The 69,122-nt window shown below is 42.6% G+C and overlaps 7 protein-coding genes across 13 annotated transcripts in view; 5 read left to right on the forward strand and 2 right to left on the reverse strand.

Annotated features, from left to right (window-relative positions):
* Positions 1–16,317: 16,317 nt before the first annotated feature.
* On the reverse strand, positions 16,318–26,801 carry utp6 (UTP6 small subunit processome component). The gene is made up of 19 exons (XM_039017792.1): positions 26,553–26,801; positions 26,377–26,461; positions 26,230–26,271; positions 25,205–25,297; positions 25,034–25,081; positions 24,874–24,937; positions 23,939–24,057; positions 23,697–23,774; positions 23,541–23,622; positions 23,320–23,401; positions 23,055–23,230; positions 19,927–20,006; positions 19,689–19,766; positions 19,346–19,525; positions 18,277–18,357; positions 17,809–17,918; positions 17,541–17,607; positions 17,190–17,262; positions 16,318–16,864 (listed from the first exon to the last, which is right to left on the reverse strand). Exons 1-19 carry the CDS (start codon positions 26,642–26,644, stop codon positions 16,710–16,712), a joined length of 1,785 nt encoding a protein of 594 aa, XP_038873720.1. The 5' UTR covers positions 26,645–26,801; the 3' UTR covers positions 16,318–16,709.
* A 429-nt stretch (positions 26,802–27,230) lies between these two features.
* On the forward strand, positions 27,231–41,441 carry LOC120066437 (polycomb protein suz12-B-like). Of its 2 annotated transcripts, XM_039017812.1 has the most exons (17): positions 27,231–27,493; positions 27,977–28,121; positions 28,458–28,504; positions 32,682–32,746; positions 33,166–33,234; positions 33,509–33,558; positions 33,721–33,806; positions 33,931–34,165; positions 34,617–34,722; positions 34,972–35,077; positions 35,352–35,529; positions 35,987–36,075; positions 36,319–36,462; positions 38,031–38,188; positions 38,533–38,731; positions 39,058–39,158; positions 39,487–41,441. In XM_039017812.1, the coding sequence occupies exons 2-17, from the start codon at positions 27,992–27,994 to the stop codon at positions 39,812–39,814; spliced, it is 2,091 nt and encodes a 696-aa protein (XP_038873740.1). In that variant the 5' UTR covers positions 27,231–27,493; positions 27,977–27,991; the 3' UTR covers positions 39,815–41,441. The 2 variants fall into 2 exon arrangements, with proteins under 2 accessions (XP_038873740.1, XP_038873732.1); XM_039017804.1 differs by lacking the exon at positions 27,231–27,493 and having other exon boundaries at positions 27,947–28,121; positions 39,058–39,137.
* A 201-nt stretch (positions 41,442–41,642) lies between these two features.
* On the forward strand, positions 41,643–48,211 carry LOC120066450 (ATPase family AAA domain-containing protein 5-like). Of its 3 annotated transcripts, none has more exons than XM_039017824.1 (15): positions 41,643–42,820; positions 42,946–43,296; positions 43,480–43,576; positions 43,665–43,753; positions 43,899–44,038; positions 44,559–44,724; positions 44,878–45,075; positions 45,359–45,498; positions 45,602–45,695; positions 45,788–45,852; positions 45,959–46,163; positions 46,319–46,461; positions 46,581–47,380; positions 47,619–47,768; positions 47,903–48,211. In XM_039017824.1, the coding sequence occupies exons 1-15, from the start codon at positions 42,031–42,033 to the stop codon at positions 47,961–47,963; spliced, it is 3,489 nt and encodes a 1,162-aa protein (XP_038873752.1). In that variant the 5' UTR covers positions 41,643–42,030; the 3' UTR covers positions 47,964–48,211. The 3 variants fall into 3 exon arrangements, with proteins under 3 accessions (XP_038873752.1, XP_038873763.1, XP_038873771.1); XM_039017835.1 differs by having other exon boundaries at positions 47,906–48,211; XM_039017843.1 differs by lacking the exon at positions 44,878–45,075.
* Positions 48,189–50,594, reverse strand: tefm (transcription elongation factor, mitochondrial). 2 transcript variants are annotated; one of them, XM_039017857.1, is made up of 4 exons: positions 50,216–50,330; positions 49,584–50,050; positions 49,271–49,420; positions 48,189–49,094 (listed from the first exon to the last, which is right to left on the reverse strand). In XM_039017857.1, exons 1-4 carry the CDS (start codon positions 50,301–50,303, stop codon positions 48,654–48,656), a joined length of 1,146 nt encoding a protein of 381 aa, XP_038873785.1. In that variant the 5' UTR covers positions 50,304–50,330; the 3' UTR covers positions 48,189–48,653. The 2 variants fall into 2 exon arrangements, with proteins under 2 accessions (XP_038873785.1, XP_038873793.1); XM_039017865.1 differs by lacking the exon at positions 50,216–50,330 and adding an exon at positions 50,495–50,594 and having other exon boundaries at positions 48,190–49,094.
* A 387-nt stretch (positions 50,595–50,981) lies between these two features.
* On the forward strand, positions 50,982–58,258 carry LOC120066476 (arf-GAP with dual PH domain-containing protein 2-like). The gene is made up of 11 exons (XM_039017878.1): positions 50,982–51,286; positions 51,927–52,057; positions 52,230–52,321; positions 52,596–52,684; positions 52,879–52,991; positions 56,495–56,641; positions 56,733–56,816; positions 56,948–57,010; positions 57,129–57,206; positions 57,356–57,584; positions 57,747–58,258. The coding sequence occupies exons 1-11, from the start codon at positions 51,199–51,201 to the stop codon at positions 57,776–57,778; spliced, it is 1,146 nt and encodes a 381-aa protein (XP_038873806.1). The 5' UTR covers positions 50,982–51,198; the 3' UTR covers positions 57,779–58,258.
* A 7,472-nt stretch (positions 58,259–65,730) lies between these two features.
* LOC120066492 (tripartite motif-containing protein 65-like) lies at positions 65,731–68,562 on the forward strand. Of its 2 annotated transcripts, none has more exons than XM_039017909.1 (4): positions 65,731–66,219; positions 66,440–66,541; positions 66,684–66,822; positions 67,871–68,562. In XM_039017909.1, the coding sequence occupies exons 1-4, from the start codon at positions 65,914–65,916 to the stop codon at positions 68,428–68,430; spliced, it is 1,107 nt and encodes a 368-aa protein (XP_038873837.1). In that variant the 5' UTR covers positions 65,731–65,913; the 3' UTR covers positions 68,431–68,562. The 2 variants fall into 2 exon arrangements, with proteins under 2 accessions (XP_038873837.1, XP_038873844.1); XM_039017916.1 differs by having other exon boundaries at positions 65,733–66,219; positions 67,874–68,562.
* Positions 68,563–68,606: 44 nt separating this feature from the next.
* Positions 68,607–69,122, forward strand: part of LOC120066484 (mitochondrial Rho GTPase 1-A-like) — a 25,503-nt gene continuing 24,987 nt past the window's right edge. Inside the window, exon 1 of one of the 2 annotated variants that reach the window (XM_039017887.1) lies at positions 68,607–69,034. In XM_039017887.1, the coding sequence (XP_038873815.1) occupies positions 68,998–69,034 (37 nt within the window). In that variant the 5' untranslated portion in view covers positions 68,607–68,997. The remainder of the gene's footprint in view (positions 69,035–69,122) is intronic. The other variant, XM_039017896.1, reaches the window with a different exon arrangement.

Consider the following 69,122-nt stretch of genomic DNA (forward strand, 5'->3'; position numbering starts at 1 on the left):
ATTTAAGCTTGCCTTAACAAAGAGGTTGAATACTTATTGACTCAATACATTTCAGATTTTCATTTTTAATTCATTTGTAAAAAATTCCACTTTGACATTACTTACTTACTGACTTTATTGTCCCCATGGGGAAATTTTGTTGCAGTGTCATGTACACGTTTAAAGTGGCGTTTAAATACAAAACAAAATTGACAATACAACTTTCATAACAGTTACATACCAATAAAACATAATAAAAAATAAAAAAGACTAGCCTGCTGGCCTTACTGAGTCGATAGGAACATTAGCCGGAGCTATTTAGGAGGGATATCACACCTGGCACAAATGATTGTCTAGTTGTGTTTTTCCTGCTGAGGGGTGTCCTATACCTGCGCCCGAGGGGAGTAGTTCAAAGTCCGGGTACAGGGGGTGGCTTGGGTCTAAAATGATTTTGTGAGCCTTGCGGAGGGCACTGACCTTAAAGATCTCATCCAGACCTGTTTGTTTGGGGTATTGTGTGCAAGCCAGTGACACAACACCTGAATTTAATCCATTTTAAATTCAGGCTGTAACACAACAAAATGTGGAATAAGTCAAGGTGCGTGAATACTTTCTGAAAGCACTGTATCAAAGTATTTAGAGAAAATACCTTTATATGGTTATGCCCGACACTTTTCAAGCGTTTCTCAGCCTTTGACAGAGGCTAACCTGGTTTAAATTGGTATCTCATAATTGAAAATCAATTATCTTATGTTACTTTAAAGGGCCTTTGTGTTAGCTTAGCTGGAAAGGGTTTCACTTGTTGGAACAGGTTATTTTTAGGGGAGTTCATGAACGAGGCAAAGTTGAGTTCAATTTACTGCACTACATAAATTTTCTTCTCTCTCGCTCTGGGAACGGAGACAAGTGTTTACTCCAATACAACTTCTTTATTAACTTTATATATCTAAAATGGCCGTGGCGGAGGCTGCTAAAGCTTCACAAGACTGCAGTTGTGTGGTGTGTTACATCATAAATATCACCCTACTTCAGAAGAAATCTACAGCCATGTTCTAGAAATGGTAGCGTGCATTGATGCAACAGTTGGCTACTGAATAAAACCTATTTATTGAGAAGAAGATGAAGACATTGAAGAGGATGAAGCGGAATAATAAAAGACGAAGAAGGCAGGGACCACCTGGAATGATCTAAAGCAGGTGGTCACATCCCTTTTCTGAGTCGGATCAATTTCTGAGTCAAAATGCAAGCCGAGATCTACCGTTCAACCGTTTTTTTGTACATGATTTAAAAACGTAAGCCTAGGCAACATTAACCTATTCAAAACGGTGCTGTAGTAATTAGGTTTGTGCAGTAGGCTACAGGCCCAATACATTATCACTGCATATTGGCTTTGCTTCTCAGACCCTTTTTTACAATTATATTTCAACATTTATGGTAGGCTATATGATCACACCGGTAACAGAGCAGTTGTTGTATTATTGTGAGGCACAGGTGAATGAGCGTACACTTCAATCATTGTTATTTTACTAGGCTGATGGAGCCTGCATCTGATGGTCAGTCTCAGCGGAGGGAGAGAGCAGCAGACTTAGGGTCCTCCTCTGACACTGTCCAAAAAGGGACACAGTCTTCAAATCAAATGTTATTTGTCATATGCGCCAAATGCAACGGTGAAATGCTCACAGTGAAATGCTTACAAGCCCTTAACCAACAATGCAGTTCAAGAAATAGAGTTAAGAAAATATTTACTAAATAAACGAAAGTTTAAAAGTAATAAAATCAAAAAGTAACAAGAAAATTGCATAACAATGAGGCTATATACAGGGGACACCGGTACCGAGTCAATGTGCGTGGGTACAGGTTAGTCGAGGTAATTTGTAAAGTGACTATGCATAGATAATAAACAGCGAGTAGCAGCAGTGTAAAAACAAAGGGGGAGGGGTGGTCAATGTATATAGTCCGGCTGGCCATTTGATTAATTGTTCAGCAGTCTTATGGTTTGGGGGTAGAAGCTGTTAAGGAGCCTTTTGGTCCTAGATTTGGCGCTCCGGTACCGCTTGCCGTGCGGTAGCAGAGAGAACAGTCTATGGTGACTGGAGTCTTTGACAATTTTTGGGGCCTTTTTCTGACACCTCCTTGGTATATAGGTCCTGGATGGCAGGAAGCTTAGCCCCAGTGATGTACTGGGCCGTACACACTAGCCGCTGTAGCGCCTTTGCTGTAGCTTTCTTTTATGCCTGCTATGTTACTGCAGACAGTCCTCCGATTGGTAGGCCTATAGTGTACTTGATTTGCTCCCCCCGGGACAGCAGAGTTTGTACCTTCAAACATATGAAATGGTTCAAAATGGGAACACATTGCATACCTGGCGCGCAGGGCAGCTGAATCGGGTGCACCTACCAACAACAACGTGAGACAAAAAAGAAAAAATAGGAACGCAAGGCTTATTATTGTTGGGTTTTTTACGGAAATATTTGGCGATCGACTAGGAATGCCTTGGAGATCGACCTGTTGATGACCACTGATCTAAAGAAAGCGTTCCAAAACAGGGTTTCAATGTAGAAGTGCTGTAAAGCCCCTTTACTCCCCTGCAAACTCAAAGGGAAGTCAAGGAAGTCAAAAGATCCTACTGGCAGTGTTGGAGTGTGAAACGGACAGACGGTCGGAGGATTGATGCCAGTGTCAACTCTAGACGTCACATGACCAAAAAAACATCCCCAGTGTGTGACGCCTCAGATCCCGCAGAGCTATGTGCACAGGAACTGGCCAAGACAAAGACTTGTGGAATAACAAAAAGCAAAATGGGCAGCGAACGATGCTGTCCACAAAAGAAAAAGACATTTAGGTGTCATGAAAAAAAACACTTGCCCTCTTTGCTTACACATGGGCAGCACTGTTGGTTTTGGAGTTATATGGATGGCCAGGCCAAAGGCCAGCGGCTATGGATGGCCAGGCCAAGGGTTTCCATGTCCTGGAATGAGAGAGTGGCTCCAAGAATAAGAAGGCACATCACTAGCTGCGGGGCAAGCGTCTTCTGAGGTCTGCCTTGTCACATTGTGATCCACAGACCTCAATCTATTGTCAACATAAAACAGCTCTTTGTTCGGCCCTGTAGAACAGTTGCGCTACACACACATTTTCCCCCTGAAACGGACTATAAATGGACTTTGCTTCCCCTTCAAGACGAAGGGGGTTTGCCAACATAAAGACCTGAAGAGGAACAATCATGTTTTCTCTGTGATTTCAAAGGAGCTCCATTGACAGTTTTGAGAGGGGCGGAAGACCTTTCTAATGTAATGTAAGAGGGGTTTTGAGGAAGATGGATTTCCGGTCATGTCGTCCTATCAACTGAGCCAGGATGGACAAGGAGGACTAGACCTTGGGTCTTCAAACTGTAGCTTCATGCTGTGCTGTTGAGGCCGACTGAGAAATCCCAAAGATACTTCAGAAACCGTGAAAATCTCATTAAGTTCACCAGCCCCACTCACCAGTCCTTGAAGACTGCAGGAGGCCATTTGAGGTAGCAAGGTTGTCTCCCCTTAGTCTTTTCCAACTTGCTGTGCAGAGATTTGAACGGTTGAGCATCTGTGCCTTATTCTGCGAAGTCCGTTTTAGCGTAAAAGCTATTAGTTACTGAATGACAGGGATTTTGTGCATTCTTGCCAATACAGACCCCCGACAACATTTAATTTACTGTGAACGCCTCATTCAACGGCCACAACCATATCTAAAGCATCAAGCATCATCAGACACATGCCAGTCACCCAACAGAGTGCTGTGTACATTGCACAGTGCACGTCGGGGGCCTCCTGGTTTTGCAATGCAAACTAAGAGAGCCGGCGAGGTTTGCTAACATGCATCGTTGACCCCAAATTGCCAGATAATAACTACAAATCTGTCAGCACCTCCCCCATGGCTGGTTGGCGAGGACACAGAGAGTGGAGAAGTATCTAAACGGTCTTCCATAATATTTGTGCTGAATGAGGCAGTTTTCTCTGAAACTGGACCACGTTGGGCTTTGAGGACCTATATTCACAGAATGGAAACACACAAGCACTAAAGTTAGCACTGAATATGAATATGAGGTATGCATATATGCAATCAAACTCACCATGACAAACACTGGAAACGGTTGGCCCGCCCATTAGCCTGCAAAGGATTCATTCCATGCTTTGTCGGCAACTCAGCGCACAAGCCTCCAGGCCAACAAGCAACTTGACATTCCCGTCCATATGAAAGAAACCAAACAGTGAGTTAAGGAGCCGCCAGAAGTGCAGCATTAGTGTACACAGCCATAAGTCAAGAGATCTAACCATGATAAAAATGGACAGGAGTCCTGATTAAAAAGGCATGGAAAGTCTGGGACAAGTGTTTACCTGACCTTTCAACTCCTCCTCCTCCTCAACTCAGGCTCATTGTGCAACATTGGGCTCTGTGTCTTGGATGTTTACAATGGTGATATATAGAGGCGGATTAAATTGTTCCCTGCTGTTAAAATACATTGGATTTGTTGATGCTGGTGGGTGGACTCTGTTTAGTGAATGCTCCAATTAAACACAATCAGGCTATTTCAGAATGATGGGAATTTACCAAGGCAGACCGTATTATAAACACTAACCAGGTGATTTGGGAGTGAGACCTTTAATGATTAGTAATTACTGGAGGAAATTGCCATTATGGAGATGCAACACATGGTTAAGCCATGGCTAAGTCGTTCTGTTTACTCTGGGTTGTCCCTATCATAAAGTGTCTCAGAGTAGGAGTGCAGATCTAGGTTCAGTTTTTTGCCTTTTAGATCATAATGAATATGATTGTATGGACGGAGGGACCTGATCCTAGATCAGCACTGCTACTCTGAGACGCTTTGTGAATACGGGCCCAGACTCTCAGTAGCTGGTTGGCTGAAATCAGGTTGGAAGAGTTTATTTATAAAGGGGGATACAGCGGAGGGTGAAGGTGTGCTCCACTTTCTCGCCCGGCCTCTCTGCCTTTGTGTCGGAGTGTTTTGCAGGATTTGAGTGGCTCTTCAAGTGTTTGAGCTTCATCAGTTAGGCCAATACACTTTAATCGTGGCACCCATAGTCAGTGAGATCTAGGCCCATGCCGCCGCTGAAGGGAGCCTGGGCTCGTCCCATGGGTGTGGCCTTCTCTCCTGTTGAGTCATGCATCACACAACATCAACCCCCCTTCATGAAGACACACACACACACACACCATAATCTCCCTCCACACTCACATCACACAATACATGCACACAACAATACATGCACACACTGCACACAATACACACACCCAACACACACCAGCCCCCACCTGTGTGGGGCCGGCCACTGTTGGCCATTATCAACACCTGATTCACCACTCACAGCTCGGCATCTTTAGGCCTGATGACTCACGCTAGAGGGGGCGCATAGATAGTCCGTATCGCATGTCATACAGGTAGTTCTCTCACCACTTACATTCTCTTTCTGGAAATGTTTGTCATCATCACTCAATGAAGCTTGGTTATTCGAAAGGATTTCTCCAATGACAGAGCTGGAGGAGGAGCATCATCACTCAAGAAAGAAACAGGAAGAACTGGACAATAAACGGCCCAACTCACCTCCCCCTCCCATCTAGATAATCATCGGAGACACTTCCCAAATCTTCAAGACTTTTGTAATGGAATATTTTGACAGCATGCAATGCTTAATTACTTTGCTGGAGTTGCAGAGCTTCAAACCTGCACCGACTTGCTGTAATAGAAAGACGTAATTCATTCAATAAGAAGGGGGGCATGACTTTGTTTCAAAGTGCGAGTACAAGAGTATACTGCTCTGTTCTGTTCCTCTTCAATGGAAACCAATGGCCCTTAGCCGTCTTACCACTGCCATTACCACTGTGTCTAAGGACAGACTACAGAGCCTCAGAGCCTAGTAGAAGCACAGTGTCTGTCCTGTGATAGCTGTATGAGATTCCACATGCTCTGAGTAATTCCTCCCTCCCTCCCCCTCCTCCCTCACTCCTTGTGCGGTGCGTGGCCCTGAGTCATCAGCCCAGCCAGGCCCCCACACTTTCCTTCCCAGCCCCTCTCTGGCTATGGCGAGGAGGACGGCGGATTCACCGACCAACCGAAGGATCACGATCCTCCCAGAGTGAACTCACTGAATAGCCTCCGAAGGCGATGACTCACCCCCACTAAGGAGCACTCCTCTCTGTCTCCTCCAGCCAGCCTCCACCTCTCAGACAGTTCTCCAACCCCACCACACCCCACCCCAACCCGGATCAGATCAGAATCCTTCGCCCGTCTCTCTGTCTGGCCTTTGGCGCAAAGTCAAGAAACTGAAGGACATATAGCTCACTTGTCTGCATGTTAAACAATGGAGACTGGGGAGATAATGACATCCTAAGGCCAACCTGCAGGGTACATAGCTATCATTATCAATCAAATTCAATCACATTTATTTATAAAGCTCTTCTTACATCAGCTGGTGTCACAAAGTGCTGTACAGAAACCCAGCCTAAAACCCCAAACAGCAAGCAATGCAGGTGTAGAAGCACGGTGACTAGGAAAAACCCCCTAGAAAGGCCGAAACCTAGGAAGAAACCTAGAGAGTAACCAGGCTATGAGGGATGGCCAGTCCTCTTCTGGCTGTGCCGGGTGGAGATTATAACAGAACATGGCCAAGATGTTAAAATGTTCATAGATGAACAGCAGGGTCAGATAATAATAATCACAGTGGTTGTAGAGGGTGCAACAGGTCAGCACCTCAGGAGTAAATGTCAGTTGGCTTTTCATAGCCAATCATTGAGTATCTCTACTGCACCTGCTGTCTCTAGAGAGTTGAAAACAGCAGGTCTGGGACAAGGTAGCAGGTCAGGGTTCCATAGGCGCATAGCTATCATTAGTGAGGATGAAGATGTCTATAGTTCTGTCTGGGCAAAGTGTGCTCTGATCTTTAATCATCCCACTCATCTAAAGAAGGGGTTCTTAAACTTTTTCAGCCTGGGACCCAAATGAGAAATTCTATGTTTTCCTGCGACCCAAGTTTTGGAAAATATGCAACTCTACGTAAATTTTGGTACATTTCATTGCCCTTATGCCTAAAAACAAATGCAATATAAACAAAAACAAATAACAATGAAATTAAATATCTATTTATGTTTATTTTTTCCCCATTAAAAACACTCTTACAGCAACAGTTCCAACCTAGACAGATATGTATCGTGATGTAGCGCCTTGAACGAGCCGTGCACTTCGGATAAGAACGTCTGAGGCCAGAGTTGCATCTAACTAGATTTGTTTGACTAATTCATTGACAAGTTAGGAAAGCACCCTGACGACGGCCGTAATGTCGAAATACGTCAGTTGGGAATAACAAATAAGCATTTTCTATTCAATTTTCAATGCCCTCCAACTTGCTTCAAGACTGTCTGAACATCTTTCAGGGACTTGACAATGTGACCAATGGATTTCATAGAGCTTGTAATATGTCCGTAAGAGTGCGTCGCCCATAACATAGAGACTTGCTCTTATAGAAGATTCTGTTGACCATTGCAAGAGCAATAAGGATTTTTAGGGGCATTATGACTGGGTTAATAAAACACAGCTGCCCCTAAAAGTCCCTCACTTTTCTTGCTGCCTTTTTCTCGTTCTCCCTCCCTCTCTCTCTTTCTCCATATCTCTTATGTCTGTTCCAACTTTTTGAGATTGAACCGTAGCGTTTACTGGCTGAGGAGTGGGTTCACAGCTTGGATTAGTTGGGTACCATCAGAAGCGTGGCTGGATCATTCGGAACAACAGACAGAGGCGAAAGAAGAACCAACCAGCCTGTCGATAGGCCAACACATTAGACTTTGAGTTTAAATGGATGGGGCTAGAGGGTTGCATATTTCACAGAAAGCAATTTATGAATTGTATATTTATAATGGCTGACCTTTATTGGGATTAGCGCGGGCATTTTAAAGGGGGTTGAATGAGTTCAGAGCTTCAGTCTTTCTCAGAAGGGTCCCTAGTCTAGTTCATTAGCTCTTCAGCTTTACTGTAGCAGACAAGATAAACACAACCTAGGCCAGTTGAATTAGAGGACTTTGCCGTATTCACAATTACTACGTAATGACAATATATTACATATGTTATGGCTTTCGAATTGCTGTGTTTCAGTTGGAAACTCGACGAACGAATCCAATGACCTGACATACCTTGAACAAGCATTCCCTGGCATATGCTCGCACATGTAGTGTAGGCCTAGGCCTAGTTACAGCTGCAGCCTGTGTTAGAGACTGATATGGTCTAGTTAAAGTGATTACAAAGACTATTGCAAGTCGCGAGATGAGTCTGACTGGACCTGGAACAATGTAAAATGTCATTGAGAAAGGCTTGGCAGGCAGCGAGCACTGTTTATATCCCAACTTAAATCAGCACTCTTGGTGGATATCCCAGATGTCTAGCATAGCCATGGTGCTTATTCAATCCAGGCCCGTGTTACCAGCCTCCCAAGCCTTCCTACTTAGGCACTCTACACTCTCACACTCATACTGGCTGTTGTCCTGGTTGGTATTGAGGAGGAGTTGTGTCATGCAATGTTTTTGGTTTAGTTTTTGTAGTGAGTCATTTCATCTTTATGGTGGTAGGATGTAAATCAGCATAGTCCTATATATCTTAAAATGACCTGAAACAGAGCAATAATAAAGTTAATGATAACGTCTCACTTAGTTTGAGGGTGTAACCTATTTGATTCTGTTTTTAAACTTGAAACTCAGTTCACCCGTGAGGTGAATTTTCATGATGATCTATCATTTCTCCAGTTAGAAGATAATGTTTCACAAATGCTAATCTTCAATGTTTATTGTCTTTTGTCCTCATACTGATGACAACAAACGAATTAAGTGTTAAAAATAAGTACGCTGATGTGTAAAATAGTTCAACAGAGCTGACAACTGACAGCCGCAGCTTTGTCACAACTGTGGCTTAAAATGGCAGGCTTCTATAAACAAAGTCTGTTTTAAAGGAGAGAGAAGAACGCCGCCTACTTAAACTGTATAAAACAGCACTGTAAAGAAATGTATTGATGTTAGTCAGATGGTGAGATAGTAGGCCTAAATAGTAGAGAGTACTATGGCAATGATCATTCTACTTAGATATATAATAATTAGATAGTATTGGATCCATCTTTAAATAAAACACATGCTTCAGCATATGTCTTACCTAGGTGTCATTTGAGCATGTAGATGTCACCATCAGCATTGCTAATATTAATTACGTAAAGCATTTAGGGAATAGATGCTAAATTCACTAGTTGGGTATGTAGACTATGGCATTTGGCTGGTGAAAATATGTCTGAGACTAATTTGGTAACTGACTTCACTGCTACTTTTATGACTAACACACTTTAAAGCGTCTTAGAAGATGGACTTTTCTCCCCCTCAGTTGAATTCAACTTTTGTCTTAGACGTACAAAGTATTCTCAAGTAGACTGTTTAGAGATGTCATAAAAGTTATTGCATCTTTGCATGAAGACGTTTTTTTCTATGGGCCATTTTAAGACTATTTCCAAGATGTAGGTCTGATAAATGTTGAGAAGAACACATGTAGGCCTGTCATAGAGATTTAAGCCCACATGTCACATGTAGAAAACATATGGACTTGATATGAATTGATGTAAAAGCAGTAGATCAGTGTTGTAAAAGTTGTTTTGTTGACTTATCATTTCTAGGCGAATCTTATTACAACAATGAATTAAAAAAAAACTACATTTGACCCTCTCACTTCTAGAATAAGGAGCAATATAGGCTATATATTAATTATGTGTTATACTTGATCTTTTGATATCAATCCCTGTGAGGCCCTTAAACTAGGCTTGTGCGTTTTGCGAAAAAGTTATATGCTTGGTTAGGTAGTCCATATTCAGGGCAGTGTGCGGTGCATGTCGTCTCCCCAAATTGCATTAGTGCGAAATAGTTCACAAGTACAGAATCTATATTTTGTCAGTTCACTTGCAATATATTCTGAACGTGTTGGTCACATGAGTCAGAAACTGGGACTTTGTAGGCCAGTTGAATGAATGAGGACTCACCTTGCCCGCAAAGACCCAGCCTCTGGCACACACTGATTTCAGAGCACTCTATAATTGTGTGAGGAATTGTGTCTTGTCCATGATTTATAAGTGTATTATGATGAATAATGATGAACAAAATAGCCTAAATCCTTTGTAGTTTAGCATTCATTCAGTATATCCTATTCAAAAACGCAGTTGGCACAAATTAATTGTCCCAATATTGTCGACTACTTCCTATCCAGACAAGGTGCAACAATCAATTCAAGGAAATCTACAGAACCATAATAGGCTATTCATATTCACTGTTTGACTGAGCTAACGTTGTCTTTACCTGATATTCTCCAATGTTCAGCATATGTTCAGCATAAACGCGCAAAGCGGTAGGATCCGTGATGTCTCGTCCGCATCCCTTGGACAGCAAGATGACTTCGCGCAAAACCCTCGCTTGATGAGTGTATGGGAGAGATTGGAGATGCGTGCGAAGTTGAAGTTCGCTGCTGCTCATCACACCACCACCGCCCCTCTTTTTGATCAGTGGCGCTGGTATTGCACAATCACCAAATTTAGAAAGAATATCCTTGGGGACGTATTGCACCATTTTCTTTCAAAATAACTTGAAATGTTGTTTTCTCCAAAATAAGAAAAACGCAACAGTGTAGCACTCGGGATTCCCCTATGCTTTTTTTTAAGGATACATGCGATGTTTTCCAGGCTGAGCGAACCCCGTGCGCACGCACCGCCGACGGTCCTCAAAATATCCATTCTCTAAACGGACTTGCAGATGTTATTGCCCAGTTGTAGGCTATATGACCACGACAACACCAAGAGCTGAACGGATTAGATATATGGTGTTGCGCCCTCGTGCTGGGACCTCCCCAAAATGGGCTTCTGCTAAGTGGTAACCTGGTTATTTTGAGCGCGTCACTTCGACTTGTCTCCAAGTTATAGGTTCCCATTGCCAAGGTTGGGCGCAGCACTTAACTGATATTGTTATAGGCTACTTATTGATGGACTAGACATTCATAGAAATCGGAACACTATTGACAACACAACGAAAGAAAGTTGGACACATTCCTGTGGTTTCTTTCTTATACGAATTATACATTTATTTGGCCTACATAATAATGTCATAAAATTCGCATAGTATAGCCTAATAGGCATAGTGGCCGTTATTAAGAAACATCTTAGAATTTATGTAAGCTTGGCACTAGGCAATATTACGATTTTATATGATTATTATATTGGCCCGTAATTTCTTTGCGCTCCTACTTCTTTTGGTGGTGTAGTGCGACTCCACGTGGCAACAAATTGAGGATTATTTGTAGTAACAAGAACGAATAAGCCTAAAGAGCACGCCCTACTCTCTGTGCGTAATGACGCACTTGCGCAGGAGCAATGTCACAGTCGCAACACCGAGACAGCGCCACCGATTTATTCTAAACTGAATAATAATTGTTATAAACCACAGATACGGATGTTCATCCTTATTCCAACAACGATTTGCATAACATTTCCAATCCCTTGGTGAGTATTATTCGTGTGTGTGTAATAGTCGCATGATGTTGCGCTGGCGAACTTTGACTCGAGTTTCGACCAAAGGATGATGTTGATGATGTGGTTTTTTAAAAAGCTCTTGTTTTGGCCAAGTAAATTATCGCAATCAATATTATTTTATCTCCTTCCTGTGTCATGTCCTGTTAAATATTTGCTAAATGCCATTGGCTACAAGGCCATAGAAGTTTAGGAATATGGCGCATCGATATTTGCGCACATAGGCTATTCTAATTGGTCCCCGTTTCGAGTTGTTTTCTCGTGGGGAACTCATCACTAATTGAATTAGATTTTTACATGCATCGTTTTATTCCATCGCAAAGTTCCTTATTTACTAAGATGAAGATTGTCAGGAGGGACCAACAGGCTATCTCTGTGCGCTGATGTCAGACAGTCAGCTGGTGTTAGTCTCGAAGGCTACGTAACAGCTGGTCAAAGATGAGAATGATACATATTCCAGAAAAACAGCAATCATAACATGTTGTGGATGATGAATGAATATCATATTGATAAATTGCCTGAACAATCACAGATATATCACCTGTCAGGAAAACTGTCTCAAAGAGCCTGTATGTAGAGCTACTTCAGGTTCCCCTTTCCAACTAGCCATATGACCTCCATGTAAGGTGTCAGAGGTCACCATAGTGTGCCCTGTGTGTACCTATCTCTCATTCCCCCCCAGTGAGGGTCGTGTAGAGGGGCCGTGAGCGGCGGATGAGGCTGGGATCCAGGAGCGCCCTGCAGCCTCCCAATGGTCTCCCCCACTATGAAGGCACTGGTGGACGCTGTGTGGGCGGTGTGGAGCATCAGTGCCTCCGTCTATGACTACATACACACCAGCGCCATGGAGGAGCGCATCCACACGCTGGAGACCGTCATCACCATTCACCAGTGTGTCATCGCAGCGCTGACCGCTGGAGTGGTGGTGCTTTTCACCTACATACTGTTGAGGAAGCACTGAGGGGGAGTGAGGAAGGAGAAGCCACGCAGGGCCCAGGAGGCAAGTTGTGAGGACAACACTGGATTACCATAGTGATCAGAAGCATTGAGACTGTGGGTCTGGACAGTCATCCAGAGCCCTGGAGAGGTCTACCGGCCTACATGGATTAGATGGAGCAGGACTTGATTAATAAGGGATTTTGGCTACTAGCAAAGTTTTTGGTTATTTGGCCTTTATCTCGGCTGCCAATTGTACCATTCTACTGCGGAGGTGTTGCTGGACACTGTGTCTCATGGAGTCAATGGTTTCACTCACTTTGCACCCATGGAAGTTGAAGACATGGGCAGAGATGGGCAAAAGATGCATGAAAATGTATCTTTTTACAAATACAAGTTACTCTAAAGACCAATGTATCAAACTAAAATACAAAATACTTTTGCGAAGTATTGTATTTAGAATGATTTATTTTTTAATACAAAATACATTTGCAAGTACACGCCTTCACTACAACAGTATTCTTAGTAACAGAAACAAAAAAACAACATTTAACTTGCTATGACTGTAAAATGTGGTTGTTTATCTACCTTGTTTGAATGCACTGACTAAGTCGCTGTGGATAAATGTCTGCTAAATGACCTAAATGAACAATTGCAAAGCACACTGGGTATTATTATTGGCCTTATTTTGTGGGCGGAGCTCATCAACAATACCCAGCATGCTTTGCAGATGTAAATTTTTACATTTAGATGTTGTTCATTCAGCAGACACTCATATCACACCATAGTGCCGTGACTTCTGATACCAATGCAGGGTGAAAGGGGGCCACCAAATGTTGAACCGCTATAAAATAAAAAAAAGGATATAGAAAATTATTTTGTATTTTGAAAATATAAATTACATGTCTCAAGTATGTTACAAACTACATTGGATTGTAGTTCAGGCCAGTGAAATACAAATGACAAAATACTCAAAAGCAAATGAAATATGAATTTCAATTACATGTAACAGGAATACTGCCCATCTCTGGATGTGGGGATGCTAAAACCACAGAGATACCTCAACCTGCAGACTGTAATCTAATAACGCACTAAAGGGATGCTAACTATCATTAGGTTTGCCTGCCTTAATATGCCTCAAGTGGTTTCACTCCCCAGATGGAATAGCATTATTAGTTAGTTAGGTTTTCATGTTGGCTCTAATTGCTTATCCCGCCTGTATGATGCATGGGAAAACTGTAAACTGGGGATTCCCTCTTCAAAACCATGATTGTAATAGGTGCCAGCCCAACAGTCTATACAGGTCTATAATTGGAAGTCTTGGTCATGAAGATGAAAGCGTTCACTTAGAGGTTAACTATTATATCACCCTGTGAGGGAGAGTGGAATATCATGGGACGGACTGAATGTATTCTCAAGAGGCCTTATTTGTTGTAGAAAACTGGCCTCGAGGTTCTCCTATGAATTCCTCTGTAGAAGGAGTTTCTGTGAAGCATTCAAAAGGTCAATACACTGGTCGCCATGAATGCCATTTAGTACAGTACATGTTCTTTGATAAAACTTCTTTAAAGCATGTTTATTTGATTACTAAAATAAATAATTGTAGATGGTCTTGTAATGCAAGACTTTGTAGTGGCATTTCGTGGCGTTAGTTGAACATGGCTACAGCTGTGAAGGTTACGTCACTGGAAAGAGTATTTAGAAGCATCCTTACCTGTAAAATATGAATCAACCTGAATGTTTTGGTACATTGTTTATACATGTTTCAGTAATGATCACTCTTAACATTAAAAGGGTATTAAACACATTGTAGGACTTAATATATTTATGGCAGTTTTTTTTAAAGTGCAATGTTATGTTGTATAATTAATTTAAATTGTTCACTTGCTACAATATGACGAATACACAATGTTTGCCCTATCATCTTGTTCAGATTGCCAAAATGGGCCTCAATGGAATGTTTCAGGTAAATCAAATGTGACTTACAGGTGACAAACGGCCTCCATGGCAACAAAACATTTAATCACCTCCTGGATCTTTGTGTGAATGTACAGTGCCTTCAGAAAGTATTCAGACCCCTTGACTTTATCCACATTTTGTTAAGTTACAGCCTTATTCTAAAATGGATTAAATAAAAACATTTCCTCAGCAATCTACTCACAATACCCCATAATGACAAAGCAAAAACAAGTTCATAGATTTTTTTGCTAATAAAAAAAGATGTTTACATGGTTTCAGTTTTTCATTATTCAGACCATTTGCTATGAGACTCGAAATTGAGCTCAGGTGCATCCTATTTCCATTGATAATCCTTGATGTTTCTACAACTTGATTGGAGTCAACCTGTGGTAAATTCAATTGATTGAACATGATTTGAAAACATCCCATAGTTGACCGTGCATGTCAGAGCAAAAACCAAGCCATGAGCTCAAAGGAATTGTCCGTAGAGCTCCGAGACTGGATTGTATCGAGGCACAGATCTGGGGAAGGGTACCAAAACATTTCTGCAGCATAGAAGTTCTCGGTAACACAGTCACCTCCATCATTCTTAAATGGAAGAAGTTTGGAACCACCATGACTCTTTCTAGAGCTGACCGTCCGGCAAAACTGAGGGGAGGTGACCAAGAACCTAATGGTCACTGACAGATCTTCAGAGTTCCTCTGTGGAGGAACAGCACCACTAATCAGGCCTTTATGGTAGAGTGGCCAGACGGAAGCCACTCCTCAGTAAAAAAAAGAGGCACAGGACAGCCCGCTTGGAGTTTGCCAAATGGCACCCAAAAACTCAGACCATGAGAAACAAAATTCTCCGGTCTGAATGCCAAGCGTCATGTCTGGAGGAAACCTGGCACCATCCCTACGGTGAAGCATGTTGGTGGCAGCATCATGCTGTGGGGATGTTTTTCAGTGGCAGGAACTGGGAGACTAGTCAGGATCAAGGCAAAGATGAACAGAGCAAAGTACAGAGAGATACTTGATGAAAACCTGCTCCAGAGTGCTAGGGACCTCAGACTGGGGTGATGGTTCACCATCCAACAGGACGAAGACCCTAAGCACACAGCCAAGACAACGCAGGAGTGGCTTCGGGACAAGTCTCTGAATGTCCTTGAGTGGCCCAGCCAGAACCCAGACTTGAACCCGATCGAACATCTCTGGAGAGACCTGAAAATAGCTGTGCAGCAACACTCCCAATCCAACCTGACAGAGCTTGAGAGGATCCTCAGAGAAGAATGGGAGAAACTCCCCAAATACAGGTGTGCCAAGCTTGTAGCGTCATACCCAAGAAGACTCGAGGCGGTAATCGCTGCCAATCGTTCAACAAAGTACTGCGTAAAGGGTCTGAATACTTATGTAAATGTGATATTTCACTTTTTCGGAAAACCTGTTTTGATTTGTCATCATGGGGTAGTGTGTAGATTGAGGGGGTAAAACCATTTACATTTCAGAATAAGGCTGTAACCTAACAAAATGTCAAGGGGTCTGAATACTTTCCAAAGGCACTGTAATGGTACTAAGGATCAGGAGAGTGCAATGTTCTGACTGCAGATAAATGTCTTGTGTAGAGCTAAATCTGTTTACTCTGTAATCAAGAAAAGGTTTCACAAAGCACTGGTTGGTCAGTGGACCTACTGCCATCCCTAGGTTCCAATCTGAGTAAGCAAGTCAGGGGTCGTTCAGGGACAGGGTCATAATACTCACATGTATGTAAGTAGTCATGTGACGCACTGGTTATTAAAACAGAATAACGACAATCCCATGTGCTACAATGTGATATTGACCTACAGACGGAACACTGTAGAAACACCCTGACCAAGGAGACTGTTCATGCTTTTATTTCAAGTTAAGTGACAATGTTCATGTTTTGTAAATACATAATAAATGGTATTCTTACTGATGTGTACATTAACATAACTATCTTCAAAAAGAAATTATTGAAGTTGTAAACTTGCATGAAACACCACGTCGTATACAAAATGCAAGGTACAAATTTAACTCGTCATATAAACAGAACAGCTTGTTATCCCCATCTCTAGGTAGTTGCCCTTAACCACAGATCTACTCTATCCCCTAACCTTAACCATTAGGATGATCAAATATATCTGACTCTGGATCAGTGGTTAGATCAACTTCTACCTACTCATCCGAACTGCAGTTGCACAGTAAGCCATTTCCCACAACACTGTTGGACCAGGGGGGGTCAGGTGTGTTCTAGATGTGTCCAGTCTGCAGCAGGGTGTACTGGGCAGTGAATCTCTCCACACTCTCCCCCTCCAGCAGCTTCATGGCTCTCCAGTGGATCTTCCCACAGTTTTCTGGCTGGCCGCTGGGCCCAAGCTCCTCTCTGATATACTCCAGCCACAGATCTGGAGGGAAAAGGCCATATACAGCCCTGAGTGACCATCTCAACTTACTTTATATCCCAGAAAACTACATGGAAGTAAAGGTTTATATGCATGCCATACTAAAACACCTCAATCAGCTAATCAAAGTTGCTGTTGAATCAGGTGTGTTAATGTTGGGCTGGAATAAAAGCCTGCAAACCCTGTAGTTCCAACCATGTATGTCTTGTTCATTCTTCTACTGGCCTATTGGAAGTCTTTTAGTTGTTCGTGTAGCAACTGACATGCAATAATCCCTGTGGGACTTATTTGAAATTAGCTGCTTTGAACGTGTTTTTCAGAATCTCACCATCATCTGTGGAGCCGAATTCCCTCAGGGCTCTCTCATAGAAGTCCCTCAGGTTGCTCATCTTGGGAGTCTCCTAAAAGAACAGTCACATCATTCCAGTTAGTACACCAGCCTTGACAACGACCATAGGAGTCGGCTACACAGGGCAAACAGATCTGGGAACAAAATCCTAACAGTAGTGAATAGGTAATCCCTCCATACAACATTTTGTACATAAAGCCACAACAATATGTGGCAATATTGGAACAACAAGCTAGTTTGAGACTATGCTTTGGTTGGTTGCGACATACATTTGTTTGAGCTTGGACATGTGTTCTTGTTTCCCCATACATTGTGACTCAACACACTCACTTGATCTTTCTCCATCTGGATCATTCTGGTGAAAAAGGCCTTGGATAAGGGCCGGCTCTCATGCAAGCTGGAAAATAAGAAAAGGTCCAACTTTGTTTTTCTTCTACAAAATGCTGAACTGAAATGCGTATAAATAAGTCGTCATCTAAACGAGGATACCTTGTACAAAATAACTACCTTGAATTAGAATCATCATTGTAATGATTGCCTTCATAATGCAGAACTGGTGAGAAATGAATAATCTAATAGTACTATTAATATTCAGTACCTTGTGAAGGTCTTCCTGGCTTTCTTGTAGCCTCCGGCCCTGTAGGACCAGTCAAGGTACTTCTCCTTTATCTCCATGGAAACGGCAGGCACCACAGACAGCAGACCTCTCTGAGAGCAGAGGAGAAACGAACTGTTACAACTAATTCTCATCCAACCAGACAACATTGTATGTAGGGAAATATGGCTGCGTTTACACACATTGGTCTTTTGACCAATCAGATCAGCTCTGAAAAAGATCTGATGTGATTGGTCAAAAGATCAGAATTGGGTTGCCTATGTAAACGCAGCCCACGAGGCACTACTGCTTTTGCACTATGACACAATGGAGGCTAAGAACGACATAGAACCAGGAAAAGCTTGGTCAAAGCACTGTCTGGACAGAGATTTGAATTATCACAAGTGTAAACTGGTATTGTATTAAAATGTCAAACTAATGTAATTTGAGAGGTTGGGCTTGGTTCTGTACCTGAAACAGGGCCTCAGTTTCCTCTGGGCTCTGTGATGTCATGCTCCACTCCACCTGCAGCTGCCACAGGGGCAAACTCAACTGTCAACAGACAAGACCAGGGTGGTTAACATCAAGTAAGACGCTTCTTTTACATTTAGAATATTTTCATGGGTTGCTGGGCCGGAAAATTGTTACCGGTAAGTACACTCTGATGCTCCAAACACTTTTGTAACATACTCCTTTTCTCACAAATCTTAGTCAAAATGTTTTTTACATTCCAGAGACAATCCCATTGTGCCTATATTATTTCGCAACTCACATTCCCGGATCAACAATGTCTTTGTGACTACATAATTAAATAACGAATTGGAGGGTGACCATACGCCCCCCTCACACAGTCAGCCCCTTCTCGTTAGCCACCCCTTATATTGCACAACACCCGTCATAACATTGAAAGACTAGCTACAAGATCCATATTGCAATAAATAAACAATAAATAAAAGGATACGTTAATAACAATGTGCACCAGTTGTTTTAAACTACTAGTTTGATTGTAGCCATCAATTGCCCCATAAACAGTCACCCATATTAGCAAACTTATTTCATTTCTCTAGTATAGGCTACTTAGCATGACGATATCAGCAAAATGCCTGCGAAAAGTGATCGGTATGGTCGGTGTCGACAATTGACCGGTTTATCATCCCAGCTCTACTACATACTACCCACTGGGCACAGATGTCAGTTCAACGTCTACGAACGTGAAATCAACAAAGTCCTGGTACTAGTTATAGGTTTTTACAGTATCTGAAGAATTTACCTGTAAGGAAAGTCTACCCGGTATTAGTAATGGGGTTTAACAGTACCTGAAGCCATTCTGTCAGATTGTCTGTCATGTGACCACGGGAAAAGGAACTACCACGTAAATACTGCACTGTGGGTTTGATTGAATTGAGCCCTTCCAGTCATATTGGAACTGGTTTCTAGCAGCGAATAGCAGTCATTTGAGGAAGTTAATATGCTGTAGGAAATTATCTGGGACAGAGTTGGAGCTGCCCCACTTTCACACACCGTGTGTGTGTGTGTGTACCTTGGGATTCACGTGTGTCAGGGCGTCCTGGAATAGCTTGCCTGTGGCGCCACTCCCCAGATGCACCATCGTCTGCAGGGCCAGGCACCACACGTCCACAGATTGTCTGTAGCGCTGGGTGGCTGCCATGGCAACCGCAGCGGTCTGCTCCGAGTCTCCTGATGAGAGTAAGACCTGCAGCTGAACAGACCGATGGAGGGACACACACACAGGAAATCGTTACATGTTGTGAACCTCATGTATCCTATTGGTTGCTATGCTGTATGTTTGTATGTTAGAGAGCCTATGTTTATACACTTGCTTGCTGTCCTAGATTTACTCTTGCCAGAAGAAATCTTCTTACCCAGTTCTTGTAGAAGTCCTCCTTCAGCAGTGAGGAGTCGTGGGCACGCTGAAGCACTGCCAGCAGCCTCTCCTGCCTCTGAGGGATGCCAACACACACACAGGCCAGAGTTCAGTCTTAGAAAACCCTATACTAATTTCACCAATATACTAGTCATTAACACTAGATCATCACTCTATCAATATTCTTCCCTAAAAAGTGCTCATCAGCAATTATAGCCATGGTTTGAAATGTTAACCTTCTCCTTCAGCTGCTGGACGTTGGTTATCCTCTTGAACCTCTCCAGGCAGAAGGACACGTAGCACGCCCACATGGCCTCTGGAACACAACAGAGAGACCCCTCATCACTAGGGTTGTTGCCGTGACTGGCAGTCATGAGTCATGACCACAGTCAAATTCCACATGAAAGTTGAGTCACGGTACTCTCCTCCTATGCTCTCTACATGAAAGGCGCCGATGCGTTGGTAGTACCCAACTCGCTAACGATGTCAGAACGCTAACGGCCTGCTACTCAGCGCTTTATTGTCCCTCTAATCACTCTGACATGAATGCAAATGTAGGCTACATTGTTTGACCTCACTATGATCGATCAATTTGAAGAAGTTCAACAACAGATTGAACCTGAGTGGAAAACATGGTCGTTGTGGATCTTGTTTCAAAGCCAAACAACGAAAAGGGACAGCGCTTTCTAAGGTGATGATTTATTCAAAGCATTTAAGACGTCGCATGTAGAACACCCATACGCATAAACCTATATATGAGCCCAAGCCTGAAAAAAAATGATTGCAGTTATACTATACATATCCTACTGCATATTAAGCACAGCAGAAAAACAAATTATATTAAAAAAAAAACAGATTTTAAGATGTACTTGGTACATAATTGGTGTAGGCTACAAACTCTAGTAATCACCTTTGAGTGTTTACTGCAGTATTATACATACTGGATGGACTGGTTACCTTATGCTACGCTCCAAAACTTTCTCTCCATCAGTCTGGGAGAGAACTTATAGGCCTAGGCCAGTGTTCCCCAAGCCTGGTTCTTGTGTAACCCCAACAGTACACATGGACAAACACACCATATTCAACCCATTGAGGGCTCGATGGTTAGCTGACAAGCTGAATCAGGTGTGCTTGTCCAGGGTTACAATACAAATGTGTACTGTTTGGAGTACTGGAGGACCAGAGTTGGGAAACACTGGCCTAGGCCTATAAGTTCTCTCCCAGACTGATGGAGAGAAAGTTTTGGAGCGTAGCATAAGGTAACCAGTCCATCCAGTATGTATAATACTGGTTTGGTTTGTTGATTGTGCAGGGCGGCTTACAGAGTATAGTTAGCCTACAATTATAGTGAATTTGTATTTGATATTATTAGGATTTTGAATAACGTAATAATATGGCATGTTTTATAATTAATAGGCTGACATATTACCTTTAGCTACAGAATATTTCACCACTGTGCGTTTCCATTTCCTCCTCTCTCCTTCATTCCTTTCTCCAGCAAGCAGAGAGAGGAGCTGTCAACAGTTTAATGAAATATCTTTTGTTGTGAAAGCGTGATTATTGATGTTCCTGAATAGATTTCACTTGGTTTCCCAAATTAAGCACGGGGTAGCGGCAGGAAACAGGTTTGGAGACACCATGGCATACAGTTTGAGCGGAATATGACCTGTCACGCAGCGAGAGGATGCTCCTCAAACAGTGGTTGATGCGTGGAGTGAAAGTTTTCTTAAAAAGCCCAGACATTTCTATATGCAATCCAGTGTGAAAGCAGAGATTTACTGGTTGCCACAACAAGCAGAGGATCCCAGTGCTACTATATTATTCAGCTGCTAATATACTATTCTGAAATACATTTTCTTCATATCATCTTTCTTTACACCTGCCTAAAATAAATTATGGATTTGTGATGGTGTATATCAGTTGGATTTTGTTCCAAAGGCACATAGCTTGGTATGCGGAGGCCTGGACATGCTAAACGGGTTTGTTAATTAACCGTCAGTTGGCATGACAGTTACCGTCTGACAAAATGTAATGACCGCCACAGCCCTACTCATCATTTACAGAGGGAAAACAATCATGGTTGTTTGTAGAGATGGGCATGAGTAATCGAGTACACAAACAGACGTCAAAACCCGATCTTTAACCAGATTTTCTTTCTTCTTCAAATACAGTAGAACTATTTGTCTCTTATTTCAGAACTTCTGAAAATGAAAATGTGTTACATTGAGAGAGCGGTGTTAACTATCACACTACAACTTCTTTATTTAAGATTTAAAAAATATAAATGCCAAATATTTGATGGCAAGTGCTTTGAATTGGCTGGGGGGGGGGGGGGGGGGGGGTCAGGCACAGTGTGAAATGGGCACTATCAGCATGGCGGCCAAACGCAGTAAGGGTTGGAAGTATATTGCGTAGTTTGCAATGCAAATATCAAGCTCTCCTATCATAGCACAGCTATTGCCATGAGAAATCATATGCTTATCAAGCGCAAAGAAACATTCTCGGAGGGGGACAAGCAGCAGCAATCTCGCACCGCATCTATTGTCACTGAAAAGCGCCGCTGAGATCCCACCAGAGCCGAGCAGTTAACACAACTCATTACTGTTTCAATTAATGATTCTCAAATGGCTTTTTATTGACTGAATAGATATGGGGCAATTTCAATTCATATTTATTTACTTTGGACTACGTAAAGACAGGTTTTTGATTCCTAACAGAGGGCTTCCACAAGCAAGCGCCACCGCTGAGGTTACTGCCTTTTTTAATATTGTGTTCCATAATATAACCAGTTGATATTACGGTTTCAACATCTTAAAATGACACTTGTTTTTTATTGGCTGAATATATGGGGCAATTAACAATTAGGATTTATCTGTATGATAAAATAGGCATTGTTGCGCACGGTTGGCATATAGACAAATGCAAAAAAACATTTCCAGTGCAGCCCTTGTGGTCTAAAAATAATTGTTTTTATTTGAATACTCGAGTACCAGGGAAAAAAACTAATGCGAGTACTCAAACAACATCCCTAGTTGTTTGTGACCAACATGATTCGAAGCAGTGTCGCCTGGACCCCAGATGACAGCATTAGCCCGCCTAGGTTTGGGAAGCAAATGCAACTTTTCAGGTCTCAGGCAAGGTTACCCATCCCGAATGTGGTCCTCGAACCTCCTCCGTTACACTTCATCCAACACGTCACTTGTGTTGTTGTGTACTTATTGTATCGTGTCTATCTGTGTTGAGGTCTTTATTTGCATTATGTTATGTCTACCTATGTTAAGTTTCGTGTTGTGTGTTTGTAATGTGATGTATTTCTGTCTAACCTGTGTTGGTGTGTGCATTTCTGTTTGTTGTGTGTACGTACCTGTGTTGAGGCTGTTGAGGCCCTCCTCGTAGACCTGGCAGCAGCGCTCCTCTCTCCTGGCGATGTCAGAGGCCCGCCCCTTGGCTGACTGAAGCGCCTCTCCCACCGTCGCCTCCAGCTCCCGCTTGGCCATGAAGTCCCACGTCAGTGAGTCGTCTGTGTATTTGCTCTGCAGGCTGGGGACAGGACATTCAGCATGGTCAGTGTGTGTTGTGTCATGTTGAAAAATGAATACAGAGATCAGCAACCCAAAATGTAGCCGTACTCTTGTATAATGGTGTCCTGTAGTTCTTTAGTGAAGTCAAAGATGGCCGCGATGGTCAAAAGAGACAGGATGAAATCAGCTCCTGTGGACAGCACAGAGAAAACCATTAACATCTCCAAAACACTGTCTCTACTCTCTTAATAACCAAAGTAGACATACGGATGACTGTTAGGCAATACGAATGGCATAGAACAAATACAATGTGATGGAAAACAGCTCACCTTGGATTTTCCCAGTAGCATCTCTGTACACCAACTCGGCCAGTTTGCCACTCATGATCTCAGGGGAGAAGTCGCACTCTTCCTGTAGAGTGAAGAGGACAATCAGGGACTCAGTACAAAAAGAAGAAACTCAAAAAGGTGTGTGCGTGTACTCACCACATCCATCTCAGCCCGCTCCAGCCCCTTATGTTGCTTCCTCAATTTCTCAGCGTTCAACAGCTCCATACGGAAGTACTGTTCAGGTAGAGACACGGGTATCAATCATCCTGGGGGTTTTAACCGTGGTTCTGCTACATTTAGGCTTTTGTGTGCATTCAGTGTTTGCTACCACAGCACCTCAGCTTCGAGCCAAATATGGTAATTCTTCAATTCATTGAAAATCAAATGCCACTCCGTACCTCTTGGTAGACCTTCTTGCTTTCCGGGTGGAAGCGCAGGGCACGCAGAAACAGGTGTCTGGCGATCTCTGACAAGTTATTGTCCTCCAGCTCGCTCTTGGCAGCCATGATCCAGAGGGCTGGAGAAAGGAGAGGCAATCAACGATTCTGCTGACTAGGCTGTCATCCACTCACACAACTGGAGCAATGATAGGACCCTGTGTAGTGTAGATAGTGGTCCTTTGCGGCTCAGTTGGTAGAGCACGGCACTTGTAACGCCAAGGTAGTGGGTTTGATTCCCAGGAGTACCCATACGTAAAGATGTATGCACACATGACTAAGTCGCATATGCTAAATGGCATACTATTATACACTAAGTGTACAAAACATTAGGAATACCTGCTCTTTCCATGACATAGACTGGCCAGGTGAAAGCTATGATCCCTTATTGATGTCACCTGTTAAATCCACTTCAAAATCAGTGTAGATGAAGTGGGGGAGACAGGTTAAAGAAAGATTTTTAAGCCTGGAGACAATTGAGACATGGATTGTGTATTTGTGCCATTCAGAGGGTGAATGGGCAAGACAAAATTTAAGCGCCTTTGAACCGGGTATGGTAGTAGGTGCCAGGCGCGCCGGTTTGAGTGTGTCAAGAACTGCACCACTGCTGGGTTTTTCTACGCTCAACAGTTTCCTGTGTATCAATAATGGTCCACCACCCAAAGGACATCCAGCCAACTTGACACAACTGTGGAAAGCATTGGTGTCAACATGGGCCAGCATCTCTGTGGAACGCTTGACACCTTGTAGAGTCCATGCCCTGACGAATTCAGGCTGTTGTGAGAGCAAAAGGGGGTGCAACTGAATGTGTTCCTAATGTTTTGTACACTCAGTGTATATTACAAGGACATATGCCATTGACGTGGTATGTCACCATAGTATGATGATAAATCTACCTGGTTTCTCAGGATGAATGGCAAGCATGGAGGAGAACACCTTGCTGAGTTGAATCTTTGTGTTCTATTTGAGGAGATAACAAAAATAACCGTTTCAGCACCAGAACACAACATTTATTCAACATTTATCAGGAAAGAACCCAAGATAACTTAAACTTACCCATTTCTTACAGAAAGCAATGTGAGAGAGCCACAACTGCACATCATCCTGCAAAAAGAGGAGATCTAATTGGTCTGTCCATTGACTTCTTTGGTGCCTTCTGCATAGCGCTGTTTGATATATTCAACATCCCGTAGCTAATAGCTATGTCATATAGGGCTTGTACAGTACCTTCCATTTAGTTGTGGCCCTTCTGAAAATGCTGTTGATCCTCGAGATGATGGAAAACTCTATCTCCTCTCTTTTGAACTGATAGCCGATGCGCTAAAAATGAAACATGATGAGGAACAAATATGAACTCCTGATACAGATATTAAATATGTCCATATTTCATAGAACTTCAAATGGATTTGCAGGCATTCATTGGTTGTAAACTCTAGCATGATACTGAAAGTGGATATTATTATTAGTGGATTCTGTCATTGCCATGGCGCTGTAAGGCAGCCAAACAGAGCTCTGTATATTTTAGATTTTAATTTGTGTTTTTTTTGTTGATAAGTCATTGAGTGTTGATTGGATATATATCTGGTTGTTTTTACCCATGAGCGATGGCAAGTCTGCTTGTTTAGGCTAGCTAGATAGCTAGCTGCCGACTAACGTTTGCATTTAAAAGATGCATCAGGCTCAGCACCGGCTTCTATTTAAATTAAAAAGTGGAACATTGCCTGTCCGACCTCAAACAGACAACTAGGCTTATATTAAGCCCTGCCTTATAAGACCTGACTGCATTGTGGTAATGGCAGAGTGTTCGTAGCGAGGATGACTACTGCTCTGGATTGATGTGTGGTGAGCTTTTTTGTGCCATAGTAACTGCAGAGACGTGCACCCACTTGGGTGATAAGTGCAGGCTACAGAGAGGTTGAGCTGAGGACGACATCAGGGCCACCAAGCCAACTCCATCACAGGAAGGCTACAGATAGGCTGAGGACAACATTATGCCCAGCAAGCCAATGCATCACCATCACACCAGTGGGTTGCCAGAAGCACCAGTCTCTGCCATGAGCTGGCACATGCCGGAACTCTCCGAAACTGGCTTCATCAACATCACTTTCATTGTTTTGTTAATCTACCTAATTGCTATTCACTTTATTTGTAGGCCTATACCACAATTCAACTTGTAGCTGCGAATGTGTAGCCTACAAAATGAACCAAATCCTTCATGTATATAATAATTACATATGAGATTCAAAACTTACTGATCTTCTCTTCTTTATCAGCTCTAATACATTGATTTCATACTGAAATAACAAAGAAATAACACAGATTAATACATTGTTTAATACTTGTTTTTGATTGCCCATACTCACATTTTCAAGCTGTATTCACTGGTATTTGGCACTCACCTGAATGTATGCAATGAAGTCAACTTTGGTTATGATCAATCGATGCAGTTTGTATTCTAAAGCTGTCGCCCTTTTAAGCATGGATCTGTAATTGGGAGATTAATCGGATTTAATACAACTTCAAAGATTTTTGCCAACATTGTTAGTTAGCTAAGCTAGAGTGTTTTTAATCTTACTTGACTTCTTTTTTGCTGAACAGTCCCACTCTCTCCAACTGTTCCAACTCTGGGATTCGATTCTCGATCCGCTGTTGGACTATCTCAGCCATCGTCACTTACTTGGTGCTTTAATTTTGATTGCCTTCTGTTGTAAATGTTATTAAAGTATTACGTAAAAACAAGAATAGTGAACTAAATTAGCCCAAACGCATTTTCCACACGTGTGGAAGTTGTGAATGCTGTACTTCCGGTTCCGTGCTTCAACTGAGTCCGTGCAAAAACATGTGAATTTACAATAAATTACCGCTTGACAAGCGAAAAATTTAGCATTGGTTTTTATTATTAGACCATGCATTATAAACATGTTTAACTGATAATGGTGGGCATTTACATTCACCATAAAAACATATAACATAGACAGTACATTTCCTATCATCAGTTTTCTGGTTTGCACAATATTTGGCAACAAGTGTATTGATTTATAATTGGCACCAGAAATATGCGGCTAGGCAGAAAAGTAAACAAGCTTCACGAATCATGCCCGGTTGGTGGAAAGATTTCCCGCAAAATCGTTGAAAAGCAAGAGAAAGCGAGCGGCAATTTGCCTCTTCCACCGAACATGATGGTGTCACTTACAGTTGTGTCTGCCCAATCACAAGTCTCAAATTCCATATTCGAATTTCTATTGGATGAGAAGTATTTCTAGATGTCCAGTAAAGACCACACGATTTTAGCATAACGTGTAGCTCATCTGAAGTTTTAATGTTTTTCATATAATCAATAACATAATCTAATATTTTTATGTAAATATGATGGATGTACTTTACTAGTCGACTTTGTGTGAATCGTTGGAGGGAATACTGGACCGCAACATTTGGGATTTCTTCTCGTTAACCCACTATGCTAGTTTAGCTAGCAGCAGCTTGCTTCCTTGCTAATTTCATGGGTTGCCTGTGTTGGTGAGTCTCTAGTTGGCTTGCTAATCTTAGCTAATGCTCACAAGGTTAGCTTCAGTGTTGTACAGTCAGATAGCAAAGCATACTTTTGTGTTTTACCCGTTTCGAATATCACTCCCACACGTTTAAGCTATCTAGTTATAATTTAGGACATTTTGACTATTTGTTTATGCTAGCTAGTTAGCCTTGCTGGCTAACTAGCTAACAAAAATCCAGATGCTGGAATTTGAGACAAATTACGGTAGCTAGCCAATGTGTTTACCTCTATATTTCTTACAAAAATATGTATGTGTGTAGTTAGTTATGATCTTTCATAGTCTTATGGGATGTTGAAATGGAAAAATATAATGTTATACAAAGCCCATACTAAAGTAGGTTAGCTAGCTTGCTAACTCAACTAACGTTAGCTGATATGATTATGCTTCCTTTGTTTTGAAAAGGACTATAATAATGTTTGTTTCATCTGCATGGATGCACCATCTACAGCATTCAGGTGAAGTCATGAGTGGGACCAGTTGTAAAGCGAACGGCGCCGTCTACCCGGCATCGACAACTGTAATGACCACGGTGAAGAAGCCGAAGATGGAGCAGATTCAAGCAGACCATGAGTTGTTTCTACAGGCCTTTGAAAGTGAGTTGCATGACTTTTTACTTATACCAGGAAGTAACGATTTTAAGCCAGGTGGAAATCTTTGAAAATAACCAATAGCGTATAATTTGGATTTTGTTGTCTACTTTTCTCACAACTAATATCAATGACACTGACTAATATGAGGCCTATCTCTGACTAAATTGTATTAGAAAGTGGGCCTGGAACCATAACATGCATAGGATATATATGTGCGGCTCTGCAATACTATACAGCTCTGTGAATACATTCATACCACAATTTTATTAAATTCTTACTAAAATCATAAAAAATAAGATTATTGAGCAGGCTATGATTATTGTTATGATGTATTTGCAGAGCCAACTCAAATCTACAGATTTCTCCGCACAAGGAACCTGATTGCAGTAAGCAAATATTACATCCATAATATACATGTATACATAATGTACAGTGCCTTCAGAAACTATTTACACCCCTTGAAATTTTCCTTACTTTGTTGTTACAGTCTGAATTGGATTATATGTAGATTGTGTGTCACTGGTCTACGTAAAATAACCCAAAATGTCAAAGTGGAATTGTGTTTTTAGAAATGTTAACAGAAAAATAAAAACGAAAAGCTGAAATGTCTTGAGTCAATAAGTATTCAACCCCATTGTTATGGCAAGACTAAGACTTTGCTTAACAGGTCAGATAATAAATTGCATGGAATAACTCTGTGTGCAATAGTGGTGTTTAATGTGATTTTTGAATGACTACCCCATGCATACAATTATCTGTAAGGTCCCTCAGTCGAGCAGTGAATTTCATGCACATATTCAACCACAAAGACCAGGAAGGTTTTCCAATGCCTCGCAACGAACGGCACCTATTGGTAGATGAAGAAAAAATCAGACATTGAATATCCCTTTGGGCATAGTGAAGTTATTAATTACACTTTGAATGGTGTATCAATACATTGTCACTACAAATATACAGGTCGTCCTTTCTAACTCAGTTGCCGGAGAGTAAGGAAACCGCTCAGGGATTTCACCATGAGGCCAATGGGGACTTTAAAACAGTTCCAGAGTTTAACCTCTTAGATGTAAAGGCAAAATTTTGATTTCCACCTAAATACACATACCCAAAAGGAACTGCTATTCATGTGTAATTACATGATACTGACATACCAAAAATTGCTATATCTGGAAAGAAGACATCTGGGAGATTGAGGAAATTATCAGAAGATAGGAGTTACATAGTTCAGAATACACAAGATCAAGCACACAAAATTAAAATCCAAATATTTTGAAAGTAATCTTTCATCAATAAGATAATTATTGATGCCCAGAGCTGGAAACACATCAGATGGCTCCCACAAAATGTGAACCGTATCAGAAAAAAATGGCATTGATAGGCTTAACAACTAGAAATGGGCAGATATTTTAGTAAGTGTGGTCACGGGATGTTTCCAAGTGTCCCTAAACTTCTTCAAAGTGGTATATGTCTGTAAATTAGATGATTCCATTGGTATTACATATTTGCAATCCCTAAATGCTATTTGTTCAGTATAAAAACTATTTCTACTTTATCAACCTCACTCAAACATTGTGGTGGTGTTATGTGGTATCCAGGGTACATTCAAGTGTCCTTTCAACCTCCAAATTGTCCGAATGTGATAATTGCACATGGATATGCCTAAAAGTTATTTTTCACTATAAAAACTAAGTTTCTACAACACCAACCTCTCTCAAACATTGTGGTGGTGTCGGGGGACATACAGGGGATATCCAAGTGTTTTCAACCACTCAAAAGTGCCTGATTATTTAGCCTAGGCATATCCAATATATTGGTCCCACATACAAATGAACTGTTTACAAAAACAATATAAAAGCAACAGATATGCATTCAAAAATATACAAAAATATCTTATAAAACACAAAGTTGGTTACACATGTTCTTCACTAAAAAGGGTGCAAAAATAGAAATAAGCTGAACTATTTACAAATTGCATTTGTGTTCGTTTTACATCCCAGATGTAGATGATTAGATTTCACTTTCAGCATAGCTTGTCCGTGTCGTGATAGTCTTTGAAGCAGTCCCTCTTTGCCAGGAAACAAAAAGCGAACTGGTATTTCGGGCAGAAGACCTGGCATTTCACACTTTTTCGCCCCCTGTGTTTTGTGCAATGCATGCAGTTCTTCCTTTTGTCTTTTTGCATGTGTGTTGGATAGTGGCGCTCACCTTGAGTGGGGGGTCTTGTGATGGTTGCTTTGGGCCCCCCAATTCAGCCATTTCCAACACCAGCTGCTCTCGGAAGGCCAACTGGGAGAGAGGGGGTTGACCTTTTTTGCTTTGGACATCTGCTTGTGGAGAATGAAAGCATTTACTGTAGCAATGTCCACAAAGTGGCAAAAAAAATCTTATACCACTTCCTGGTCTTGTGGAGGACCTGGTAGTAGCCTATCGGAGCATCAGATAGGTCGACACCCCCCATGCTGGCAATGTAGTCCTTCACAGAAATAGGACTGGGGACATTCTTCCCTTTTCACCCTCCTTGGCACATGGTTGTTATTGAATGCCTTGTGCTTTGTGGTGAGCATGGTTACTTCCCTAGTGTCCTTCCATTTCACCAAAAGTAGCTTGTTATTCCTGTTCCAACGTATGGTCCCCTTCTCCGCTGTCTTTGTCATGTCGTTTACCTTGGTCTTGGGGAAACCGATTTTGTAAGGACGAAGGGTGCCAAGTCCTTATTTTCTTTTTCAAGAGGTCTATGAAAAGTGGATGTAGAACCATCAGACGGGGTGATTGACATAGCGGTGGGGGGCGCTTGCTGGGGAAGGGTGGCTCCCAAACATCATCATCTAAATCGTCTGCATCCTCCATTCTGTGGTAAATAAAATAAAGGGGGCCTCCCGGGTGGCGCAGTGGTCTAGAGCACTGCAGCGCTAGCTGCGCCACCAGAGTCTCTGGGTTCGCGCCCAGGCTCTGTCGCAGCCGGCCGCGACCGGGAGGTCCGTGGGGCGACGCACAATTGGCCTAGCGTCGTCCGGGTTAGGGAGGGTTTGGCCGGTAGGGATATCCTTGTCTCATCGCGCTCCAGCGACTCCTGTGGCGGGCCGGACGCAGTGCGCGCTAACCGAGGGGGCCAGGTGCACGGTGTTTCCTCCGACACATTGGTGCGGCTGGCTTCCGGGTTGGAGGCGCGCTGTGTTAAGAAGCAGTGCGGCTTGGTTGGGTTCTGCTTCGGAGGACGCATGGCTTTCGACCTTCGTCTCTCCCGAGCCCGTACGGGAGTTGTAGCGATGAGACAAGATAGTAATTACTAGCGATTGGATACCACGAAAATTGGGGAGAAAAGAGGGAAAAATTTATATTTAGAGGGAAAAATAGGAAAATATTGTTGTAAGACACACAGAATTACAGTTGACTAAATGTAGAAAACGACATTACTGTGAAGTAAAAACAACAGGCCTTTATCTGTGCAGTGACTCGAAATAGGTGTGAAGCACACACACACACACACACACACACACACACACACACAATGCAAACAGTAACACTTTGGAGACATAGGCAGAGGTGAGAACCACAAAAACAATGGTCATAAGAGTTCAGTGGCCTTTTCAAAGTTACAAGGATGAAAGTTAGAACAGCAAACAGTGAACTAATATGAAACAGACAATAACAAAAATAAACATTATTACTCTCGGGGCTGGTGATCAATAACGGTAGGTCACAGGGGCGGCAGGTAGCCTATTGGTTAGAGCGTTGGGCTAGTAACCGAAAGGTTGCTAGATCGAATCCCTGATCTGACAAGGTAAAAATCTGTCGTTCTGCCCCTGAACAAGGCAGTTAACCCACTGTTCCTAGGCTGTCATTGTAAATAAGAATTTGTTCTTAACTGACTTGCCTAGTTAAATATAAAACATGTATTAAAAAAACAGGCAGACAAATAAGACATCCCCATGATCTGTGGAGTCCCGACTTTTGGTGTGTATAGACGTATTCCGTGTTTATTTTGTTTATGCTAACTGCAATGTAGGTAGCAGCCATCTTGAAATTAAGTCGTCGTCTCGGCCTGCCTTATACATTCGTATGCCCATATATGGTAGTAAGCCACACCAAAAATTTTAAGGCACAGGTCAATAGCCAAGATACTCAGCTTTCCGCAGACACCCTGCTTTTGCAGATAGGGGCTACCGTTCTCATACCAGACTGAATTGAATAAAACAAATCTAACAGACTTACCCAGAAAGACTCATAGTTGTAATTGCTGTGATTGTAACATGTATTGACTCAAGGGATTGAATACTTATCTATTCAAAATATATTAGTGTTTTATTTTCCATAAATGTGATTATTAAAATTTTAAAAAAATCCACTCTGACATTATAGTATTTTGTGTAGATTGTTGACAAAAAATTAAATCAATTTTAAACCCATTTTGTAACACAACAAAATGTGGAAAAGGTCAAGGGGTGTGAATACTTTCTGAAGGCACTGTAGATATAATAATAGATATATACGTGTCATTTTATTTTATTTCTCATTTTCACAATGTCTGGTGTATTAATGATTAACCTCCAAATGCTTCCATTTTAGCCTATATTCTTGCACAGGACTCTTACCTTCATGACCCACAGAAACACTCGAACAAATGCCAAAAGGTAACATATTGTTCTCTGATTGATCTGAAAGGGATCAGATGATTTTTATATGGTAGTAAGACATTAATCAGAGATGGTATAAAGTAGAACCTCAAAGATAAGAACCTCAAACTTACAGACTGGACGTTAACCAAACGATCAATATCAAACCGGGACATGTATTAAATGCAAAACCAAACTTATGTGGGCTACACACAAGCGTACACCTTGCTTACCCGTGTACATACGGTATCTATATTTTCTATAAAGGTAGATGCGGTTATCAAGATAATTTCAAAGTTACGGACGGCCATTTTATGGACCTCCATTCCCGACATGTTCATATCTTTGAGGTCCTACTGTACTTTTTTTTTATCTCATCAAAGTTAAAGCCACTTCTAAGGTCCTAATTTGTGCTGTGCTTGAACTTGTGTGCTCAGGAAAACTTTCAAGGTGGATGACATGCTGCTCAGAGTTGAGAAGATGAAGGGAGAGCAGGAATCTCACAGGTAAGAGTTAGGAGACGTATTATACGTTTTAATGGATGCTTATCATAACTTAAAAAATCTTGAGCCGTATAGTTAGTTCGTTTTCTTTTCTTTAAATGTATTTAATTTGAGGTGTTTTCACTTTATTTAGACAGTAAGGTAATCAGAGGTGGAGACTGGCAAGTAGGAGAGAAACAGTGGGAAGGGTGGGGAGCCTTATATGTGACTTGTGCCTGAGAGTGTTACCACAGCTCTGCATCTTTTCTGATTTGTGTATTACTGCTTTTTCTTCTAGCTTGTCCTCACACCTGCAGCTTACCTTCACTGGATTCTTCCATAAGGATGGTATGCCCATCAATACTCTCCTGTTTGCACCATGTTCAAATGCAATGTATTTGTATGCCTTATACCAATGTGTTGGTGTGATATTTGTACAAAAACGGAAGAGACAAAAGGATGAAACATAAGACACACTTCTTTTTTTTTCTCACACTTTCTCCCTCGCAGAAAAGCCATCTCAGAATTCAGAAAACGAACAGAGCTCGGTCTCTCTAGAGGTGCTACTTGTCAAAGTCTGCCATAAAAAACGAAAGGTAAAAACAAGGCTTCGTTTCTCTCTCACATTGTCTCAATCACGTGAAATTGTTTATAAACCAAACTCCTAACTCACCTCCTAGCTAAATGCTAACTTTTCTCCTTTAACATTGTTTTCCATAGGATGTCAGCTGCCCGGTGAAGCAAGTGCCTACAGGTAAAAAGCAAGTGCCTTTGAATCCTGACTGCAGCAACCAAACCAAGCCTGGCTCCCTGCCCTCCCTGCTGGTGTCCAGTAACGAGTTTGAGCCCAGCAACAGCCACATGGTCAAGTCCTACTCGCTCCTGTTCAGGGTCTTACGCACCGGGAGGAGGGACATGAACGGCCTTGTGAACGGCGAGGCCAACGAGAACATAGGCAAGTAGTTGCTAAAACACCCTCGGGGATGTTGGATGACTTACTAAAATCAAATGTCTGTGTTTGTTTGGAGAGAAAGCAGATCAGTTGTAGGGACACTGCCTCATGAAGGTAGTTGAGAGAATGCCAAGAGTGCAAAGATGTCATCAAGTCAACGGGTGGCTACTTTTATGAATATAAAATATGTTTTGATTTGTTTAACACTTCTCTGGTTACTACATGATTCCATATGTGTTATATCATAGTTCTGATGTCTTCACTATTATTCTACAATGTAGAAAATAGTCGAGTTTTTTTCTCTATTTTTACTGAGTAGGTGTGTCCAAACCTTTGACTGCTACTGTGTATATATATATAAATAATATGGCGACCATTTTGTTTTGATGATGTGGCATTATTTTCATGAGGAAAATGTCTTGTTTTTGTTTGTTTGGTGTCTTTACATGTTTAGATGTGACAGAGGTGCCCAGCAGAAAGAAGAGAAGCTCCGCCCACAGAGAAGATGGAGAGACCACAGAGACCTTTGTTGCACAGATGACCGTCTTTGACAAGAACAGGTAAACAACATACCATATATGGCAAAATGGTAGTCATTTATCCCCAGGTGGCAACTGTCATTACCAAGTTGCTGCTGCACTTTGACCTCAAGGATATTTAGCTGCTTTCGAGTGGCTTTTTAAAGTGCTATAAACTCTGACCCCTATTTTTTTATTAAAACCATGACCACATATATGCTATAGCTGTTCACACTCATTGTTAAATTCATTACTCAGCGCGTATATATAAGCGACCTCTGTCATGTGCAGGAGATTGCAGCTGCTGGATGGGGAGTATGAAGTGTCCATGCAAGGGATGGAGGACTGCCCTGTCAGCAAGAAACGAGCCACATGGGAAACCATTCTGGATGGGAAGGTGAGTGTGCCAAAGGCACGTGTGTGTGCCAACCTAGAAGGCTTTGATTTCAGGCCAGCACTAAATACACCTGATTTTAATTACACTAATCAGTCTTGATAAGAAGTTGATTAATTGAATCCGGTGTTGTTGTGCAGAGCTGAAACAACAGCTTGCCCAACCAGTAGCTCCAGCACCAGGGTCGGGGACGACAACTATACTATCAGTAGGACATTCCACATCGAAATGTGTGTATGATGGTACTGAGACAATGTTTCCGGCTCTGCTCCCACAGAGGCTGCCACCGTTCGAGACGTTCTCTCAGGGACCCACGCTGCAGTTCACTCTGCGCTGGACAGGTGACGCCAGCGACAAGTCCACAGCCCCCGTGGCCAAGCCCCTGGCCACACGCAACTCTGACGGCTCCAGCCCCGTGGAGAGCAGGCCCAGCACACTCAAATCTGCCCCCCTGTGTAAGAGACACAACACACTCAATAGCAACTTACTTGGCTTTTACCCAAAAGGAACAACACATTGTAACCTCCCATTAGATTCACTCACACCAATTTCAGTATACTGTTCTCTTGCCTTGACTCAAAATGTGTGTATCTAAGGCTGGGTTTACACAGGCAGCCCAATTCTGATAATTTTTTCATTCATTGGTGTTTTGACCAATCCGATCTGATGTGATTGGTCAAAAGGCCAATTAGTGTGGGGGGGAGAATCAGAATTGGGCTGCCTGTGTAAATGCAGCCTTGGTCACCATCTAACCGATACTAGAGCCATAAATATACTATGACTTTAACTTTCTAATAAAATTGACCAGACCGACATGCAGCGGCATCACTAGCACAATAATGTCCCGAAAAATGGTTTGTGCTATCTAATAACCTCTGTCTCCTTCATTTCTCCCTCCCCTCCCTGTTGTAGCTGTGAAGGCCTCTGTCAGCACAGACATCCAGATGAAAAGAGAACAGATCCTGTGTGAACCCAGGCAGAAACTGCGTATATTTTACCAGGTCTGTTTATGCACCAATATGAAATGTTTCACATCGCTTTACATAGTAAGGGGGAAACTCGCCTCATCCATCACTAATGTGTAGCACACGCCTGGTTATGATTATCATGACACACCTCTAAGTACAGGGGAAGGGTAGCGTAATATACTTAAATGTAAAACAAAATCTTGTTTGAGCATCACTCAGAATGGTTCAGTTATTAATAAACCAGTAATGAACTTCCATCTTTTTGTCCCATGGCAGTTCCTGTACAACAACAACACGCGGCAGCAGACGGAGGCTAGAGACGACCTCCACTGTCCCTGGTGCACCTTGAACTGTAGGAAGCTTTACAGCCTGCTAAAACACCTCAAACAGTCCCACAGCCGGTTCATTTTCAATTACGTGGTGAGAGACTAGGGCTTTGTGAGTGTGTGTGTACAGGATTCCTATGTTTGAACGTTTTCCTATTTCAGCACGCTTATATGGAAGGACATTCAACAAGCACAGCACTTATACAAATGACTGATGATTAGCTGATGATTAAAAGATTGTGGGGGCTGTTTTGTTCGACTTCAGTTTGGCTTTTGACATTATCGATCATAGTCTGCTGCTGGAAAAACTTGTGTTATGGCTTTACACCCCCTGCTATATTGTGGATAAAGAGTTCGCTGTCTAACAGAACACAGACATGTTCTTTAATGGAAGCCTTTCCAACATAATCCAAGTAGAATCAGGAATTCCCCAGGGCAGCTGTCTAGCCCCTTTACATTTTTCAATCTTTACTAACGACATGCCAGCCAGTGTGTCTCTGTATGCGGATGACTCAACACTATACATGTCAGTTACTACAGCGACTGAAATGACTGCAACACTTAACAAAGAGCTGCGGTTAGTTTCAGAATGGGTGGCAAAGAATAAGTTAGTCCTAAATATTTCAAAAACTAATAGCATTGTATTTGGGACAAATTGTTCACTAAACCCTAAACCTCAACTAAATCTTGTAGTAAATTATCTGGAAATTGAGCAGGTTGAGGTGACAAAACTGCCTGGAGTAACCCTGGATTGTAAACGGTTATGGTCAAAACATATTGATACAACAGTATCTAAGGTGGGTAGAAGTCTGTCCATTATAAAACGCTGCTCTGCATTCTTAACAGCACTATCAGCAAGGCAGTTCCTACAGGCTCTAGTTTTGTCGCACCTGGACTACTGTTCAGTCGTGTGGTCAGGTGCCACAATGAGGGACAGGGCAGCACACGTACACAGAGCGCAAACATTAATAGTGTGCATGTTAATCTCTCCTGGCTCAAAGTGGAGGAGAGATTGACTTCGTCACTACTTGTATTTGTGAGAGGTATTGACATGTTAAAAGCACCGAGCTGTCTGTTTAAATGACTAGCACACAGCTCAGACACCCATGCATACCCCACAAGATATGCCACCAGAGGTCTCTTCACAGTCCCCAACTCCAAAACAGACTATGGGATGTGCACAGTACTACATAGAGCCATGACTACATGGAACTCTATTCCACACCAAGTAACTGATGCAAGCAGTATAATCAGAAAAAATTTAAAAGATTAAAAAAATGTGAAGCAACACAAACGTAGGCACAGACACTTGCATATACACACACATGATAACATACACACACGTACACATGGATTTTGTGTTCTAGATATGTGGTAGTGGAGTATGGGCTTGAGGGAACACACTAAGTGTGTTGTGAATTCTGTAATGAATGTATGTATTGTAATGTTTTTAAAATGTTAACTATTAACTTATGCTAATTTGATCTTTTGATTAACCCTATACAGGTAAAAAAAAAAAAAAAACCTGTTAAAAGCAAAGAGATTTTAAAGCCATCTACTACCAAGTACCTGACATACTGTATGTTGAATATTTGAGTTAAGAATGTTGAGAGTTTGAGAAATAGTTATTTGAATTGAATTGATGTCCCCCTGTGTCTCCAGCCTCACCCTAAAGGTGCTAGGATAGACGTGTCCATCAATGAGTGCTATGACGGCTCCTACGTGGGCAACCCCCAGGACATCCACAGCCAGCCTGGCTTCGCTTTCAGCCGCAACGGCCCCGTCAAGAGGACTGCTGTGACACACGTACTGGTGTGCAGGTAAAGAAGGCGTCTCCTGTCTTCATCTCACTGGCTCTCACCCTCAGTCAACCAGTAGCAAGGATTGCATGTCAGAATCAAAGCACTGAAGTAAAAAGATTCACTTGGTTATGTTCAGCCTCCTGGGTAATCATGTGAAATTATTTTTGTATTTGCTGTATGCTTAAAAAGTAAAACTGCAATTTTGATTGGCTGACGTATTTCATATATCCTCACTTAGATGGTACCATCACAGCCATATAGCTAGCTGAGAATGTGTACTATTTGTCCACTAGCTTGCCTGCGGGTGTGTCCCTAACCTAACCACAGCCTCTGACCCCTAATCCATTGCTCCTGTCTTGTAGGCCCAAGCGGACGAAGCCCAGCCTGTCAGAGTTCTTGGAGTCTGAGGATGGGGAGCTGGAGCAGCAAAGGACCTATGTGAGCGGACACAACCGCCTGTACTTCCACAGTGACAGCTGCATGCCTCTCAGACCCCAGGAGATGGACGTGGACAGCGAGGACGAGAGAGACCCTGAGTGGCTGAGAGAGAAGACCGCCACGGTCAGTCCCTCTGCTCACACTGTTACTCAGACCGAGATTATGTACAATGGAGTAGAAGAGAAGAGAATAAAAAAAATATATATAACAATGACTGCCTGATGTTTATACAGAATGGCCCATATCCTAACTTTAGATAGATGCATGTCAAATGAGTATCCCATTGATATCAATGTATGAAATTCGAGCATCTCAAGATAGGATTACACCCTATATGAAGCCAACAGAAATTAGTGTCGGCTTGAACTACAGCTGTGCTTTGCTTCCATATACTAAAACGTACCTTCTGGTTGTGTTGGTAGACTAATTTATGACTGTTCCACCCACAGCAATTGGATGAGTTCACAGACGTCAACGAGGGCGAGAAGGAGGTGATGAAGCTGTGGAACCTGCACGTCATGAAGCATGGGTATGTACCTAAAAGCTGTGGGTATGTATCTCTAATCACTAGCCTCTTACGGCACTATAGTAGATAACTTAGAAATACACATACAGCCACATCACCTTGAAGAGTTTACCTCTTAACATGTGCTATAAATGGTGTCTAAGTAAGGATAAAAATAGTCATCTTTATGTTACTGTAATTTAGAAATCCACATAAAGCCATGACACTTTGAGAGTTTATATCTAACATGTGATACAAATAAAATAGCATAATGTATTTAAAAAGTTGTCCTTAATCTGACTTATTCTCTCTAGTAAATCAGTATTCTAACCTCATTTCCTCCCGTTGTGTTCTGTTTCCTGTCCGTATCTAGCTTCATAGCCGACAACCAGATGAACCAGGCCAGCATGCAGTTCGTGGAGAAGTGCGGCGCCTACATCGCCCGCCGCAACCTCTGCCGCAACTTTCTGCTGCACCTGGTCAGCATGCACGACTTCAACCTGGTCTCCGTGGCCACCATCGACCGCGCCATGTCCCGCCTCCGCCACATCCAGGAGGAGCTGCCCGACGCTGGGGCGGACGACCAGGCTGACCGGGCCCTCATGGAGGGCGCCTGCAATGGCACCGCAATCGCCTGCAGCTCTGGCGGGGGTGGTGGGACCAAGCACGGCAAGAGGACAAAAAGCTCCGTGACTGACTGATGAACTGATGGCATTTGGTGGCAGCAGTCGATCCGACCCATTCATTTTCATTGTTATAACTGTCACCCTTGGTGCTTAGCTAGGTGGGAGGAAGATGTCAATGGAGGATTGTCTTGTATTGACTCAAGACATACAAATATAGCTACACACACAACACAGGCATATGAAGACTCACTGTAATGTGAGGTTTTACCGAGTCATTATGCACCGTGAGACAGTTTTAGTGATTCTTGGTGGTTTCGGGGGTGTGAAGAAACTGGGGGAATCACTTGAAAGGTATTGTAATCATGCTTTGACTGCCTTTGTTATCACGTTGTAATCAGAAACTGTATTGAGTGGATATACAGTAAGTCATGCATATTGGTAACATTGTCACTCCTGATGATCTGTATTCCATAACCCTGTCTGTTTGGCTCTCATGATCCTTTTAGTTGACTATTGTTAGCACTTGGTAATAATTTGTATTAGTGAATTGTTTTAAACTTGAGTTGAATCACCATTTTAATTTTATTCTGCGCAACTGCATCAATTGTCAGATTCACCCCGTCTGTCTTGAATCCCCGGAATCCTTATCAGGATTTTATTTGTTTTGATTTGATGTATGTTGATTCTCATGTTTCTGTTGATACTATCTTGAGTAATGAAGGAACAGTGGACTATTTTTCCACACGACCGGATTACTCTTTGCATCCATAGCTTGAGGATATTAAGCCAAGATGAACCACAAACTGCCAGCACATTCGCCCTTTTTATGTAGACTACCTAGCTCTTCTACAGGGGTGTGTTCACTAGGAACCAAGCGGAAGCAAACGGGACAAAACGGGGCGGGACCTAACTGTATTTGTCCAATAGGAAATTCTTGTTTTTGTTGCAAAATGTTTTCTGTTGTGAAATGTTTTGCCATGGTTTGCTACTGTGTGCACTAATGAATACACCCCAGATAACATGACTACAACCTATGGACGTTTTATGACATGCTGGAACCTGTATTATGGTTAACTAGGTTTGAGGGACATCTGGAACTCAAGCTGTTTTTGATGTTCATTGATCTTCATAAACGGGTGAGATAGGAAGTGTTGGACAACACTCCTTACAGACACTTTGTATACATTGTAATAATGTCAATATCTAGCTATATCCCATTGTGAACCTGATTATCACTGATTATGGACATGTAGGAGTTTTCTTCAAAGGCAATATGCTGTTTGTTCATTGGAAATGGGTCCTAGTTGATATGTGTCTATCCTACTATTAGGCTCTGTTTAAATGCCAAAGGGGGTGATTTTCAGTAAGTTTCTCAGTTCTGCGTACATTTTTTTTTTTGCTGCATCATTTCAAAACTTTAAATGCCAAGCGGTGTATAAGCCTTAGCTGTGTTTTTGCGTTGTGTGAGTGCACAAATTGAACAAAAGCAGTAGTTTTGGTGCTTCGTTGGACACCTTTTCCCTCAACTCCATGGACCAGTCTTTTACTTCCTTGTACCTTTATGCACGTTTTTGATCGGCTGGATATAAGGGTAGAAAACAATCAATTCACCATATTGTCAAACCACCGTTGAAGTCGTGAATTATGTTATAAACTTTGGATATGGGGATTTTATATTTAAAATAAAATACATTTGACCTTGTCAGTTTTCTTTATTCAACTGATATCAACATTCATGAAAAATATAGAACATTTTAATATATTCAGAAAATGTAGATTAGCCTACTCCCAAAGGTTTTGTAACTCCAGTGCCTAGGGGCGGTACCAAATATTCATGACGTAGTACTCAAATTGCTGTCTGATTGGTTGATCTGGGTTTGGCGCGTTTATTTGAACATACGGAAGCGGTAAGTTACACAACATTTGGCTGCGTGTGCTGATTTATTTTTAAGGAATAGCTAAATCATGAAATTAGCGTGAACGTAAGCATGTTTAAAGTAACTTTCTCGGGAGGCTATCATTGACTTGTTCAGAAGCTCATATCAGAAAGTAAAGTTCTCTAACTAGCTAAGTCTATGTTGTTACAATGTGTCAACGGTTGTGAAAGTGCTACTTTATAGGTATCTATTACAGCACCTGCTGCCATCTGGCACTACGAAGACAAAAGTGAAAGTAACTTTAATTTTGTCTTTCCATTATAGTGAATGATATGAATGCCCTATTGATGTTATGACAGTAATGGTGACATCTTCAGAAAGGAATTAGATGTTTTATTTAACTAGGCAAGAAAGATGTGGTTATCGCCCTACTTGGCCATTGAGAAGAAGGCTGGGTGCTCAAAATCCAACGACATCACAAAGTACTTCAGTATAACCCCACAACCTCTTGGGAGGAAGAGCCTAATTTCTGAGCAGGCGAAAGAGAAACCTAAGATGGTGCCTTGTCATATTGGGGGGTCTTCTGATGAGGTGCCTCTCTCTGTGTCACGGTCAACCAGTAGGCTGCACAGATTCAAGCAGAACAGATACCCCGAAGCAAGAACAAGCCTCATCAAGGATAGCTCCTGCTCAGACCCTCCTAATAATGTTAAAGTGATTTCAGAGTCAAACTGCTCCAGTGCTGACACGGCATTCAGGGGCAGGGCAGTGATGGGGTCAGTGGACCTGGCTCAAGTCACTGGCCGATGCCATGGAGCAAGAGTTGGACTCGGATCTGGTCAGAGTGAAATAGCATGTACCCTCACAATTCAAGCAGCGGTGCAGTCTGCCTCCGGGACAACCAGGGTCTCAGATGAGAAAGTGGCAACCATTTTCACCAGGAAACGGGACACTAATAAGGCCAATAGTCCCCAACACTCAGAGAGATGGATTTTGAATTGGTGTTCCAGGTCAACACTTAAACACAACCAGACTGAGAGGAAGGGGTCAATTACTTCTGGCTGGAGAGATAAGTTGTCAGGGTCTGCCCGCAAGGGGTCTCTTGAAGAGGTCAAATTGTCTAACCCACTGTTCCCAGTGAGAAGAGTCTTCACTATGCTGCTGAAGAAATACAAACATAAAATTCTGGAGTCGGAAAGTCCCGGTAAGATTGAGAGACTATAGTTAACTCTATTCTATCTGTGTCATGTTCTTATTGTCATGTATACAGTCTGTGTGGTGCCATATTCTAGTATCAGATTCAGTCTTATTGGTCGCCTTTTCTTTCAGAGACAGAGATAGGCGCTACATCTCCTAGCTCTGTAGGAAAGAGGAAACATCAGAATGAGAAGGAGGACCCTGAAACCGTACGCAAGCGCCAAAGGTCTAGCCCGGGGTTAGAGGAGACCAGCTTGACTGGGTATAGTCCCTCTTTAGAAGACCAAGTCAGGGGGTCTCTTATCCCCTCTTCCAGGGGTCAGCCTAGAAGAAGCAGGCTGAGCCGAACACAAAGACTCAGGCGGCAACAGCAGGAAAGTCAAGGTCTGGGGATAGGTCATGAACTGACCCCTAACCCACCAAACCAAGCAGAATCTCCTCAGAAGGTTTATCCTGCCCAACCACAGCAATGCCTTAGGAGAGGTGATGATTCCTAATACATTGTAGTTTCAACAACAATCAGTATTTACTTTTCTTTGTCCAATTTTGTATGTCCTAACTATGTATGTCCCGGACCATGAGAATACAGAGGTGCTTTAGCTCTGTCATTGATTGGGATCTGCCATTGGTTTTTAAAATATGTACCTTTATTTTTCTGTTGTGAAGTTCACAACATTGAGGATTTGCTGTGGACAGAGAAGTACCGCCCTCAGCACTCCAGTGAGGTAATAGGCAACTCCGCCTCTGTAAAGAAGCTACACAGGTGAGTTGCTAACACCACTGCTAGCTCCTCCAATGTCTAGCTTTTATAGTATGCTGTCTTAAATGCATTTCCTTATTTCTGTTTGCAGTTGGTTAAAGAATTGGAAACGGAGAGCTGACTGTGAAGAGAGGAGAAAAGAGCGAGACAGGAAACTAGAGGAAAACGCCAACAGCAATGGTAAAAATAAAAACTTTTAGATGTTATGAATTGATGGGGGAAAATGTGTAAAACAAAAACCACCAAAAATAAAAAAACATCACTGACGATGAATCTTCCATGAGTAACATTGATTGTAGCGTTGACCTCCGGTTTGGCTGTGCAGACTCGTGGGACTGTGGTGACTTCCAGGGAGAGGCTAGAGTGGGGGAGGAAGATCTGTGTAGCACCATGCTGATCACAGGACCTCCAGGGGTGGGCAAGACTGCATCAGTATACGCCTGCGCTCAGGAGCTAGGCTTCAAGGTCAGTGTGGGACTACTTGGAAGACCTACAGTTCCATTCACGTGTAACCTTTTATTTAACTAGGCAAGTCAGTTAAGAACAAATTCTTATTTACAATGACGGCCTACACCGGCCAAACCCGAACAACGCTGGACCAATTGTGCGCCGCCCTATGGGACTCCCAATCACGGCCGGTTGTGATAAAGCTGGATTCGAACCAGGGTGTCTGTAGTGACACGTCTAACACTGAGATGCAGTGCCTTAGACTGCTGCGCCACTCGGGAACCCGAATAGGACCTACTGATTGGTGTTAGAATATGATACAGAGACATTCCTCTATTTTTAACTTTTAAATGACAGTTTGTGGGTAATTGGATAAGATGGGTAAAGCAGAGAACCAGGAGAGGCTGGCTCATGTTCATTCAGTCATATGATTCACCAAAACAGGTTAGCTTTCATACGGGTGTATCCAATCATCTTCTAAGCTGTGTAATATATGTAAGATGGCTGTCTCGACTGCTCATTTCCTTGGCCTCTCCAGGTGTTCGAAGTGAACGCCTCCTCCCAGCGCAGTGGTCGCCACATCCTGACTCAACTGAAGGAGGCCACCCAATCTCACCTGGTGGAGATCCAGGGAAGCACCACCTTCAAACCATCTCATCTCAGTAGCTACAACAACACTTCAACCAAATCTGACACAGTAGCTGGTAAGCACACCCCGCTACTGAAAAGTACGTTATTGCAGTCTAAGCATAACCATCTACTGAAAATCACTTATTTAAAGTGACAGGACCTATTTTGTATGGTGTTTGTCCAATGGAGACTGTGGGTTACATCTATTTTGTGCTCTCCTCACACAGGTAAAGTGGCCTCTCCCAGAAAGGTTTACTCATCCTATAGGAAGGGGCCTCAGCCCCCTCGTAGCTCCCACCATAAGAGAGGTGGCAGAGCAGCATCCATGATGCTGGCTAACTTCTTCAAGAAGAAGAGTAAACCAGAGATCACAAACTTAGATGGCCCTTCGTTATCTACAAAACAAAATGAGCACCTACCAAACAGTTAAGAAAAACAGGAAACACCTTGAAAGTTTAGTTAACCACACATAGGCATGTGTGGATCTTAGGAGGCTGGTGGGAGGAGCCATAGGAGCACGGGCTCATTGTAATAGCTGGAATGGCATTAATGCAACAGAGCCAACCGAGGGGTTTCCATATGTTTGATGTGCTTGATACCGTTCCATCAATTACAATGAGCCCGTCCTCCTATCGCTCATCCCACCAGCCTCCTCTGGTGTGGCTATGGTTAGTCTTTTTATTTAATTGTTGATATTATATCCTACAGTTTTTGTCTCTCTCAAGACCGTGAAGAAGGCAGATATTATTAACCCTCCGTTAGTCAGTCAACTGTCACCAGACATTGAAGAGCCACCAACAGGTAGCCGGAGTAAAAGGATGTCCACATCACTCATTCTATTTGAAGAGGTAAACCACACAGCAGTCCGTTGTATAGCAGTGCTAGGTTGCAGACTAGACCGCATAACTGTAGTTTTAATGAAGTGACCGAGCTGCACCTGCTCTCCCGCAGGTTGACGTCGTATTCGATGATGATGTGGGATTCCTCACAGCAATCAAGACCTTCATGACGACAACCAAGAGACCTGTGATACTGACCACTAGTGGTGTGTGTGTGTATATGCTGCATACTGAAAAATGTGAATTCAATTGGATTGAAAATGACAAAGTTGAATCATAACACGAAAACTGTCTTCAGATCCCTCCTTCAAAGCAAAGTTTGACGGCGACTTTGAAGCGATCCTTTTTAAAAACCCTTCAGTAGTAAGTCAAGCATCTTGGCACCATTGCATCCCCTCAACTAATGTGCATGATATGGTATGAAGCTGCTACTCCATTTTGTTTCTGTCTGTGTCGTGCACCCTTCCAGGTGAATGTTTGCAGTTATCTGCAGCTGCTGTGTCTGGCTGAGAACGTCAGGATGGATGCTGGGGACATCACCTCTCTGGTGAGCCTAAACCAGATAGACATTAGACGTAGCCTACTGCAGCTGCAGCTCTGGGCCTGCAGTGGAGGAGGACAAGCATCTCAGAGGGCAACCCCACTGAAGGACCCTGCAGGTGGTGTGCATGGAAGTGAGTGATGACAAACTATTAACTGACTAACTTCAATGGCTAGGTGTGGTAGTATATCACATGTATTGTGACCCCTTAGTTTTCTTGGTCCCTGTCTAAAAGAGTTTACGTCAAGTCTTACAATTGAATCACTTGATTGTTTTGGTGAACCCTAGCTCTGGATGTTGCTGCAGTGGAAGACATTGCAGTGGGTGAAAATACTTCTTCCCGCCATCCTCCCTATGACGTGGGCTGCACTCAGAGCATGCTGGGGCTCCTGAACTCTGGCCCCAGCCATGACCTGCAGACCACTCTAAAGGCACGTCACCTCAGAGGCCCTGTGAACTTGAACTAGATGAACGTCCAATGCTTTTATTCAGGTAACAACATTGAATGTCAGTATAACTGTATGAGGTGCCTTTCTCTTTGATTCTTCAGTGCCAGTCCTGGGCTAAACCAGACATCATCAAGCTGATGGAGATCCTTACTGAGAGCTGGAGGAGAGGTGTCGCTTTGCTCTACTTAAACCTGGAGCTCCTCCTTCCCCTACCAGTCAGGACCCAGCCCAGTCCTCTCCTCACCCCAAAGAAAGTGACTTGCCCTCGGCTTCAGAGTGAGCCAACACCCCCTGACATCCACCACCCTCAGATCAGTCCAGTTAAGGTGTCCTTCGGCTCCAGGCTGAGGAGAAAGAAATGTGTGCCTACATCTGATTCCAGATCAGCTCACAGCATGTTAGTAAAGCCTTACAGAGCCTCACTGTCTGTGAGGAGGGCTCATCCAAGTGTATCAACTATTACTGAGACTATTAATGACAAACTTCAAACTGAGAAGGCGGCAGATGGCTTGGTGTACCACTGCTTAGATGCAATAACTGACTTTATGGACCTCATGTCCTTCATTGATACCTCCCTACCGAGTGAGTCTTCACATAAGGCTGGCCCATGCAGACCAGGGTCTTTTCTCTGGACAGGGGCGGAGGTTAAGGATGGACTGCTAGATGAGATGAGAGAGGAGGATGGGGGCTGTAGGTGGTGGTGTGAGAGGACATTGGAGATCCAGGCTGCAGTAGAGGGCCTGGGCTTCCACAGGTGCCTGGCCAGGGTGTCTGAGGGGTGGGCTGGATCCCAGAGGCTGGAGGGGGAGCAGAGGGGGAGGGTGATGGAGAAACTCACCCTCCCTCTCGCCCCACCCAGACAAAGTTTCAATGTCAGTCAGACCACTTCCTGTGATCCTAGGTGAGTGCAGTTTCCTGATTCTGGTATTTTTTCACTGTAAGAAATGCGTTGGCGGCTCAGTCCTCTAAATTACCATACATGCTTATGTGAAGTTAGCACTCAAAGTTTGTAATGTTGTCAGAAATGAGCATTATTGCAAACAAAACCTTGATATTAGATTAAACTTAATAGAACTCTCATTGTAAAGCTCCAGTTCCATTGAGTCAGTGTGGTATCTGAACAGCAGTTTGTCTTCCAGTGTGGTCGAAAGGAGATATGACATCATCAGAACCGTCCTCTCAAGCAGAGCCTTCTGCACCTTGGGAAACAAGCAGGCTGTTGCCTTGGACTACCTACCTGTCCTCCGCACCATGTGCCAATCAGAGAGAACTCAGCAGGGCCAAGGCAGGTGAGTCAATACGCTGCATGAGAGCACCGTATTAATTTCTACTAAGAGAAAACAACGTTATAATTAAAAAGATTGCTCAGATAACTTACAAATACCGATTTTGTTGTACGAATGCTGTTTCTGCATTACCTCAGCAGTATTCACCTGGGCCTCCCTAAGGCTACTGTGAGACTCCTTGCAGATGATTTCCCATGACAATGACCATTGAAGCCAGCAAGACTACACAAACAGATCTACAACATTTCTGGCTCTCTACACTGGATGACAGGAAGGTTAATGCTATCATCTCCCTATGTTAATGATTTAGTGAATGTAGCCCATGATACATTTTGCTGTACATTCATATTTTTTTACATTGAGTGAGAAGTTTAAGTTTACTGTATGCATTAAAAATGTAATCCTATTTTTATATTCATGCATAAAAATAAAAACATGTATTTGTTACTTTATATTTTAATCTGGTTCAGTGAGTTGGTGTTTAAAATCAGTGGTATTTCAGGCTTTGAAGGCATTAAACATTTGCCCACAAAGGTACAGATGCATGTGACAAATCATCACTGTACATATTCAAGCTTATTCTGCTTTACTAGTGGCCCTGAGAACATTTATATTCATGGGAAAGTGAAGAACATGACGTGTGGTATCTATATGAGGAGAGGCTTGAGTTCAGCTGCTGGGGCCTGAACTGACCTCAAGTGCAATACCATCTGAGTCTACAGGTGGGAAGTGCTGTAGTATACATTTAAATGTAAGCTAGTGTCAATTTACATCAAGCCTCCAATATGCAGGTCTCTCTGGTTAGCTCTTTGAACTTCGACCCCACCAGGTCACATATACTGTACACAGTCAACCAGTTTGAGTCTGGTGGAAATTGTCGCTGTAACATTAACTCGATTCACTGAGTAGCTCGTAAAACGCCACAGCCTGCAACATGGCGTCACACAGCTCCTCCCCCCGACTCCGCCCGCCCATCTGGAAGGAGTTCCTGTATTTCACCAACAGGTTGTGAGGGAATGTCACCCTCGGAATCTTCTGAGTCACTGACTCCGTCATCATCCGTCGCACCGCCTGGGCCCCGCTAGTGCGGGAGTCACCCACCATGAGGCCAAAATGGCGGCCGACGGCGGTGCGCATCATGTTCAGCACCTTGGGTGGAGCAGTGATGTCAGGCTGGGTGTAGCGGGGCTCCAGCAGGGCAAACAGCATAGCCTCCACTGTACGCATGTGAGCCATTACTGGGTACAGGGCAGTGTTCTGAAGGGAGATTGATGGCTTTTCCACAACGAAGAAGTCAGCCTTGGGGAGATTGGATACCACAATGGAAATCTGGTAATGAGATGTGATTCAGTACAGGAGTTAGGCTATTTGGATATTACAGAGTCAATGATGTGCTAAGCTGAAACCTAGCCCTGCGACATGGCTGTAGACTGACACCATAGGAGTCTGCACAGTCATGTCTTACCCAAATGCAAGAATACCTCAGTCGGAAACATTCAACTTACATCATCCAAGTAGGCAGAAGCCATGTAGGTTCCCTTCAGAAAGTTGTGGCAATCCTCATGTTTCCACTCCAACACGTTCATGCCACGATCCATGTGCGCCCAGGATATTTTATTCACTCCACACACAATGGACACTATGGAATTTGCTTCCTGGAAGAAAGGTGGATTAATACACATGTAATAACACTGATGTAGTATTTATGTGGTGACGTGACTGATGGGGTACAGACAGTGGTGACTGACCCTGTGGGCTGCCCAACTGTGCCATCAACATCCAGACCTCAAGGCCATCCGTCTAGCTAAATCATCTTACCTCTAGCCAGGTCCTTTCCACCTCTGGTCTGATGAACTTGGCTAGCTGGATCTTTACTTTTCTTTTCTCCTTCTTCTCCGGAGGGTTGAGGATGGAGTTGAAGACAATGACAGCACTTTTGTGTTTCAGAAGAGGCACATTTATGACGCTTTCGAGATTTTTAAAAGGTCCATTTCTAGTCCTGTATTCCACAATGTTGACAGACTTGCGGCCACGAAGGAGCTTGACAGCAGCAAGCTCCGACTCTGCCGCATTGTTGAGGAGCTGCAGAATGACATCTCGCTGCTCTGACGTGTAGTATGCGTCCAGCGACTTGTCGCAAGGAGTAGTAGATGAAGAGAGGGTGTCATTAAGGGTTTCAAAGCCTGCGACTGGGATCCGACTCCTCCAGCAGCACGTGCAGTTGAGATACCGGAATTCTAGTTTGGGGAGTGAGCCCTGGGGTTGGTAGAATAAGCCATACTGCCCTGCAAGAATAGATGGAAACACATAATAGGGGGCGGTATAATTTGTGGAACGTTCCAACAGGAATCTGTTCCAAAAACTTCGTAAAGTACAAGATTGTCAACAACGCATAATGTAGCATGATCAATTCACCTAGCTAACTAGCTGCCGAATAGGCATCAACTCACCACGTAGTTTATTCTTAATGTTTGTCCATAGGTTACCAGAGTGAGGACATACATTTTTCGGAATAAATGTGGTGAGTGAAACATTCATTAATTAAATAGCCCACTCCCTACCCAGTATCAACTGTGTATGCGGTGTTTGTTGGCAACCTTGTTTCCGCAGTTTTTGGAACAGATTCCTGTTGGAACGTTCCACAAATTATACCCACCCGCTAACAAATAGCACCTGAAAAAAATAAGTTACGAGAAACTTGACAGCTTGAATTAAACATTTGTGCATACCTCTCCGGGCGATTAAAGACATAAATCGCCTTGCAACCCACATTGTAATCGTGGTTTTACAGGTAATTCATTCAAACTTTTGCCCTTTAGTAGTTCGCCGATCTCACGCCGATGCGGAAACAAGGATCACGCATACTACGTTCCGAGGCACTCCATGTTCCCCAGCTCTCCAGGTTATTTATGCTGCATTTGAAATCTCACTGATTTTCATCTCAAGTGCAAACTTCTTCAAAGCTGTCTTCGTTTTTATATATTAAGATATTGTATTTATTTACATTTCGATATGAATATGAATTAACTTTGGTGACATTTTCAAGACATTATATGTTATCTCGATATATTTTGTTGTAATATATACTATAAAATCAAGTACAGTTGTTTTTCTTAGATATTACTATTCTGTCAGGCCTACTTGTCCGTTTATAAATTATGCGTAATATATGGTAACGCTTTTTTCACTTCCGCTACTCATTGTTATTTGATAGTGAGTGTTTGTGTGGAGAACAATAAACGTCATGTTGCTATGCCAGTGAGAAAAGGAAACGTCGGCCAGTGACCGCGGTCAAGTGCAACAACAACAAAAAAATTCCTGACACCTGTTATAGAAGTAACACATTTGAGTGAATGAAAAGGCATGGACCTAAGTAAAATAAGCAATTCGTTTGTTGGGACTTAATTGAGGCAGAAGAATAGCCGATTTACTTATGGCAAGTCCGGAGAGAAATAAGAAGATTCTGCTTGATATGGTGAAACAGCCCAGCAACGACCATTGTGCCGACTGTGGGGCCCCTGGTGAGTTATATTATATAAAATGCATGTTAAACCATGATTGATAGCCTCTAACATTTGACATGTTTGGGTTACCATTGTGGTTAGGATATGGTACAGATAGGAACTGTAAAACAAAAGTTTAAAGTAGTAAAATATTGAGGGACCCCCAAACAGAAGCTATGTCTTCTATGTGACTATTTCATATTAATGATCGACTATTTCAGTGTGATTGTCAAGACATGTGAGTTATATTTGCATTTGCTTTTATTTCACTGGATTTCACTGCTGATTATGTTCTTACTACGACTGTGATGTGGTTGTCTCACCTAGCTATCTTAAGATGAATGCACTAACTATAAGTCACTCTGGATAAGAGCGTCTGCTAAATGACTAAAAAGTAAAATGATTACAACCATGGCATGTTTTAAAGAACTTATTTTGGGGGAAGTTATAGTTCATTCAGTCAATGATTACAAGGGTTCCTCCTTTCCAGTAACTCTCTACAACTCATCAACCAACCTAGAAAAAACAACCAATCAAGGCATGACATACTACAAAGTCCAATATCCAAACTATAGTAATGTGGTACAAAGGTATACAGGCTGCAAACATTTCAAGTGTCTGATTGATTGATACAGTATCATATTACTGCTATTCACAGAGCCAGACTGGGCCTCATACAAACTTGGTGTGTTTGTATGTGTGAACTGTTCTGGGACACATCGGGACTTGCCTGCCATCAGCCGGATAAAGTCCATAGGCTTGGATTTCTGGGATGATTCCCTAGTAGAGGTACAGTTTAACATGTCACAATAGCCCAGTAGGGTACCAAGGACCTTTACACCTTGAAGGATGTACTCTCAAGATCACTCAATAGTCACAATCCCTTTGATGTTGTGATGTTACAACATGTTTCTTATGTTATTATTATGTTATAATGTTCCTATTATGTTTCTAATTGTAGTTTATGAAGACAAGGGGTAACGCTGCAGCCAATGCGTTCTATGAGAAGTGTGTTCCGCCGTTCTACTACCGGCCACAGGAGAAGGACTGTGTGAGTGGAACTATATCAATGTCTTCATTCACTCCCTCAATTTAAGGAAGTGTAAATTGTGATGACTTGACAGTTGTTCATTCAGTGGAAGGATGTAGTATTGTTTCAAGAGAAGAAGAAGAAACATCTTGGCGTCAATTAGCCTACAATTGATTGAGTTGGCAAATACTACAGGGTTTGTGGTCGAAGTTGAGTCATATATTCAACACAAAAAGTTAGTATTTTTAAAATATTCGTTTTTGTATTTCAATCTTTAACCTTTTGGTTCCCTGACAGTGTTCTTAAAGATCAGTGGATACGTGCTAAGTATGAGAGGAGAGAATTCACAGGAGAGAATTACTCCCTTCAACAAGTTTATAGTTCAGGTAAGTGCTAAATGTTGACAAGCCTTCATGGATAAGTCTATTTATTTTATTCAAATTGTCTAGGAACACAAGACATTTCCATACATCGCTGTCTACAGAGCAAGGCATAGAACCAAATGTACCAGAATACTGCATATGAAAAGACGAGGGATACTAACTAAATCAATGTTTTGTATTGGTTGGATCCCATTCAGGACTTTACGAAAGAATACTATGGAAGAAAGGCAAGGACAACAAGCAGTTCCTGAAAAGGAGATTCCTGCTCTCTGAAACGGACTTCACCTTGAGATACTTCACCAAGGAGGATGTAAGTTGGGTGAAATGCAGAAGACACATTTCAGTTGAATGCATTCAGTTGTACAACTGACTAGGTATCCCCCTTTCCCTTTAAGTAGCTTCTCTCCATCCTCTTCGATCAGATAACCCAGCTAACAAAATGTCGTCCTGGGGACGTGCCCAGATCGCTTTGGAAAAGTCACAGGGAACATCCCCTGTTACTTAAAACAATGGGACTCCCTAAATCTCTCTCAGATCATTACCAATCCCATGAGGTATGACCCCAAACACCCAGAAAGGCTACTCTCCTTGATGTTATCCTAACAAATAATCCTGATAGGTATCAGTCTGGTGTTTTTCTGTAGTGACCTTAGTGATCACTGTGTTCTGAATTGGCTGCTCAGTTAAATGACCTGTACTGATTTGTCATAGACGCTTGCTGAAAAACTTTAATGAGAAACCTTCCTTCATGACCGGGCCTCTGGAAATTAGCATAGAATCCGCTTGATCCCCTCTGTCGAAGATGCTTGGACCTTTAAATAAAATATTTTCAGTGGTATTGTTAACAGGCACGCCCCCATAAAGAAAGTGATCATTAAAAACAGGTTCAGCCCCTGGTTCGACTGTGATCTGGCAGAGTTACTTCACCTCAAGAACACTATTTGACGAAAGGATCTGCACACAAATACTCAGTCTGACTGGCTGTTGTTCAGGCAATTGAGAAATAGTGCACTCAAGCTATACGGAAGGCCAAAGTCAGTTACTTTAAGGAGCAGTTCTCTCTCTGTGGGTCTAACCCAACGAAGTTCTGGAAAATGGTGAAAGACCTGGAGAATAAACCCTCCTCCTTACAGCTGCCCATGTCCCTTAATGTTGATGATGTGGTTGTTACTGACAAGGAGCATATGGCTGAGCTCTTTAATCATCACTTAATTAAGTCAGGACCTATTTGACTCAGCCACGCCTCCTTTCCCATCCAACACTTCCTCATCTCCCAGCCCTTCTAATGTGACTAGCCTTGATGCTACTCCCTCTTTTCCCCCTTCCTCGCTACTCAGCTTCTCCCTGCAGGTGGTCACTAAGTCTGATGTGCTAAAGGGGCTCCTTAAACTTGACCCCAAAGAAACATCTGGGTCAGATGGTTTACATCCTTTCTTCTTTAAGGTTGCAGACCCTATAGTTGCCTAGCCTGTCTCTCCTCTCTGGGGAGGTTCCCAGTGCTTGGAAGGCAGCCACCTTAAAGGGGGAGATCAAGCTGATCCTAACTCTTATAGGCTAGTTTGTACAGTATCTTGCCCTGTTTATCAAAGTGTTAGAAAAACTTGTCAATAATCAACTGACTGGCTTTCATGATGTCTATAGTATTATAACTGGTACGCAATCTGGTTTCCACTCTAGTTATGGATTTGTCACTGCAACCATAAAGGTCCTAAATTTTGTCATTGCCTTTAACTCTAAGCATTGTTAAACTGCAATCTTTATTGACTTGGCCAAAGCTTTCGATACGGTAGACCATTCCATTCTTGTGGGTCGGCTAAGGTGTATTGGTGTCTCTGAGGGGTCTTTGGTCTGGTTTGCTAACTACCTCTTTCAAAGAGTGCAATATGTAAAGTCAGAACATCTGCTGTCTCAGCCCACCTGTCACCCCAATGCTCGATCCCAGGCTTCACGCTCTTCTCAATTTACATCAACAACATACCTCAGGCAGTAGGCTCTTATCCACGTACAGTGCATTGGGAAAGTATTCAGACCGCTTGACTATTTCCACATTTTGTTACGTTACAGCCTTATCCTAAAATAGTTTCAATTGTTTTCTTCCGCTCATCAATCTACACACAATACCCCATAATGACAAAGCAAAAACTTTTTTTTTTAAATGTTTTTGCAAATGTATAAAATAAAATAAACTGAAATATCACATTTACATAAGTAATCAGACCCTTTACTTAGTACTTTGTTGAAACACCTTTGGCAGCGATTACAGCCTCAAGTCTTCTTGGGTATGATGCTACAAACTTATGGGTAGTTTCTCCCATTCTTCTCTTCAGAGCCTCTCAAACTCTGTCAGGTTGGTTTCATCAGACCAGAGAATCTTGTTTGTCATGATCTGAGAGTCCTTTAGGTGCCTTTTGGCAAACTCCAAGCGGGCTGTCATGTGCCTTTTACTGAGGAGTGGCTTCTGTCTGGCCACTCTACCATAAAGGCCTGATTGGTGGAGTGCTGCAGAGATGGTTGTCCTTCTGGAAGGTTCTCCCATCTCCACAGAGGAACTCTGGAGCTCTCTGACCAAGGCCCTTCTCCCCGGATTGCTCAGTTTGGCCGGGCGGCCAGCTCTAGGAAGCGTCTTGGTGGTTCCAAACTTCTTCCATTTAAGAATGATGGAGGCCACTGAGTTCTTGGGGACCTTCAATGCTGCAGTAATTTTTTAGTACCCTTCCCCAGATCTGTGCCTTGACACAATCCTGTCTCGGAGCTCTACGGACAATTCCTTTGACCTCATGGCTTGGTTTTTGCTCTGACATGCATTGAATTTACCACATGTGAACTCCAGTCAAGTTGTAGAAACATCTCAAGGACGATCAATGGAAACAGGATGCACCTGAGCTCAATTTCGAGTCTCATAGCAGAGGGTCTGAATACTTATGTAAATAAGGTATTTCTGTTTTTAAATTTTAATAGATTTGCAAAAATGTCTAAAAACCTGTATTCACTTTGTCATTATGGGGTATTGTGTGTAGAGTGATGATGATTTTTAAAAATGTAATCTATTTTAGAATAAGGCTGTAATGTAGCAAAATGTGGAAAAAGGGAAGGGGTCTGAATACTTTCTGAATGCACTGCATCCACTTATATGCAGATGATACAGTTTTATACTCAGCTGGCCCCTCCCCAGATTATGTGTGGAATGCTCTACAACAAAGCTTTCTTAGTATCCAGCAAGCTTTCTCTGCCCTTAACCTTGTTCTGAACACCTCCAAAACAAAGGTTATGTGATTCGTTAGGAAGAATGTCTTACTGACACTGGTGGCTGCTTCGCGTGATGTTTTTTTTTTTTTTATCTCTACCATTTTGCCCTTTGTGCTGTTGTCTGTGCCTAACAATGTTTGTGCCATGTTTTGTGCTGCTGCCATGTTGTGTTGCTACCATGTTGTGTTGTTGTCATGTTTTGTGCTGCTACCATGTTGTGCTGCTGCCATGCTGTTTTGCTACCATGTTGTTGTCTTGCTATGTTTTTGTCATACTGTGTTTCTGCCATGTCGTGTTGTTGTCATGCTGTGTTGCTGCCATGTTGTGTTGTTGTTTTAGGTCTCTTTATGTAGTGTTGTGGTGTCTCTTTTGTTGTGATGCGTTTTGTTAATTTCTTTTATATTTTTTATCCCAGCCCCAGTCGTCACAAGAAGCCTTTCCCTCTTGCTAGGCCATCATTGTAAATAAGAATTTGTTGTTAATTGACTTACCTGGTTAAATACATGTTAAATATAAAATACCTGAGAAGGGCTCATCATAATGCCTGTTGTGCATTATTGACCCTAGTCCAAGAAGCCCAAAGCAGTCATCTCTATGAAGGACCGAGGTGCCGTGTTCCAGCCGGAAAAGATAGGCCACGCCCACGGGCTGCAAATCTCCTACCTGGAGGAAGAACGGACCAGAAACTTGTTTGTTTACCATGACAACAGCCAGGTAATAACCAATGACAAAACTGAATTGAAACGTTGTCATGAAGACGTCTAGAGATTTAAAGACTTGGGGTCAAATTTCTCTTTCCTTCTAGGAAATTGTGTCCTGTTTCAATGCGATTCGGGCCACCCGGTTTGCTTACCTCAAGAAAGTCGACCCTAATTCCAGGGAGTGTGACGTGAGTACAAACTGTTTCAAAGTAGAAGTCTTGTATCGCCGTAACTGACATGATATGTCACAGGTGACGTCATACTTTCAAGGATTTCCATTGTACAGATCTGTCTCCTTTCTATGTTTTTGCTCGTGCAGCTTGTACCTTTGATAACCAGAAGTAGCATTAAAGAAGGCTACATGGAGAAAACCGGCCCAACGGTTAGTAATCCATCAAATTCATTGAACATAGTGAAGTTTTAAAGTGATATACATCGAGAGCACCAGAAACTCAACGTGTATGATGGTCAGCCAGGACTAATTCTGTGTCTGTTCTTAGCAATGGGAGCCATTCAAGAAGAGATGGTTCATCTTAAACTTAACGGACAGAAAGCTGTCCTACTTCAAAACTTCACTGGTAATGACAACAGAGAACATGCATAAGCCATTTGTATTTGTGGAGAAGAATGTTGTAACTAGTGTGTGTGTGTGTGTGTGTGTGTGGGTGTGTGTGTGTGTGTGTGTCTGGCTGTGTCTATGTGTGTATTGCTGTGTGTCCGTCCATAGGATGCCTTGGAACTGGGAGCTGTCTTCATCGGCACAGAGGTCCATGGCTACTCTGTGAGAGAGGGCCAGCCTAAGGGGAACCGCAGTGGCAGGTGGAGGTTCGGGGTCACCTTGGAGACACCAGACAGGCAGTTTGTCTTCCTGTGTGACCAGGAGCAGGACCAGAGGGAGTGGATAGAAGCCTTCAAACTAGTAATCTCCCAGCCTATGCTACCGCAGCACTACAACAGTATGAAGACCATTCACTGTTCACCATGTTTACAATATACCAGCAGCATGAGACTTATGATTATTGTAAAAGTGGTCAATGACAGGAAATTATACTTTTGAGTAGCTGAAATAAGTTTTTTATTTTTTATTATTGACAATGTGTCTTTATTTGTTTTTTCAGCTGAGGCAAACATGAGAAGGATGAAAAAATGAATGGTGTAAAAACCAGAGGAAAGGAAAGCACCATTTACAGGAAGAAATGGCAATGTGTGAGGCTGGCTGCCTGTTTCAGAGAGACTACCAGTGACAGGAGGAGGCTTCTCACAAGAGGTGATCAGTGAACTCTTCAATGGAGTCATGTTTATCGTAAAATGATGAGAGGCTAAATGAACTCAGGCTAAAGAGGCTAAACGAACTGAAGAGCTGCCAATGTGGACCAGCACTGGTAATCATTGCAAATCACCATTATCCGGTGCATCTTGCAAACCAGTGACAGGACTGACTATTATGAGATGGGAACTGATGTCATTGTCGGGGACATTGGGAATGTAATATATACTTTCTATTAACTACTGTTCATATACACTGAGCGTATAAAACATTAAGGACACCTGCTCTTTCCATGACATAGACTGACCAGGTGAATCCAGGTGAAAGCTATTATCCGTTATTGATGTCACTTGTTAAATCCACTTCAATCAGTGTCGATGACGGGGAGGAGACAGGTTAAATAAGGATTTGTAAGCCTTGAGACAATGGAGACATGGATTGTGTATGTGTGCCATTCAGAGGGTGAATGGGCAAGACAAAATATTGAAGTGCCTTTGAACAGGATAAGTTAGAAGGTGCCAGGCGCACCAGTTTGTGTCAAGAACTGCAACGCTGCTGGGTTTTTCATGCTCAATAGTTTCACGTGTGTATCAAGAATGGTCCACCACCCAAAAGGACATCCAGCCAACTTGACACAACTGTGGGAAGCATTGGAGTCAACATGGACCATGTTGGGCCTGCATCCCTGACACCTTGTAGAGGCCATGACCCGATGAATTGAGGCTGTTGTGTTCCTAATATTTTGTACACTCATTGTAAGTAGAAAGCGAGAGAGTGCGATACATTCAAGTATTGTATCTATTAGTTTGTTTTTTGTATAACACAGTTGTTTTATAATACAGTATTTTATTTTCTTTGTGTTGATTGCAGCCTACTGTTATTTATATTATTTTGTATGTCCTGTCTGTTTCATTGTTGCATATGCCAATAGCACACACCACGAAAAGTGAGTTAAGCATTATCTATGTCCATATAGAGCACCCCTTGTGGCTCAAGAGGAAAAATATTATTTACGTTGTTATTATATCTGTGACACTGTGATAACTACATTAGCAATGTGTTTCTTTACAACAATATGTACATGTACAAAGAGGCTGTTGTGGAAATTCTTACACAGGGACACTCAAAGTCAGTCTTAATATGAATCATTGTTTATTGTCAGCGCGCTGGAGAGGTTCCAACCAACTCAATGCACCATAGTACACATGTCAATCAGGAGCTCTGCTGGGGCAGTCCCAGCAGTTGTCTTATATACGGCTATACACATATAACATAATTCATTAATCATTACCGTTTCATTCATGTGACCGACCAATTACTGGTTCATAACATGTGACAGACCAATACCTCACGAGGTATTGTTCTCAAAACAAGGTCTGGGCATACTGCCAAATTGCAGCTACTAATAGTGAGGATTCGTTCAGTCAGCCACTTGCATGAACACAGAAATTGGTTATAAGAAAAGCACTAACATTAAAATTGCCATTACAAAGGCAGTCCCCACCTTTACCAGGATGTTAAGAATGTTGCTCTGGGTGGCCAGTCCACCTCATCCCACAGGAGCAACAGAACAGCCACCAACTCCCTGAGACAAATCAAATGCTCCTATAGACCTGCATCCGGTGGCGCCTCACAGAGACTGGAGAACAGCCAGCAACACTGCCCCCACACCACTCTCCACCAGTTTTCTCCCAGGAACTGCATGCAGATACACTGAGCTATGCCCAAGCCGTATGCAGTCAAAGAGGCCCAATGCAGATTTTGGAGCCACAATGCCCTCCACACCAACCTCTTCAATTCCCCCTAGAACCTCCCTCCTATACTACCAGACCAGGCCCATCACAGCACAGCTCAACCAGACCCGGCCCATCACAGCACAGCTCAACCAGACCCGGCCCATCACAGCACAGAGCTCAACCAGACCCGGCCCATCACAGCACAGCTCAACCAGACACGGCCCATCACAGCACAGCTCAACCAGACCCGGCCCATCACAGCACAGCTCAACCAGACCCGGCCCATCACAGCACAGCTCAACCAGACCCGGCCCATCACAGCACATCTGTCACACCCTGATCTGTTTCACCTGTCCTTGTGCTTGTCTCCACCCCCCTCCAGGTGTCGCCCATCTTCCCCATTATCCCCTGGGTACTGATACCTGTGTTCTCTGTTTGTCTGTTGCAGGTTCGTCTTGTTTGTCAAGTCAACCAGCGTTTTGTCTCAGCTCCTGCTTTTCCCCAGTCTCTCCTTTTCTCGCCCTCCTGGTTTTGACCCTTGCCTGTCCTGACTCTGAGCCCGCCTGCCTGACCACTCTGCCTGCCCCTGACCCTGAGCCTGCCTGCCGTCCTGTACCGTTGCCCACTACTCTGGATTATCGACCCCTGCCTGCCTTGATCTGTCGTTTGCCTGCCACTATTACTGTAAAAAAAAACATTTTCTTCAACACAGTCTGCATTTGGGTCTTACCTGAAACCTGATAATATCTCTACCAGACACGGCACATCTCTACCAGACCTGGTCCATCACAGCACATCTCTACCAGACCAGGTCCACCACAACTCAGCCCAGCTCTACACAGCACCGACCACTACCCTAGGGTCTGGCAAAACACTGTCGAGGGTAGTGCACCACATGATGCAGTCCACACCATGCATCATTCACATCATCAGCCCTCATATGCTGAGAGTTTGGAGCTTCACCAGCAACACTGCCCTCCACACCACCCTCCTCAATTCCCGCCACAACCTCTCTCCCAGGCTAGTTTCGGTTACCCTCCCTACTCCCATCCCCAGGTCAGGCCTGAGACACTCCTGCCCCACATGGAAGCCCCAACCCTGCAACAGGAGCCACACCAAGGCCTCCTGTGCACTCCCAGAATGCAGCACTGGCAGCCACTCCGGTCCCCTGTAGCAGCTCCACTCCTTTGGTGGGAGCTTCATCCGGGTGGACTGAGCTCTGCCAACACTGTTCTCCCAGTTCCCGGCCCAGCCCCTGCATCCAGTGACTTGAGGGACGACTGCCAAATGCTCAGTTTGTTCTGCTCTCACGTGGTTGCCAGGGGCCTTGGCAAAGTCTCAGCTCACTCAACAAATAGTTGCAGATGACCCTATGCCTGTTAACTCCTATGTGAATAAGCTGAATACGCCCTCTGTCTGGCCATATATGTCAAATCTAACTCATGGTGTCATAAGAAAAAATGCACCCTCCTCCCCAACTGTCAGTATCTCCCTAGGAGAGGTGGGTGTGGAGTCAGGCGCAGGAGAGCAAGAATTTCAAGAAGGCCGTTTTATTTACTGGTCCACCAACAAAACAGGTACAGGACCACAAAAGCAGTCACTAGAAAACAGGAATGCAGTCTAGTCGAAAACGGAGGAACAAACTCCTCTACTAAACTAACGTGCGGGAAAAACAGTCCCGTGAAAATAAACCTGTTTAACAGGGAAAAACACAACCCAAGCCAACGACAGTAACACAAACAATCCCGCACAAAATCTAGCGGGTAGGGCGAGATTAAATACCCCACTGATTAGCCTAAACTAGACAGGTGAACACAAGACAGACAAAACCAAACAAAAAAGAAAAGGGATCGGTGGCAGCTAGTAGGCCGGCGACGACAACCGCCGAGCGCCGCCCGAACAGGGAGAGGAGCCACCTTCGGTGGAAGTTGTGACACCAACACTAAAAATATTTTCACATGACCCTCCCCTTTTACTGTGAAATACATTTAATACCCTTCCCCCTCATAGTATGAACTAAAAATAATGTTTTTGACCACAAGTAACAATAACTGTAGTGACCCTGTGTTCATAAATGTTGATATTGAATTTGCCCCTTCAGAATACTTTTGTAGCACAGTTGATGCCATGCAGGGCTACTTGGACTTACCCCATTTTGGTCGACTGAGATTTCTCGGGATTGAGAAGTCTCAAATATACAGTACCAGTCAAAAATTTGTACACGCCTACTCATTATAGGGTTTTTCTTTATTTTCAATTTTTTTTTTAAATTGTAGAATCATTTTGAAGACATCAAAACTATGAAATACCACTTGGAATCATGTAGTAACCAAAATAGTGTTAAACAAATCTAAATATATTTTAGAATTTAGATTCAAAGTAGCCAACCTTTGCCTTGATGACAGCTTTGCACATTCTTGGCATTCTCTCAACCAGCTTCTCAGGGAATGCTTTTCCAACAGTCTTGAAGGAGTTCCCACATATGCTTAGCACTTGTTGGCTGCTTTTCCTTCATGCAACTCATCCCAAACCATCTCAATTGGGTAGAGGTCAGGTGATTGTGGAGGCCAGGTCATCTGACGCAGCACTCAATTCGACCATGAAGGCCTGATTCACTCAGTTTCCTCTGAACAGTTGATGTTGAAATGTGTCTGTTACTTGAACTCTGTGAATCATTTATTTGGGCTGCAATCTGAGGTGCAGTTATTATAATGAACTTATCCTCTCCAGCAGAGGTAACTCTGGGTCTTCCTTTCATGTGGCAGTCCTCATGAAAGCCAGTTTCATCATACCACTTGATGGTTTTTGTGACTGCAATTGAAGAAACTTTCAAAGTTATTGAAATTTTCCGGATTGACTGACCTTCTTGTCTTAAAGTAATGATGGACTGTCGTTTCTCTTTGTTTATTTGAGCTGTTCTTGCCATAATATGGACTTGGTCTTTTACCAAATAGAGCTATCAAGTGTATACCCACCCTACCTTGTCACAACACAACTGATTGGCTCAAACGCATTGAGAAGGAAAGAAATTCCACAAATTAACTTTTAACAAGGCACACCTGTTAATTGAAATGCATTCCAGGTGACTACCGCATGAAGCTGGTTGAGAGAATGCCAAGCGTGTGCAAAGCTGTCATCAAGGCAAATGGTGGTTACTTTGAAGAATCTCAAATATAAAATATGTTTTGTTTTGTTTAACACTTTTTTGGTTAATACATGATTCCATATGTGTTATCTCTTGTTGTGATGTGTGTTTTGTCCTATATATTGTATTTAAAAAAAAATAATAATAATCCCAGGCCCCCGTCCCCGCATGAGGCCTTTTGCCTTTTGGTAGGCCGTCATTGTAAATAAGAATTTGTTCTTAACTGACTTGCCTAGTTAAATAAAGGTTAAATTAAATTAAATTAAATGTCATAGTTTTGATGTCTTCACCATTATTCTACAATGTATAAAATCGTAAAAATAAAGAAAAACCTGGAATGAGTAGGTGTCAAAACATTTGGCTGGTACCGTAATTTTTTTTTTCATGTTGCACAAGACACCCATGTGATTCACACCTGTTTCAGTGGACTAATCCATTGCGGAGGCCATGGGATGGGACAGTACATCACTCTAAGATATGTGCTACTGAAATTGTATATGGTTATAATATGTAAGAACAATGGTGCAACTAGGGTTGCAAAATTCCTGCAACTTTCAATAAATTCCCAGTTTTTTTCTGAAATCCCTGTGGGAGGATTATTGTTAAATTAAATATGGAGGACATCCAGGTGGTTGACAGCCTCACTGCTGACGTCACCCACAACGATGCTTCAGTTTCTCCTCATCTCCTTCTTCTCACTCCAACCCCCCCCCCCCCCCCCCCCCCATCCCAAACTGACCTCCCCCAACCCCAAACCAATCCATTTAGCTTCAGTAAACTTTTATTGCATTTCATTTGATTGTGTTTTGAATCTTCATTGTAACCCGAATATAATTATGTCTAATGAGGGTCACTTTCATAGTCACTTTATAGATATAGAATTATCATCAACTGTCTTAGAATTCAACCACAGATGCAGGGGTTTAGCAGTTCAACTTCAGTACTAGTCAATTAATCACTGACTGACTTTCAACTCAGAATTGAGACAACCAAGGCAACGAAGTCAACAGGGGGGCAACTGTGACATTGACATCATGGAAAATGTACAATGATGGCCATATTGTGAATGGGAAAGTGAACACAAAGTGAAAAATGTGCCAAATGTGTAAGACCACTCTGATTATCTTAAAGGTCCAATGTAAGACCACTCTGATTACCTTAAAGGTCCAATGTAAGACCACTCTGATTACCTTAAAGGTCCAATGTAAGACCACGCTGATTACCTTAAAGGTCCAATGCAGCTGTTTTTATAACAATATCAAATCATTTCTGATAGCAATTATGTACCTTACTATGATTGTTTTCAATTAAAATGGTCAAAAAGAAACGTCAAAAATCAAGCAACAATTATGCTAGGACTGTCTGGGACTGTCTGGAAAACTGAAAACTACCTGTTATTGGCAGAGAGGTTTGGAACTCTTATTGGTCTATTAACTCATTTACCGCTTGGTGATGTCACCAGCCAGGCCAAAACTCCATCCCACCAAAACAGGCAGAAATTTCAGGCTGTCTTTTAAAACAGCTCTTACACTGAAGGGGCATTATTATAATTTTCACAACTGCACAGTATTACTCCAACCATTTAGTGTGGAAATATATATAAAGCACATTTAAATCACGTTTTTGACTGCACTGAACCTTTAAAGCAGAAAAGGAGGGTGATCTGCACATGTACACTTGAGAATACCAGTTTGGGCAAAAAATAAAATCAGGTGGCAATGCAGCCATGCTTTCAGTAGGAGAGAAACTTCTGGTTGTATACAGTTTTGAGGTGAGTGAATATATTAACCAGAAAGATGGCAGTCTTGGAAAGTGTCTAACTTTTTAACAATTATAATACTATAAGGGCATAAGGCGAGACCCAGATGCAGACACTGGAGGCAGATGGTTTGAGTCTTGATATTTATTAAACAATCCAAAAGGGGTTGGCAAGAGAATTGTTATGGACAGGAAAAAGGTCAAAACCAGTTCAGAGTCCAGGAGGTACAGAGTGGCAGGCAGGCTCGAGGTCAGGGCAGGCAGAATGGTCAGGCAGGCGGGTACGGAGTCCAGAACAGGCAAGGGTCAAAAACCGGGAAGACTAGCAAAAGAGAATAGAAGCAGGAGTACGGAAAACCGCTGGTTCACTTGAAAAACATACAAGACGAACTGGCACAGAGACAGGAAACACAGGGATATATTGTGAGGTTCTGAGTTATGCACTACAACCCAATACTATATGTGATTGTGATTGAATACTCAATGTGATTGAATATTAGCAACTGTTGGCCTGGGCGCCTGGGTGTCTGTGTGTGTGTGCTGGAAGTAACAGTTAGCCCCAGATAAGTGTGCTGGGAAGCTGTGGTTAGCCTTGAGCGAGAACAGTGTGCTTTTGTATACAGGTGCAAATAGCTCAGACAATGTTGCAGAGCTGTCTGACCTCAGTCTCTGGGGTGAGGGAGCGTAATCTACACAGCAACAGCGCCGGGACACCAAAGAGCGCAAAGAGGCTAGGACTAGCCTGAGCGCCGGCGATAGGCTGGGTGAGTCTAAACCACGCCCAGTCTCTACTCTGACAGGCCGGCTCGGAAGCAGGAACTACCTCTTGTCAGAGTATATTATAATATCTTTGTCAGGAACAAATTAGTTCTCTGTTCTACCCTGCGGGGTGGTACAGGGAACCCGTATATACGAAAGTTGCATTTACCATTTATTGCTTAGTTAATAAAAAGTACATAGCATACAATTAGTGACTCATTGTCATACTTGTCCTTATACCAGATTGAATTGACGCAACCCTAACAATATTCACCAGGGAAAATAAGCGACACCTGGAGGGGTGGAGACAATCACAAGACAAGTGAAACAGATCAGGGTGTGACAAATACAACTAACTGACTTTATACATGACAAGCCTACAGTTGCATTGATTGACATATTCTCATTAAACCTCTCTCTCAGCAATGACACACACTGTATTTCCGTGCTTTCAAACACACACACACACACAGAAAGAGAGAGATACTTAATTGGTGTTTATTAATTAGGTACATTTTTTTCCTCGAGAGGGAAAATCCCGCTCGGAAAATTTGCAATCTGCCTTACTTACTGCACTTTCGGTTTCAATTCAGGCATTCTAGCCTACACACCGAATCGCAATGGCGTTGCTACTTGAAGAACTTCTTACAGATATAGGAAAATGTCTCACATGTTCAATATGCTTTGACATTTTCACTGATCCAGTGACTTTAACTTGTGGCCACAGTTATTGTATGAAATGTTTAGAGGATTGTCTACGTGGACAAGCGAAGACGAAGAAGGATTGTCCCGATTGCAGAGGAAAAATTCGACCAGGTTTTAAACTGCATAAAAATGTTACACTTTGTAACATCGTGAATGTTCATTACGAACATAAACGTTTTGTATCCACTGAAGAATTTACAAATGCACATGAAATGGAAACGGTAAGTTAAAACGTTTTTTTTATGAACAGAGTATGCTTATTGACTCCTGTCACGATCAACGTCGCTACATAATAACACGGAATTTTAAATAGGAATAAATCAGGTTGGAGGATTCACTTTTAATTTTTTTACCATAAACAATTGCACAACTATATATAACTTATCAAATAGTAGAAATAGTTTAATTGTATTATATAATATTACATTATATAATTGTCAGGACTTCAAAGAGGATAAAGCTGAAGAATGTGTGGCCTCACACTCACAACAGACTGATATCAACAGACAATCTGAGCTGGGAAGTACTATTCAACAGCAACAGGTAAACTTTCCAGATACAGTATTTACAGTAGGCTACAACTTCCTCCTTAGTTGGTTTTCTTTTTTAAAGATCATATTTTTTAAAGATTTTATTTTTAAAAGTTAATTTTCATGCTCCTGTGTTGTGTTATCTTGTCATATAGATGGAGGACCCTGTTGTTATAAATGACACAAGCTCAGAAGTGACAGATGACAGGTGTCCTGATGTCCCAGCCTCCCATGATGGTCGTGTTCAGGAGTTACCCATCTCCCCTCCCTCAAATGACAGACACAGGGCTGAAGGTAGACTGTAGAATTTGTCCTATTCTTGAGTCTCATGTGAATATTACTCCTTATATTGTACTGAATACTGTAAATATAATGTGCTGTTTTCACCAATCAACCACTAGATGGGGTAGCCTATATACAGTATAGCCATTCAAAGACATCTGTGTCTTTAGAGTACATCAGATACCAGTGGTGTAAAGTACTTTAATACAAATACTTTAAAGTACTACTTAAGTAGTTTTGGGGGGTATCTGTACTTCACTTTTAATATTTTGGACAACTTTTACTTTTACTTCACTACATTCCTAAATAAAATAATGTACTTTTTACTCCATACATTTTCCCTGACACCCAAAAGTACTGGTTATCTTTTGAATGCTTAGCAGGACAGGAAAATGGTCCAATTCACACACTTATCAAGAAAACAATCCAGGTCATCCCTACTGCCTCTGATCTGGTGGACTCACTAAACACAAATGCTTCGTTTGTAAATGACGTTGGAGTGTGCCCCTGGCTATCCGTAATTTTAAAAACAAGAAGATTGTGCTGTCTAGTTGGCTTAATATAAAGAATTTGACATGATTTATACTTTTACTTTTGATACTTAAGTATATTTTAGCAATTACTATTAATTTAGATACTTAAGTATATTTAAAACCAAATACTTTTAGACTTTTACTCAAGTAGTATTTTACTGGGTGACTTTCCCTTTTACTTCAGTCATTTTCTATTATAAAGGAACACTCCACCCAAAAACAATATTTTGGTATTTGCAAAATGCATCATACAGGAATGATTTTGGTATTTTGAAAGTTACATATCTTGAAAACTTGATTGCTGACAAGCAAACATTGTGGGACTTTGTCAACAATTAACTAATGAAACAAATACCAAAAGATAGTTTTTGTGTGGAATTTTCCTTTAAGGTATCTTTACTTTTACTCAAGTATGACAATTAGGTAATTTTTTCATCATGGTCAGATACAGTAGGCTGATAAACTTTACTGCATTCGTCTAATGACTTCAATCTCACATTTTGTCCATATCTGGCCATGTCTGTCAGCAGGCTTTGCCCCTCCACCCCATCCCCTGCCTGGGGTCAGCTTCTCCTGGCTCACCTTCAACCCAGCCCTAGGCCACAGGCGCCTGACCTTCATACCCAAAGAGCACAGAGTGGTGACCAAGACGACGTCCTCCGCATGCCAAAACGGCCGCTTTGACATCAGCCAGTGGATGGCGGAGCAGGAGTTCAGTGAAGGCTGCCACTATTGGGATGTAGATACGTCAGCGAGCGTGGGCTGGGCCGTCGGGGTTTCCTACCCCAGCATCGGCCGCAGAGATCAGCTGGGTCGCACAGCCAACTCCTGGTGCCTGGAGTGGAGCAGGAACAAGCTGTGCTACTGGCACGATAACATAGAGGAGTTTATCAAACATGGCTGCCCCAGTATCATTAGACTTGCTCTGGATGTGACGAATGGGACCTTGTCATTTTATAGCCTGTCTGACAGTCAGACTCTGCTGCATTGTGTGGAGGAGGGATTCACAGAGCCAGTGAGGCCAGTGTTCTGGCTGTTTGGGCTGAAGGTAAACAATGCTTTGTCCTTTCCTCCTTGCGTGTCATAAGGATATGTGAGGATGGGGACAACATAAAGAGTTGTCTGTTTATGAGTGAGATAAATAAAATTACATATTTAGTCATTAATATATTTAGCACAATATTCCTATTAGAGGTCAAAATAAAATGACAATCACCTATATTTTTTATGTTGCTTTTTTATTTCACCCAAAGAATGAATGGAGTTTTGCGTTGTTATAGTAGCTGCACAATATTTGTCCCCTCGCTCGCCTCGTTGGAGGCGGGTCGTAATTTCAAGTTCAGGCTAGCTTCGCGCGGTCGTAACATTCAAGTTTGTGTGCAGACGAATGACTAATAATATAAATGTCGACATTAGCAGCTACGCTTTATGTCTGAGAGGTTAACTCTTTCAAAGGACCCGTTTGGTAATATCATTCAGTGCAGGGCATTTACTTCGAACGTAGCGTCAGTTAGGTTTATGTTGGTGAAGCTCAACTGGGAAAATGCAAACGTAAGCCAGGCCACATAGCTGAACGCTGGCTGTGTTCAACCACACGAGAGAATAAATGATTTCATGAACGCATTTGCAGATTTGGTCTTCAACAGTGGTGAAGATGCGGAAGGACGTCAGAATATTACTGGTGGGAGAGCGTAAGTGGATTTGTTTTGGTCTACACCGTAGTTCTGTTTTACTGTCAAGCTCGAACCTGCATGCATGACAGCCAGCTGGAGGAGCGCG

The sequence above is a fragment of the Salvelinus namaycush genome, chromosome 2 (genome assembly GCF_016432855.1).
Source record: "Salvelinus namaycush isolate Seneca chromosome 2, SaNama_1.0, whole genome shotgun sequence".
Classification (NCBI taxonomy): Eukaryota; Metazoa; Chordata; class Actinopteri; order Salmoniformes; family Salmonidae; genus Salvelinus; species Salvelinus namaycush.

Bases quoted from the DNA above. Each gene is read 5' to 3' on its own strand.
- utp6 (XM_039017792.1), bottom strand. From the start codon at position 26,644: ATGGCTGAGATAGTCCAACAGCGGATCGAGAATCGAATCCCAGAGTTG. The intron at 25,298-26,229 runs GTAAGTTTTGAA...TTTCATTTTTAG, and splicing joins TGATAAAGAAGAGAAGATCA to CGCATCGGCTATCAGTTCAA. The intron at 23,623-23,696 runs GTGAGTACACGC...TTCACTCTACAG, and splicing joins AGCGGGCTGAGATGGATGTG to GAAGAGTGCGACTTCTCCCC.
- LOC120066437 (XM_039017804.1), top strand. From the start codon at position 27,962: ATGCACCATCTACAGCATTCAGGTGAAGTCATGAGTGGGACCAGTTGT. The intron at 36,076-36,318 runs GTCTGTTTATGC...GTCCCATGGCAG, and splicing joins AACTGCGTATATTTTACCAG to TTCCTGTACAACAACAACAC. The intron at 38,189-38,532 runs GTAAAGAAGGCG...CCTGTCTTGTAG, and splicing joins ACACACGTACTGGTGTGCAG to GCCCAAGCGGACGAAGCCCA.
- LOC120066450 (XM_039017824.1), top strand. From the start codon at position 42,031: ATGTGGTTATCGCCCTACTTGGCCATTGAGAAGAAGGCTGGGTGCTCA. The intron at 44,039-44,558 runs GTCAGTGTGGGA...TGGCCTCTCCAG, and splicing joins CTCAGGAGCTAGGCTTCAAG to GTGTTCGAAGTGAACGCCTC. The intron at 45,696-45,787 runs GTGTGTGTGTGT...AACTGTCTTCAG, and splicing joins TGTGATACTGACCACTAGTG to ATCCCTCCTTCAAAGCAAAG.
- tefm (XM_039017857.1), bottom strand. From the start codon at position 50,303: ATGAATGTTTCACTCACCACATTTATTCCGAAAAATGTATGTCCTCAC. The intron at 49,421-49,583 runs GTAAGATGATTT...CCTTTCTTCCAG, and splicing joins TGGAAAGGACCTGGCTAGAG to GAAGCAAATTCCATAGTGTC. The intron at 49,095-49,270 runs GTAAGTTGAATG...TCTCATTACCAG, and splicing joins CTTCTGCCTACTTGGATGAT to ATTTCCATTGTGGTATCCAA.
- LOC120066476 (XM_039017878.1), top strand. From the start codon at position 51,199: ATGGCAAGTCCGGAGAGAAATAAGAAGATTCTGCTTGATATGGTGAAA. The intron at 51,287-51,926 runs GTGAGTTATATT...TGCTATTCACAG, and splicing joins TGCCGACTGTGGGGCCCCTG to AGCCAGACTGGGCCTCATAC. The intron at 52,058-52,229 runs GTACAGTTTAAC...TTCTAATTGTAG, and splicing joins GGGATGATTCCCTAGTAGAG to TTTATGAAGACAAGGGGTAA.
- LOC120066492 (XM_039017909.1), top strand. From the start codon at position 65,914: ATGGCGTTGCTACTTGAAGAACTTCTTACAGATATAGGAAAATGTCTC. The intron at 66,220-66,439 runs GTAAGTTAAAAC...TATAATTGTCAG, and splicing joins ATGCACATGAAATGGAAACG to GACTTCAAAGAGGATAAAGC. The intron at 66,823-67,870 runs GTAGACTGTAGA...CATGTCTGTCAG, and splicing joins TGACAGACACAGGGCTGAAG to CAGGCTTTGCCCCTCCACCC.